Genomic DNA, 72,089 nt, shown 5'->3' with positions numbered 1-72,089 from the left:
GTTGGTCCAATATCTTGAATTCCTCTCCTCCACCTCAGAGGCTCAGGCCTGACACCAGGCCAGAGCACCAAGACCCTGTCAGCCACACAGCTCTAAAGAGAAGGGAGATAAAAAAGGAAAGGAAAACAAAAAATAATAATAAATAAAATTATTAAAATAAAAATATAAATAATAATTTAAAAAAGAAGAGAGCAACCAAACCAATAAACAAATCCACCAGTTATCACAAGTGCTAAAAACTAAACTAAGATAAACATAAAAATCAGAAGCAAATCAGGTTCAGACAGCAAACCCCAAGTCTACTGTTGCTCCGAAAGTCCAGTGCCTCAATTTTGGGAACATTCTTTGTCCATTCAGGTATTCCACAGATGCAGGGTACATCCAGTTGATTGTGGAGATTTAATCCGCTGCTCCTGAGGCTGCTGGGAGAGATTCCCTTTCTCTTCTTTGTTCACACAGCTCCTGGGGCTCAGCTTTGGTCTTGGCCCCGCCTCTGCGTGTAGGTCGCCCTCTGGCATCTGTTCCCTCCCAGACAGGAGGGGGTTAAAGCTGCGGCTGATTAGGGGGCTCTTCCTCATTCAGGCCAGGAGGGAGGGAGGGGTACAGTAGTTATAATTAGAATGTGGGGTGAGCCTGAGGCAGCAGAGGCCAGTTGATGTTGCAACAACATGAGGTGCGTCATGTGTTCTCCCGGGGAAGTTGTCCCTGGATCACGGGACCCTGGCAGGGGCGGGTTGCATAGGCTCCCAGGAGGGGAGGAGTGGATAGTGACCTGTGCTTGTACACAGGCTTCTTGGTGGCTGCAGCAACAGCCTTAACGTTTCATGCCTGTCTGTGATGTCCCTGCTGATAGCCACGGCTCGCGCCCATCTCTGGAGCTTGTTTAGGTGGAGCTCTGAATCTCCTCTCCTTCCGCACCCCAAAACAATGGTCTCTTGCCTCTTAGGCAGTTCCAGACTTTTTCCTGGACTCGCTCCTGGCTAGCTGTGATGCATTATCCCCCTTCAGGTTGTGTTCATGCAGCCAACCCCAGTCCTCTCTCTGGGATACGACAGAAGCCCGAGCCTCAGCTTCCAGGCCCCGCCCATCCTGGTGGGCGAGCAGATAAGCCTCTTGGGCTGGTGAGTGCTGGTCGGCACTGATCCTATGTGTGGGTATCTCTCCACTTTGCCCTCTGCACCCCTGTTGCTACGCTCTCCTCCACAGCTCCGTAGCTTCAGCCCACCACCTCCTGTCTCCGCCAATGAAGGGGCTTCCTAGTATGTGGAAACTTTTCCTCCTTCACAGCTCCTTCACAGTGGTGCAAGTCCCATCCTTATTCTTTTGTCTCTGTTTTTTCTTTCTTCTTTTGCCCTACCCAGGTACATGGGTATTTTCCTGCCTTTTGGGAAGTCTGAGGTCTTCTTCCAGCGTTCAGTAGGTGTTCTGTCGGGGTTGTTCCACATGTAGATGTATTTTTGATGTATTCGTAGGGAGGAAGGTGATCTCCACGTCTTACTCCTCCGCCATCTTGAAGGTCCCCTCGAGATTTTATTTTTGATAGTAACTCTCAACAGAGAAATAGAAACTGTTCACTCACTAGGATGACTTCCTTTTACTTTTTTTTTAACATCTTTATTAGAGTATAATTGCTTTACAATGGTGTGTCAGTTTCTGCTTTATAATAAAGTGAATCAGTTATACACATACATATGTCCTCATTTCTCTTCCCTCTTGCATCTCCCTCCCTCCCACCCTCCCTATCCCACCCCTCTAGGTGGTCTCAAAGCACTGAGCTGATCTCCCTGTGCTATGTGGCTGCTTCCCACTAGCTATCTATTTTACGTTTGGTAGTGTATATATGTCCATGCCACTCTCTAACTTTGTCCCAGCTTACCCTTCCCCCTCCCCGTATCCTCAAGTCCATTCTCTAGTAGGTCTGCATCTTCATTCCCATCTTGCCCCAGGTTATTCTGACAATTTTCTTTCTCTCTTTTTTTCTTTAGATTCCATATATATATGTGTTAGCATACAGTATTTGTTTTTCTCTTTCTGACTTACTTCACTGTATGACAGACTCTAGGTCCATCCACCTCACTACAAATAACTGAATTTCGTTTCTTTTTATGGCTGAGTAATATTCTATTGTGTATATGTTCCACATCTTCTTTATCCATTCGTCTGTTTTTTTGTTTTTAACATATTTTTTGGATTATAATTGATTTACAATGGTGTGTTAGTTTCTGCTTTATAACAACGTGAATCAGTTATACATATACTTAAATAATATGGGTTAAGTTTGGATTTCATTTTGAGTTAGTTCCTATTGAGTTTCCTAACCCTGAGAATAGATTACATTTTTTATTGCTTTGAAAGTATAGTAATTTCTGGAATCCAGATAGTTTAGATATGTTTTAGTGACTCTGAGTTCTGCTTTATTCTTCTGGGGAATTTTGTTGTTATTGGTCTTGTAGGCAGTTAGCTTGGGCCAGATATCAGACTCTGTCCACCCTATAATGGGCAGCAGCAGATATTTCTTCCCAGTTCTTATAGCTTTTACCTGCTGTATTTTTTTTAATGTGACTCCCTGCATTTTCCCCTGAAACTGTATATTTATTTCCTAAACCATAAAGTTGGACTGCCTTTATAGACAGATTTTGGCATTAATCCTCTCTGTGGTTTCCTTGCTTCTGAGGATTCTACTCTAAGTTTCCAACTGATTGACCATTGTTGGGCTCTGTCATCTAGTACCTTAAGCCAGCAAGACTTCATTTTCTGCTTTCCAAGGTGGTCTTCTTTGGGGAATACTTTAAAAAGTAGCAACCTCAAAATGTTCATCCACTACAGCTTTATCTTTGGGTTCAAAATTCTTCTTTAGGCCCTGTCAGTTTTTTCTTTTTCATTTTCTTTGTGCATTTCTTTTTGCTGCGTCACCTGGCTTCTCCCTTGCCCCTGTGTATTTAGTGGATAGGAATAGAGTTTACATTCAGATTTTGGGTCTCATTCTTTCTCATATCTTTTGCTTCCAGAATTTCTACGTTAAATTTCTGGCTGCTTTTCCAGTACTAAGCTCTGCTCTCTGTTCTTTGTCAAACTGGTAAAGCTACAATTTTCTGCTCACCATGGGTGTGGTTTGGAGAACTCCCTCAGAAAAGAAAAGTACAAACTTGCCTTTCTTGCCTCTTGCACATACAGTTTTTCAAGAAGAAGCTCCTCTGCCTTTGCTCTTCTTTTGGATGCTTTCCAGCACCTTTAAAAATAGTTGCTTTTTATTATTAGTCCAGGTTTTATAAATGTTATCTGCACACAACCACGTCCCTCTTCTTCTATCATGGACATTTTCTCCAAGAAATACGTTTCAGAAAAAAAGAGTATGTGTATAAACAACTTCAGTCTAACATTTTGTATCAGTGAAAGTTGAATAGTAAAGTAACTTATGAAAAATCATATCAATGCATTATTATGCAGTTAATGAGATGATTATGAAGGCTGTGCAAAACAGAAAATGTGTACTATATAATATTGATTAGAGAAAAATGTAGAATTATATCTTCAAGACACGTGTTGACAATACGTAGTAGAGCATGTGAAAAACATCATTTATTTTGAGTGTAGGATTATGAGAAGCTTCTCATTCATTCATTCATTCAACAAATATGGTGACTACTACTAATTACCCCGTACATAAATAGCTGAAACAAAAATATTACCATTCTCATGGAACTTGAAATCTTATAGAAATGCATATACAAACAAAAAATTGTTATAATGGACAAAATTGGCAAATGTATAAGCTGGGCATTATGTATTGGGAATAGAAAGAAAAAGATCTTAAGTATTTAACTCATTTTTTTTTTCTATTAGAAACGATTACATTTCTTATTCAAATAGTAATAGAAAAGAAAAAAAGATATATATCTGCAGAGTAGGTTGTAACTTTAGCTGACTTTTCAGGGAAGATTAGACTTTATCAAGTTGGCTCTGAGTTGGTAAACAAACCGTTTTAGGTCCTTTTTTATGTATTGTGTTAAATATAACAGAACCAAAAAAATTTAAGCATTTGCATTATGATATGCAGTTTTATATACTACAACCCTGACATATTACATTCATGGCTTCTGCCTTCTAGATTTTTACAACCTAATAGTACTGACTTAAATGAAAGTGATATGAGTCATAGGTTACAGGAAATGTTGTATTTGGCAACCAGTGCTTGTATACACAGATTTATATACATATGCATAATACATATACATGGTCTGTTAAATGTGTCCTTTGATTAACCATAAGCCTTGATCTATGGCTTCAAAAAGAAGATATCCCTAAGAATAATGTGATTCTGAAAATATTAACTTAGAAGCAAAGTAGAATTCTACTGCTTGTATTTTAGTTGTTAATATAAATTTTCTATCACTCCACCCTTTTTTGTTCATGTTAAGCTCCTTGAGGGAAAGGGCCATATTGGAGTCATATTCTTATTCTCTACAGTTTTTGCACAACGCCTTACACATAAGTACATCATTTCAGAAATATTTTATAACATTTTTTTGCTAAAAATGGAATATATGCATCTACAGGAATATGAAGCAGAAAAGATCTTTTTGATTCACTTGAAAACATAACCAAAAATATTTAAAACAGTTTTAACATCTATCACCATCTCACTTGTTGTTTTCTTCTCCCTTCTTCCCCTCTGTCCCTATTTTAAACTACAGCCAAATGTCTTATCTTGCAAACTGTACATATGCAGTGATATTAGTATGGCTGACACTGAAAGAAGCAATGAGGGCATGTGTGAAATAAAGTTAATAGATTCTTAAGTCAATTCAATACATCTTTCAAGGCTGCTTAAAAGGAAAATCCATCCGTAGCTATTTATGCATTTGTACAGCAACAATTACTTTGATAGAGGAAAGACTTTTTAAAATTATTCTAGGCTAAGAATAGAGGCCAGAACAATTGACTTCAAGACCGAAGAATAAAGCCTAGACTTTTAAAAGTATATCACAAATTATTTAGTTTAAGCTCAACCTTGGATGATTTGTGTAGCATAGTTCATGTTGGGTATAAGTGATATATAAGTTGAAAAATATTTACTAAGCCCTAATATGTACCAAGTTTGATATTGGGTGCTGAGGTTTCAATGGTGAAATAAATAGTCTCTGCCATCATGAAGCTTACATTCCAGCAATCGTAACTAGTCTAATAATTAACTTTGGTCATAATGATCAATAAAATATTGCCCTTAACTTAGCATAATTAGCATAGAATCAGAAATAAGTAACAATTACTTTATTCGTATTATTTACTGCAAACATCTAAAGAAGTAGGCTCAATTGGAAGTTATATTTAGAACAATTGTTCTTTTAATTTAGTAGTAATAATAGCTGATATTTAGTAATTGCCTGCCACTTCCCACACAGCACTCTAAGCCACTGACAGGTATTAATTTATTTAATTCTCACAGTAACCCTGAGAGGCATTACTATGATTATCTCCATTTTACAAATGGGGAAACTGAGGCTTAAGGAGGTCAATAAGTTGACCAAAGTCATTTAGCTGTAAAGCAACAGATCTATTGAAACCCAAGTATTCTGGTTACAGGGTCAGTGCCTTCTATCACTCTTCAGCTCACCAGTTGTCTAGGATTTGGGACAGAGTTACACAGAAGACAACGTGAAGGTTATTTTCCAAAGGTGTCAAGCACCATTTAAAAATGTTTTAATTCTAGGAGAAACAAAATTCAAGTGCACATCTGTGTGTACGTGAAGGATCAAAAGAAAACTATTATAACTTTAATAAATTCACTTTATTATTGAGATTTGTGTAAAGTTGATTACAAACAGCGTTGCCAATTTACATTATTTCTCTGGTTAAAAAATCTCTCAGAATATTGCAGTGATCCCATCATTAGTTGTATATCTAAATACATATTTCTAATTCACTCCATAGACCTATTGTTGAGTATACTATATACAAGAGGCTGGGGATATAAGGAGTTTAGAAGCTAGGGGAGAATAAAAGGAAACTAAAATGCATTTCAGTGAGTGCTAAGGAGAGCCCTGTAGCTGTTCTGTTGGACCATAACTGCTTCATGATTATGATCGCTTTTTAATACACTTATCAATTTTAGAACAGATTTAAATTTACAGAATTATTGCAAAGATTGTACAGAAACTTCCTGTATGTCCACTCCCAGTTTGCTCTATTAATATTGTACGTTAGTACAGTACGTTTGTCGCATTTAATGAACCAATACTGATAACATTATTATTACCTAAACATATAGTTCATTCAGAATTCCTCACTTATTTCCCTAATTTTTTTTCTGTTCCAGAATTCCATCCAGGATACCGCATTACCTTTAAAAATGATGATACCTCAGGCTCCTTTTAGCTGTGAGAGTTTCTCAGACTCGCATTGTTTTTGATGACCTTGACAGTTTTGAGGATTACTGATCAGGTATTTTGTAGAATCTTTCTCAATTAAGATTCGTCTAGTGTTTTTCTTATGATTAGATGGGAGTTATTGGTTTTGGGGAGGAAGTTAACAGAGGTTAAGTGCCACTTTCATCACATCACATACTATCAACATGACTTATCACTGTTGGTGTTAAACTTGATCACCTGGTTGAGGTAGCATTTGTCAAGTTTTTCCACTTTAAAGTTACTCTGTTTCCCCCTTTTCAAACTGTACCCTTTAGAAAGAAGTCACTATGAACAGCTCACATTTAAGGAGTGAGGAATTACGCTCATTTCGTTGAGAGTGGAGTATCTACATAAGTTACTTGGAATTCTTCTGCAAAGGAGATTTGTCCCTCCTCCTCCCACCCCTGGTTTATTTATTTATTCAATCATTTATTTATATATAAGTGTGGTCTTATGGGTATTTATTTTACACTTTAGCTTATACTCCAGTATTTTTTATTTTTTATCCAACATTTATTTTGTTCCTCAAATTCTTTCAGCTATAGCCATTCTAAACTTTTTCAGTTGGCTCCTGTACCCCTTTGACCTACTCCAATTATTTTTAAGCAGTTTATTTCTCTGTGGCACTACAAGGGAGCATAATTTCTTAGGTGGCCTGGACAGTCTTCAGGATGAATTGAAATTTTGCCCTGAACTTTAAAAGATCAGTGGGATTTTATGAGATTCAGAAAGTTCCTCCATGCAAAGGGGGGAAGCATATTCAAAGACATAGAGATGTGAAAGAACACGGTATCCTTAGAAAAGCAATAATTCTGTGTAGCTGCTTGGGAAGGTGATTGGAATCAGAAGAATGATTGGAAAGATAATTTGAAGCTGACTTTTGTGTTAAGATTCTTCCAATTTAAGACTTTCTCTTTGTGTCTCTAAGAATATAAAACAAGAACGTAGAGTCAATTGAGAGAAATTATTAGAAATTAATATACACAGTTTTTTTTTCCACAAGTTTAAAGTTAGCTAACGAACAGCACTAAAAAGAGGAAACCGTATCTTCACAGTGAAATTTATCTTCTTGCAACTGAGGTCCAGTACTATCACATTCTGACAGCATATCAAAAGTGTAAGAAAAATGATTGGGAGGCTGGGACTTTATAACTGCTAAAACAATATAGAAAAAACTCTCCCAAGATGGCAGCTTTGTGATTCCTAGTCTTCAGTGTGGTTATTTATCATGGAACTTATCATTAGAGATAGCGATTGTCTCAAACTCTCTTGACACTGCATATTTATGAGACATACTTGACAAGACCTATTAAGTCATTTGATTGGCTATTCATTTAATGGGTTTTGTATTAGTCTGCTCAGGCTTCTGTAACAGAATACCATAGGCTGGGTGGCTTAATCAACAGACCTTTATTTCTCATGGTTCTGGAGGCCAGATGTCAAGATCAAGGGGCCAGCTTTGCAAGAGGGTCCTCTTCCTTGCTTGCAGACAGCTGTATTTTCATTGTGTCCTCACATGGTAAAGAGAACACAGTCTTTCTCTTATAAAGCCACTGTTCCTATCATAATAGCCCTACCTTCATGACTTTATCTAACAATGATGACTTCCCAAAGGCCCCATCTCCAAGGCTTAAATAGGAATTTTGGGGCTGGAGGACACAATTCAGTCTTTAGTAGTTCTTTATTACATATTTTAGCATATAGCATTTGTGTAAAAATTAAATTTTATTGACTTCTTTAGTTAGGGTTTATTTAAAATATCTTCACTTAAAACATTCTAAGATTGATATATGTGTATTATCTAGTCAACTTGGTTTCAAATAAAATATAATATGGTTTTACAAATAAACAAAAAAAATGACCTAAACTTTCACCACAGGCTGGTAAAGTTATATTCTAACAAGAGGGTAGCAGCTGTCCAAATAGAGCTTGCAAACATTTTAAATGCCACTTGTTTTACCAAGGTCTCTGTAAAAAACTACATTTGTCAAAATTTCAAAACAAAATCTTTTATAGTAGAGCTGAAAACTGACTTATTTAGAAACTCATTTAATACAGGTGCATATTCTTTTTAATTACAACAGATGTTATTAATAAACTTAGTATGGATCTTTTAATATCTCACGAGAGTGCGTGACAGCCCCATCTATCCATGGGGGCCAAAGAAGGAAAATTGGAAGGGTCATAGTTTTTTTTTTTAATATATTTTTTTAGATTTATTTATTATTTATTTTTGGCTGCATTGGGTTTTCATTGCTGCATGCAGGCTTCTCATTGGGGTGGCTTCTCTTGTTGCAGAGCATGGGCTTTAGGCGTGCGGGCTTCAGTAGTTGTGGCACGCAGGCTCAGTAGTTGTGGTTCTCAGGCTTAGTTGCTCCATGGCATGTGGGATCTTCCCGGACCAGGGATCGAGCCCATGTCCCCTGCATTGGCAGGCAGATTCTTAACCACTGCGCCACCAGGGAAGTCCCATGGAAGGGTCACAGTTTTGTTTGAATTCACTGTAGGCACATCATCATCCCCAATTCAAGCAACCTAATGATATCTGCCTATTATTTACATCCTTTTTAAGGGACATCATACCTGAAAATATCCTTTGTGAATTACGCTTTTATAGAAAATTTCTAATGGGAAAAGACAACTCCACACCAGCGCAGTAATTTACCATAACTCATGTGCTTCTTACACTGTGTAATTTACAATTGCTCTCCTTCTTGAACAGGATTAAAGTCATATCTCATGGGTGATTAGAGAGCCCCTTTGTACCCTTAGGTTCAAGGAAATAAGTGGGAACAATTTTCTCTTCAATAGACAATGGTGGATAAACAAGCAAATACACGAACGTGCTTTAAAAGGTCAGCCATAATCAGCTGGCTTGGCTATGGCAGTATCTTAAACATATATACAGTAATAAACCTGATTAAGAATACCTATTATTTCTTATTATAATATTTTCTTCTGGATTATAATAGTATGCCCTTGGAATTTTCAAAGAAAATAGAGACTTTATAGATTCTTTAAAAAGATTATGTTAAAAATAGCAAACTCTCTCACTCTACCCATTCAAGATCCAAATTTATTTTTAAAGGTCTTCCATTTTTCTCCTAATGTATGGCATAGTTTTTGGAGGGAATTGTATTTGTTTGACATATTCCTTTCTCTGATTCAATCCCATACAGTATAAAAATAAATATTTTTCAATTAAAGATTACAGTTAACGTAGTGAGCTTTGAAAAGGTCAAAACCTGAGTCTAGGCTTCACCTAGACCCATAGTGGCTTTTACAGTATTTTATTTCTTTATTATTAATACTGTGTTTGCTCTAAAAACAGAATCAGTCAGAGAGAAAAAAACAATACAAAATAGTTTAGCTTTCTTACTTTCTCAAACCAAAATCTTTGATAACAGAAAGGACTTCTGGCTAGTTTTTGCCATATCCAGAAAGAAGTTTACCTTGTCAATATGTTATTTGACATGGCATTGCTTCCTTGGTACAGTACCCAAGAGAAGGGCTGTATCCCTTTTCTAGTAATAGACAACCCACACAGCAAGAAGAAGGCAGTTCATGTACTTTTGAAGTAGATTTTAAACTTTGAAAAAATATGAATCTATCTGGATTGATGGTACATTGGTGTGTACCTTATCTTTGCCTGTGTACTCAAATGGTGCATCTGTCTTTAATCTGACAGTATATCTCGTGAACATACAAATCAAGCAATATCCGAGGTAATCAAGTTCTCTGTGACAACCTCAGCAATCTTTCTGTTTTAGGGTGGGTGACATATCTGTCCTCCTGGATAAAGCCATGACTAATAGATGAGAATGTTAACATCTTTCATCCTTTATATCTATCCAGAGATAATTCAGAGGACAAAGGAGATAGTGTGTGCTACATTAGGGCTTGTTTTGTTCATTCTTTAGACAATTAAGTGGAGACAGGTGAATATGAAATATGACAAAGCTACTATTTTTTCCAGCAGTAATGTTTTTACTTGAAACTCTTCCTTTGGTGAGGGAGTTTCTTACCAGCGCATTTATATATCATATTTCTATTTAAATGAAAGTTTGTAGTTCACTGTGTGATTATGTGCCATGCTGAGGCTTCTGAGAACATCTTTTCCAAGAAGACAGTCTCTAACTGGTCAGGCACCTATTCCCTTTGAAAAAAGAGCGAAGTAGGAAACTCAGACATTCAAAAAGTAATGTAAGAAGCTACTGTAGACTTAGGATTCCTTTTACTGCTGGAATCGATGTGTTAAAGACAAGAATATTTGGGGATACATGAAGGATTTTTATTTTGCTTGTTAAGAAAAAAAAAGTGAGAGAAGCTACATGAAGATCACACCCATGGTGGTATTTAAAATGCATTAATTTTCTTCCCTTTTCTACTTCATTTTCTGGATTATTTTCTTTCACTTTTATGTCCTAATTCTACAGTGTCATTTAGGACCAGGGATGCAATATCAATATTAGTATTTTTTCATTCTGTATGTGGTGAGTGAATACATTTATCATTTTGCTTCACCTCTTCCATAATTTACAATAATAACGTTGAGCTTTGGAATTCTGTAGAGGGCATGAAAATAGGACTATATCAAGAGTAATAAGTCTGGGCTTCCCTGGTGGCACAGTGGTTTGGAATCCGTCTGCCAATGCAGGGGACACGGGTTAAAGCCTTGGTCTGGGAAGATCCCACATGCCGCAGAGCAACTAAGCCCGTGCGCCACAACTACTGAGCCTGCACTCTAGAGCCCGCGAGCCACAACTACTGAAGCCCATCCGCCTAGAGCCCATGCTCTGCAACAAGAGAAGCCACCGCAATGAGAAGTCCACGCACCGCAAGGAGGAGTAGCCCCTGCTCACTGCAACTAGAGAAAGCCTGCGCACAGCAACGAAGACCCAACACAGCCAAAAATAAATAAATAATTTTTTACAAAAAAATCTCATATTTTTGGCTTTCACGCCACATGTTGATAAAGAACGTCTCGTCCCTTTCAAGGGGTTCTGTTTATTCATTGTTGGAGGGCTTGTTGTGAAGACCTTTGAATATCATTAAAATATAATGTTATAGTAGAGATAAGCAAAGTTCAGTATTTGGAGCCAGTTAGGTTTACATTTAAGCCCCAATATTTGCCAATAGTGTATATATGAAGGTAACATAATGTATGTATATAATGAAGGTAACATTAATGTCTACCTTTAAATTTAGGGCACTCTGGAAAACGTTTGATTTTTTGACAGGACACGTGAACTACTTTTTTAATGATGCAGAAAAAGAGGAACAGATAGGATCTAGCAGAAAGATATATTAGTCAAGCTCTTTGAGGTTGCAAGGAAGAGACAAACATGGTTACTTCCAGTTTTAGAGATTTGTTATAACAATATGCAAGAATGATTTATTATTAAAGACCACTCCATCAACCATCTAGTTTCGGATGTACACCACAATTTATGAAAATTGGAAAATTTACTCAGTGTTCCTTTACCTGGCTGAAATAACCTATTTTCTCTTTGTAACCCTAACACAGTTGCCCAAATGGAGATTTTGACTGGGTTGATAGACTGCTATCTCATATGGAGTAACTTAGGGAGAGTTGGCCTCCTTCATACTCAGCCCATATACTGTTGCTTTCAAACAAAAAATTAACGCCTAATTTTAGGGCAGCAGAGATGGTTTCGGTGAGATGTAGTGTCAAAACTAAGTCATTGCAGCCAATGCCTGAGAGAGAACACTGCAACTAATGATAATCATTAGCAAGTGTATGCAGCTATACAAGAATGGTATTAAGTATTGACTATAGTATTTTGATGCTGATGAAGTCCATTGCTTTTGTTTCTCTCTATGAAACTATTTGACCTTAGAGTACAAACTAATATGCATTTCCCCTTAGGGTACAATTTAGGAAACTGTAGTTTAATGGGTAATATGTTACTTTTATCTGGTTTAAGGTAATATTCAAACTCCCTTTCCTAATCCCTAATTGGCTAAAGTATTGCAAGACCAAATTACATAATCCTGAGGAAACAGTCATGGGAATATAAGTAATATCACAATGGATTGCTTCATTCTTCTAATTCATCCTACATAATTTAGGTTTTCTTCATTTTACCCAAGAACACCTCTGGATTTATTATTCTGCAGATAGGTGAGATATAGTATTCCTAGATGATTTCTAAGCAGGATTTTGGAAACTCTGAAGGAGGAAGGAGCCATGGGAATCTTGTATTAGGGTCTATGTTGTTTGGCCATTGCAGGAATTATACTTTGTAGGCTAAGGCATATATTGTTTAGCAGAGAGCTGATTTTGATAACTTTTTTCAGAATGGTTTTTGATATTTGACAAGCATTTTGAGGTTTTATATGTATTACCTGGAGCTCATACAGTACAAAGAGGTAGCATACTCGAGGAGGGATTAATAATTTTTGGCTTATTTGATTAGTAATTTTTGGAAGAAGGGGCAAAATTAATGGAGCATGATTCCAGATTAGGGAAGAGAGGATGAAATGGTCCAGTGGTCCTGCCACCTTTGAAATCTAAATAAATGTGAGAATTCCTAAGAATAAGCTAGTTACTATAAAAACAGGTCGTCCAGATCCTCACTGGATTTTAACACTAGAAGTCTTGCATCCCAGGCCTCTAGGTTGCATGACCAACTTGTTGCAGTTTTCCAGAGACTGTCTTAGATTTACAACAGTCCCAGGGAAACCAGGACTATTAGTTACCTCCTCATGAGAAATCTTAGGCCAAAATCACCCAGCTAAGCTGCTCCCAAACTCCTAACTCACAAAAATAAATGTTGATTGATTTAAACTACTATGTTTTGAGGTTATTTCTACACAGCAGCAAATAACTAATACAGTGCCCTTTTTACAGTTGAAGATATATAGTCAGACATTTTAATTTCAGAAAAAATTCCCTTTTATAGAGTTGCTTAGCCCAAGTATCTAGTATGAAAATATATTCAATGTGATTGTGGACCACAATTACCAGTAAGTTATGTGTGCCAAAGTGGTATGAAATTGAAAAAATATGAACTATCAATAATTGAAGTTTCAGCAAAGGCCTGAGATTTGAAAGAGAGCAAAAAAAAAAAACATTGATTAGGTAAACATCAAAACCTTCTGATATCTTCAGAATTTACTATTGAGGAAGTTGAGTAATCAACAGAATTTTCAATAAATTAAGATCAATTGCTCTCCCTAGGCCATCGATTTTTTGAATAAATTGCTCCACTCAACACCTTAAGTCTTCCTTTAGACTACTCAATGAACTGGGTTACATATATTCGCGTTTAGTGCAGTGAGGCTTTCACAGTAAGCCTCACTGTTCCTGTAAGTATTTTGAATTAACAATCAGACATGCGCAAAACAGGTGCAAATTTTAGCAGATAGTCTGTCTTAAGTAGCCCAATAATGAAAGTTTTACTTGCAGCAATATCATTTATTGCATTGTTTCAGTTCTTTTCTGTTACATACAGAGTTACTGCCAAAGGCCTCCTAGCGTTCCAAGAAATGAGAAAAAAAAATCTGCCTTTTAAAGTCGGGTTGTTAGAAAATTGATAGTTTAGCATTTCATATCCTACCTCTGTGAAACCCGGACTTGCATGAAAATTGCACTTGCTTTGGATAAGTGAAAAGAAATCTTTGTTCACACTCAAGTCAGAAGATTTTAAAATTAATGACGTTTACTGTTTTTTAAAACATATTTTCAAGTAAATATAGTAACCTTAAGGTCAGATTAAATTGGACTTTGGATGTCAAATAGAAGACTTTGAGCATTGCTTCAACGCCAGCAAATCCTTAGCCTTGCTATACCTCAGAATGACCTGGGAGCTTTAAAAGTACAGATTCCAGGACTCCAACACAGATTGAATAGTCAAGGTAGGCATTAATGTTTTGGGTTTTTTTTGCTTTTATTTGTTTTTATAGTAACTTGATGACAGGGCAAAAGTGTTTTAGGAAGACACAACATTTTATTCCAGGTGAAATGTACAGGATGGACTGATGTGAAGATAGAGTGAGGTGAGACAAGCCTCTTGACAGATGGTGGAAGCAGGTGTTTCAGATACAGTTGTAGGCATAAAGGTGAGCGCCAAGATTAGGATAGTGGCAATGGTAAGGAAAAAGCTTGTTACTGATGTCAGACATTTCCACAGAAGACTGTTTCTCTTCGCTATTTTTGGTTTGGTCTTGTCCTGCTCTCGTGTGCTCTTCCTTTAAAGGCCAGATAATGTTAAATTTACATCTGTATAGAATAAACCACCAGAAATTCAAACAGTTAGAAATGTCATCCTATCGGCCTGGATTCTGCCTTTCAGTAAAAGAAAAGCTTGGACTTCCCCTGAAGTTATATTTGATCCTCAAATCTTTCTGTTCCCACCAAAAGAGAGGTTAAGAAGAGAGAAATATCCTCAAAAAATGCTCTCTGCAAACAACTAACACCTAAACAGAGAGGATGAGCAAGGTCAGGAGAAGAAAGTCTCAGATAAGAGCACCCATTTATGTACAAAATATTACACAGCATCTGTCTAAGCATGTTGATATTGAGTAGCAACTTGCTATTATATGTGTTCAATCAGATATCCTTGAGAGGTGGTCTTTGCACCCAGTCCAATCTTGAACGTTCTTCCCAAAGATTGGGAATCTTTGGGAATAATATTTCTATTTATTATATCTTATGTTAGCAACTAGTGACATAAGACAAAATGGTGTACTATATAAACTTCTCTGTTTTATCCAACCAATCGCCCCAAAATCAATCTAGAAGATATTTAGAAATGCAAAGAAATATATACATATTTTATCTCCCCAAAAGAAATATATATGTCATCTCTCTAAAGGCAAATAGAAAGGTAGTTTACCGAAAACAGTGATGTATTGTAAATCAAATTGATTTTTGTTTTGTGTTGTTTTCCATAGCACTAGCTGTTTAGTATTATTGGTATAGGACTCCCCTGCATTTGAATGACAAGCTACACTTTCATGGTGTGCTCAGAATAAACATCAACATGATAATTGGACTAGGCATGTCTGCTGGGGAAAAAAAGGCTAGAATACTGCTCACCAGGAGGAGAGTCAAAACATCTCTTGTGGTTATGGGAGGAAAGATCATAAAATATTAACTTTAACATTTGCATCATCGTACACAGAATTTTCTCACACATCTGTCCTGTGTTCTGAGAGTCACCACAACAATTATGTCTATGAATCAGCTGAAGTAGATATTAATAACAGTAAAAACAATGACAATAGCAACAGCAGCAGTGACAGGTTATTGAAAACCTATTTGGTGCCAGCTATCTTTGGATAGCTATCTCACAAAGCTCTGTGAGAGCAGGGACTTTTATCTGATTACTGCTGTACTCTCAGTGCCTAGCACCATGCCTGGGACCACCCTATGGGCTTGCTATAAGTAGTGGTTGAATAAATAACCAACTGCTATGTTCCAAGCATTATTTTTTAAAAATCAAAAAGTGAACAAGACAGATAAGATATCTGCCTTCATGGAGTGTATAGTCTAGCAGATTATTTTTGCATTGAATATATACACACGCATACACACACACACATACACATGTAACTGAGAAATATCATGTAAGGGTAAGGACTTTAAAATTTGTGCATTTAATTTTTTTATGTTTTTTTTGAGTTTTTAAAATTTTATTGGAGTATAGTTGATTTAGTGTTGTATAAGTTTCAGGTGTAGAGCAAAGTGATTCAGTTATACATATACATATATTCATTCTTTTTCAGATTCCTATATAGGTTATCACGGAATATTGAGTAGAGTTCTCTGTGCTATACAGTAGGTCCTTCTTGGTTATCTATCTTATATATAGTAGTGTGGGTATGTTCATCCCAAGCTCCTGATTTATCCCTCCCCTGCCCTTTTCCTTTTTGGTAACCATAAATGTCTTTTCAATATTTGTAAGTCAGTTTCTATTTTGTAAATATGTTCATTTGTATCATTATTTTTATCATCTACAAATAAGTGATATCACATGACATTTGTCTTTCTCTGTCTGACTTACTTCACTTAATATGATAATCTCTAGGTCCATTCATGTTGCTGCAAATGGTATTATTTCATTCTATTTTATGGCTGAGTAATATTCCATTGTTTGTATTACCACATCTTCTTTATCCATTCCTCTGTCCATGGACATTTATGTTGCTTCCGTGTCCTGGCTATTGTAAATAGTGCTACAGTGCTCATTAGGGTGTGTGTATTTTTTGTATTATGGTTTTCTCTGGGTATATGCCCAGGAGTGGGATTGCTGGATCATATGGTAGTTCTACTTTTAGTTTTTTAAGGAACCTCCATACTGCTCCCCATAGTGGGTGTACCAATTTACATTCCCACCAACATTGTAGGAGGGTTCCCTTTTCTCCACACCCTTTCCAGCATTTATTGTTTGTAGACTTTTTGATGATGGCCATTCTGACTGATGTGAGATGATACCTCATTACAGTTTTGATTTGCATTTCTCTGATAATTAGTGATGTTGAACATCTTTTCATGTGCTTATTAGCCATCTGTATGTCTTCATTGGAGAAATGTCTATTTAGATCTTCCCCCCATTTTTTGATTGGGTTGTTTGTTTTTTTGACATACAGCTGCATGAGCTGTTTGTATATTTTGGAGATTAATCCCTTGTTGGTTGCTTCGTTTGCAAATATTTTCTCCCATTCTCTGGGTTGTTGTTTGTTTTGTGCATGGTTTCCTTTGCTGTGCAAAAGCCTTTAAGTTTAGTTAGGTCCCATTTGTTTATTTTTGTTTTTATTTTCATTTCTCTAGGAGGTGGATCAAAAAGGATCTTGCTGCGATTTATGTCATAGAGTGTTCTGCCTATGTTTTCCTCTAAGAGTCTTATAGTATCTGGCCTTACATTTAGGTCTTTAATCCATTTTGTGTTTATTTTTGTGTATGGTGTTAGGGAGTGTTCTAATTTCATTCTTTTACATGTAGCTGTACAGTTTTCCCAGCATCACTTATTGAAGAGACTCTTTTCTCCATTGTATATTCTTGCCTCCTTTGTCATAGATTAATTGACCATAAGTGCATGGGTTTATTTCTGGGCTTGCTATCCTGTTCCATTGATCTATATTAAAATTTGTTTATCATGCCTTTTTCCCCATTAGAATGTGAGTTCCATGTGGACTGGGACCTTGTCTGTCTCATTCACTATATCCCCTAATGCCTAGAACAGTATCCTGCATATGATACTCAATAAATAATTAAACTTTTGATCTTTCTACCAAAACTTGGTTTACATTCCCTGGGCATTTATTTACTTTGAAAAAGGGGGAGCTTACACTGAACCTAGAGTGCTTTAGTTGAAAGATGTGAGTAAAAGTCACGGAGAAAGGACTGAAAGATAGGAAGGGGAAACCAATAAAGATTACTTCCTAAAAGCAACTGGAAATGTCAAAATTATAGACATGGAGAACAGATTAGAGGTTTCCAGAGGTTAGGATGGGATGGGAAGAAAGTGAGTATAGCTATAACAATGCAACTCAAGGATCCTTGTGGTAAGGGAACTGTTCTGTATCTTGATTGTGTCAATGTCAGTATGTATCCTAGTTGTGATACTGTACTATAGTTTTCCAAGATGTTACCATTGGGAGAAACCGATTAAATGATACATAGGGTCTCTCTGTATTATTTCTTACAATTTCACGTGAGTGTACAATTGTCTCCAAATAAAATGTTTAGTTTAAAAAGTCGCTGTAAATGTGTCAGAAATAATGCATAAAGAATATTTAGATATTTTAAATACAGACAGCCATTTTGCTCCCTCATAGAATGCTCACATCTAACTTTATTTTCAGTGGATTGATAGAGACATCTCAGAGGCCCAAGCCAGCAATTACTGACACAAGACAAAGTGGTGTGCTACATAAACGTATGTGTTTTACCCATCTCTGTTGCTGTGAAAAATATTTCTAAAATCCAAAATGTCATGTTTTCAAGTTACTCTCAAAGCTGCTGACAGTTGTAGCTGTTTCTAACATTGATTCTCAGTCTGGAATGTATGCCGAATAACGTGAACATGGCTCTGGGATTTGGCGTGTAGGTCTGTTCACTCTTTTCAATGATTTTGGATGACATCCAAACAAACTCATAAATGTAATATTCAGAACATAGTTCTTTTCTTTCCCAGCCTTATCCCAACATATAAATCACTTCCAGGGGTGTGTATTTGGATATTCCCCCTCTCATTTTAAACAAGGAGGCAAGAGTTAAAAAAAAAAAAAAGTATGTCCTTCTGGATCAACTCTTATATGAAAATTCTGTGGAAAAGGAAGATCCTTTTTTTTTAAAAAATAAATTTATTTATTTATTTATTGGCTGCATTGGGTCTCCGTTGCTGTGCGCGGGCTTTCCCTAGTTGCAGTGAGTGGGGGCTACTCTTTGTTGCGGTGCGCAGGCTTCTCATTGCAGTGGCTTCTCTTGTTGTGGAGCACGGCCTCTAGACGTGCAGGCTTCAGTAGTTGTGGCTCGCGGGCACTAGAGCACAGGCTCAGTAGTTGTGGCGCACAGGCTTAGTTGCTCTGCGGCATGTGGGATCTTCCCGGACCAGGGCTCAAACCCGTGTCCCCTGCATTGGCAGGCGGATTCTTAATCACTGCGCCCCCAGGGAAGTCCCAGGAAGATCCATTTTTAAATAACAGCCTAGTATGTGAGTCTTCCGGTATGGTGGTCTCCAACTCCTTGGCAGCAACTTTTTGTGTTTGTTTGGTATCATAGGCAAACAGTATTTAAATGAAATATAAATATACATCCAATCTTGTACCAATGTTGAGTCCAAATTGATCACTTTGAAATATTATGTAAAGGTTATAGACTAATTCCTCAAGCTTCTGGTTTTGCATGAGATCAACTCAGCTAACAACATGACTATACACACAACATGGTCACTATAAATGGTGTGTGAAAAATGTTTGATTTTATGAAACTTTTGTGAAACTATCACTTTTGGTAAATATTTAAATCTAATCCTACTTTATGTGATTTTAAAGCTTCTATTTATAGATTGCTTCTAATGCTTTTAAAAAAGGTGTGTATTGATGATTGTTAAACTCCCTCAACCTCACTGAATCTAGAAATCTTTTCTACTTGATACTTAACATAGCACATTTCATAATTTTATATACTGTTATAGCACCTGAAATACAAATTATCCCCTTGATAATTGTGTTTTCCTTTGTATATAGTTGTCTGATAACTGTTATTTATTTTTTTATATACATCTTTATTGGAGTATAATTGCTTCACAATGCTGTGTTAGCTTCTGTTGTACAACAGAGTGAATCAGCCATATGCATACATATATCCCCATATCCCCTCCCTCTTGAGCCTCCCTCCCACCCTCCCTATCTCACGCCTCTAGGGATAACTGTTATTTCTTTAAAACCTAATTTTCCAAATATAAATCTATGTTCAATGTGAAGATATGTAACACATAAACAAAGAACAAAAGGCAGTCATAGATAATTTCATTAAAAAGGGACAGCTATTTAGCTTTTTGATGATTATATTACATACATTTATTTATATATGGTTTATGTATTTCACCATTTAATTTCATTTTTTACAGTGTGGTGATAGTTTCTGATATATACATATGGGAAAATTATGTATTTTTAATTAAATCAATTGGTTTAAATATTTTTTTTTTGCCTTTCACTTTCTAACTACATGAGTTTTGGATAATTCATGTAACCTCTCTGATCTTTATTTTCATATCTGTTAAATTAAGATGATAATACTATATACTTCTCCAAGTTATTGTGAAGATTAAATGAAATAATCCATGCAACATTTTCATATACCTGGCTTTTAGCAAGTACTCAGTGAGTATTAGCTGCTGTTGTTACTACCAGCACTAATACCAGCACCATCACCATCAATACTACATACTTTTGTGTTCTGTAATTATTGTCTTTAAGTTTATTAGTTAAACTTAAACTTTAAATAAGCTTTTCTATAGGATATTGGGACTGTATATAAACATAATTCAATACATACAGATGTATTTCATTAACTTTATCATTCTTAAATAAATGTTTTATAAACAGCTTTATGAACATCTTTGGGATGTTTTAAACTATTTTTAAACTATTCTAAACTATTTTTAAACTATTTTAAACTATTTTTTCTATACTATATTTTTCTTTGAAAATAACCCACCGCCAATTCCATCAAGTGGTAGTCTCAAGTATTTTAATTCAGTGCTGAGTTATATAAATTTTTATTACCTGGCCTTGGAAATCTAGATTGTTTTTTATACAGGGTAAGTAATTCTACACTCCATCTATTAAAGTAAATAAATCCAGTAGAACCCACTTAATTTGTAAAGTGGTGATTACATACAATTATGAGCTTGATGTTTATTTTCATGCTTACATGCACATGCACATCATCCTATATATCTATATTGATCAATCTATGTATATCTACCTACCTGTCTATCTGTATCTATAACAGAGGCATCTTCACAGTCATATAGGTAGGCCACTCCATAAAGAGTTACTGTTGGTAGGATTATATCTAGAATATTAAAGGAAAATCTTTAGTCTGTTAAAAACCTCACCGTCCCAAGCTGTTTTATGTTGTTCAGTGACATTTTGGAATTAGGCCACAGCTGGTAGCAGTGATGGAAAGAAACAATGAAAAGAGAAAATGATTGGTAATGCTGCTAATGAACTGATTTGACACAGTGCTTAGCACAGAGTTCATTATAAACTTGTAGATGACAGACATTTAGACAATTCTATGTGACAATATTAAGAAACTAAAGCAGAGTCTGTAGCTGATACTGCAGAAGTCATCTACAGTATTGAAAAGGTCATTTATAATTTGCAAAACTACACATTACTTGATGAACTGAGCATACATAGTTAAGCTTGAGTAAGCTAGAAGGTTAATGATATGGCTAAAACTCTTACCAGAAGGAAACATATTTGACAAATGGTTCGTAGCATGTTAAAAAATCTGAACATTAAAATAATCAAGAAATTCCTAGTTTAAATGAGTTGTTTAATATGTATTATAGATACATAAAGAGACAAATAAGAATTATTTTTTAAATGGTGAGGGAAGTTAATGAACTCTCTAAAGTATTGAAGTTACAAAATGTAAATAAGGTGAGCCTTCTAGACATCTAGTTTTAGGAAGGAATAAAGAAAAGAATGGCAAATGCTATCAAAAACCATGCCAAAACATTATTCTTGTTTAAAAATAAAAATCCCTGCAAATTTTAGTGATATTAGAAGACTTATGTAACTCTGTGCCACGATATATGGGGAAGAGCTGCCAAATACAGAAAACTCAGAGGACACCGAGACATACACATAGGAAGAAAGTCTGCAGCTATGAATTTCGAAGTGTTATTGCTAAATTTGTCAATCTTTTGTTTAGAAAGTCAAGCATGGGCTTTTACAGAGTACTTCCCCATATTCCTTGCATTCCATTAGGCATTAAAGGAAGGCAGGCTTGGGAGTTCCCTGGTGGCCTAGTGGTTAGGATTCTGGGCTTTCACTGCCATGGCCCGGGTTCAGTCCCTGGTTGGGGAACTGAGGGAACTGAGATGCCACAAGCCATGCAGCATGGCCAAAACAAACAAAAAATAGGAGGCTTACTGAAGTATTAAACAGGAAGTAGTCTATGGCTGGTTAGGGAGAAGTAAATATTTAAATAACTCACATACAACTCTGTATCATAAGTAAAAAATACTAGCCCTTCCTCCACATAAGCCCCTCTAAACTGCTGGTCCATAGATACTTGGTTTATTCGAACATAAGTAATTACTAATGAGGAACCAGCAAAAGAACTACAAAAATATACCATGAAAAAATACAGGCATACCTTGGAGATACTGTGGGTTCACTTCCAGACCACCACAATAAAGCAAATATTGCAATAAAGCGAGTCACAGCGATTTTTTGGTTTCCCAGTGCATATAAAAGTTACGTTTACACTATACTGTAGTCTATTAAGTGTGCATGGCGTTATATCTTAAAAAAATGTACATACCTTAATTAAAAAAAATACTTTATCGCTAAAAAATGCTAACCATCTTCTGAGCCTTCAGGTAGTCTTAATCTTTTTGCTGGAAGAGTGTCTTCCCTTGATGTTGATGGCTACTGACTGATCAAGGTGGTGGTTGCTGGAGGTTGGGATGGCTGGGTCAATTTCTTGAAATTAGACAACACTGAAGTTTGCCTCACTGATTGTCTCTTCCTTTCACAAACGATTTCTCTGCAGCACATAATGCTGTTTAATAGCATTTTACCCACAGTAGAATGTCTTTCAAAATTGGAGTCAATCCTCTCAAACACTACCACTGCTTTATCAATTAAGTTTATGTAACATTCTAAATCCTTTGTCATCATTTCAAGTCTTCACAACATCTTCACCAGGAGTAGATACCATCTCAAGAAACCACTTTCTTTGCTCTTCCGTAAGAAGCAACTCCTCAGCCATTCAAGTTTTATCATGAGATTGCAGCAATTAATTAATATCTTCAGGCTCCACTTCTAATTCTAGTTCTCTTATTTCCATGCCATCTGCAGTTACTTCCTCTGCTGCAGTTTTGAACCCTTCAAAGTCATCCATGAGGGCTGGAATCAACTCCTTCCAAACTCCTGTTAATGTTGATATTTTGACCTCTTCCTGTGAATCACAGATGTTCCAAATGGCATCTAGAATGGTGAATACTTTCCAGAAGGTTTTCAATTTACTTTGCCCAGATCCATGAGAGGAATCCCTATCTATGGCAGCTATAGCCTTATGAAATGTATTTCTTAAATGATAAGACTTGAAAATCAAAATGACTTCTTCATCCATAGGCTTCAGAATGGATGTTGTATTAGCAGGCATGTAAAGAACATTAATCTCTTCGTCCACCTCCATCAGAGATCTTGGGTGACCATGTGCATTATCAATGAGCAGTAATATTTTGAAAGAACTCTTTTTTCTTAGCAGTAGGTCTCAACAGTGGGCTTAAAATATTTAGTAAACCATGTTGTAAACAGATGTGCTGTCATCCAGGCTTTGTTTATGCTCCATTTATAAATCACAGGCAGAGTAGATTTAGAATAATTCTTAAGGGCCCTAGGATTCAGAATGGTAAATGAGCATTGGCTTCAACTTAAAGTCACCAGCTCCACTGGCCCCTAACAATGGAGTCAGCCTGTCCTTTGAAGCTTTGAAGCCAGGCATTGACTTCTTCTCTCTGGCTATGAAAATCCTAGATGGCATCTTCTTCCAATAGAAGGCTGTTTCATCTCCATTGAAAAGCTGTTGTTTAGTGTAGCCACCTTCATTAACTATCTTAACTAGTTCTTCTGGATAACTTGCTGCGGCTTCTACATCAGCACTATGCTGCTTCATCATGTACTTTTATGTGATGGAGATGGCTTCTTTCCTTAAACTTCATGAACCAATCTCTGCTAACTTCAAACTTTTCTTGTGTAGCTTCCTCACATCTTCCAGCCTTGATAGAATTGAAGTGAGTTAGGGCCTTGCTCTGGATTAGATTTGGGCCTAAGGGAATGTCGTGGCTGGTTTGATCTTCTATCCAGACCAGTAAAACTTTCTCCATATCAGCAATAAGGCTGTTTTGCTTTCTTATCACTGATATGTTCATTGGAGTAACACTTTTAATTTCCTTCATGGACTTTTCCTTTGCATTCAAAACTTGGCTAACTCTTCGGTGCAAGAGGCCTAGCTTTTGGCCTGTATCAGCTTTTAGTATGCTTTCCTCACTAAGAATAATCATTTTTAGCTTTTGATTTAAAGTGAGATACATGCAACTCTTCCTTTCACTTGGAAACTTAGAGGCCATTGTAGGATTATTAATTGGCCTAATTTCAATATTGTTGCATTTCAGGGGACAGGGAGGCTGGAGGAGAGGAAAAGGGATGGGGGAACTGCTAGTAGATGGAACAGTCAGAACACACATTTATTTATTAAGTTTGCTATCTATTTGCATGGGTATGGTTTGTGGTACACCCCCCCCCACACACACACAATTACAATAGTAACGTCAGAGATCACTGATCACAGATCACCACAACAAATATAATAATAATGGAAAAGTTTGAAATACTGTGAGAATTATGAAAATATGACCCAGAGACAGGAAGTGAGCCAATGCTGTTGGGAAAATGGTGACAGTACACTTGCTTGATTGTTCCACAATCCTTCAACCTTTAAAAAAAAAAATCAATATCTGCAAAGGGCAAAACAGTGAAGCAGAGTAAAAGGACGTATGCATGTATGATGAAAGGAACATGGAAAACAAGTGGTTAGTGAAGAATATTAACAAGAAAAATACTGTAAGTTAACAGATGACATAACTAAATATATTATTGTAATTCAGGTAGCTCAATAAAACAATCATAACTTTAATATAGGAGCTCATTTCACAATATATACGTATATCAAATTCTCACTTTGTATACCTTATACAATGTTATATGTCAATTATATCTCAGTAAACCTGGAAAAAATGAAATAGGATTTCAAAGCAGTCTAAGAATTCAGAGAAGATGTTTTAAAACAACAGAAATAGCTAAAACATGAGCCAGCTGAATTAAGAGAAAAAAGTGGAAGAGAGAAATAAAGCCATCTTAATTTTGAGATACCATAAAAGAAAATAACTGTTGAAAACACAGCAAGGAATGTGGAGATGAGGACTGAGAAATGGTAAAAGCTAGTAAGAGAGAGATGGACATGAACAAAAAGTTTAAAAAAATATTGATTAAAATAACAAATATGGAAGACAAGCAGAAGAACCAACTTACACATAATCAGTGTCACTAAAGAAGAGAAATAAATAGAATAGAAAATCAGTGTTTAAAGTATACTTCATAAAACTTTTCTGGAAATAAGATTTTAATTTAAATGCCTTTAAGGGTACACTGAGTCCCAGTCGGGAAAATGAAACAAAACAATGAACATCAAAATGCATCATAGTAAACTTTCTGGATTCAAAGATAAAGGAAGATTCTTTGGACATCCAAGTAAAAATGTGAAGTCACCTGTAAGGGAAAGAAACCCAGAAAGTCTCAAAAATGTCCACATCACCTTCCAATATTAGAAGCCAGCAGAACAGTGTTCACAGAATCTTCAAAAAAAATAAAGTGTGACCTCTATTTTATCGTTAGGCAAATATTAATTCAAATATAATGATAACAGACTATGATTTTTGAATACACAAAATTTCATGGAGTATAGTTTGCATATGTCCTATTGAACTGATCTAATAGAAGAATTTCAGACAACCAAATGATGAAAGAGAATCTATGTTAAACAGAGACGTGGCAAGCATTAAATCCATTAAACCCTAGCCTTAAAACTAAAACTAAGAGAATTATTGTTTCAGAGCAGAATTTAAATATTATAAATGATGACACCATAGTAATATTCTAGCTAAATAAAGTTGGATTGGGGTGTGAAAGAGAAAATAGAAAGTAATACAAATAGATTTCCCAGTCTTCTATAGCTTGAAGGTGAAAGTATATAATTTAAAGCTAAAGCTAATAAAGTAATAGGTTACATATATAATGATATAATGTTAATTATAAGAGAGCAAAAAAATTAAAATTATGGGGAGGTAAAAGAACTCAGAATAAATGCATAATAATTCTACCATTATTATTGATGGAGTCTTATATCATGTTAAATAGAATATTAATATTAAAATTATAGTTATAAAAAGTAATCTCTTCAAAAACTAAAATCAAACCTCATATTATTTGAAGGGATATATACAGAAAAACAATGTGAAGAAAACACTAAGCACAAATAAATAATGTGAATGAAGACATAAAACCAGAAACCGCAAATGTAGAATATTATGGCAGAATTAAGACAAAATCTATCAATAACTGTAAATGTGGTAAATAATCCATTAAAAAGAAAAACATCACATTTCAGTTGGAGCAAAGTGTGACCATATGCTATAGAACTGTGATACAAGGAAAATCAAGTGGCTCAGAAAGGTTGAAAATAAAAGTCAAAAGTATTTCAGTTGTGTATTAAAAAAAAATAACATACCAAAAGTCTTGATGGTAATATGAGTCAAAATCTGAGGCAAAATGAAGAAGAGTAATTCTTACTAACAAAGTGCAATCCTACATAAAAGTGTGTCAGTTATTCATCAAATAAGGTAACTTAAAAAGTCATAAAGCAGAAAATATCAGTAAATGCAAGGAGAAATAGATAATATTAGTAGTAGAATAACTTAGTTAACCTCTCTCATGCATTACAATTCTAGAACAAAAGTAAGAATGTAGAAAACCTCAAATGCTTACACGATCAGTTAGATCTAATAGATACATAGCTGAAAACAGACCACATATAAATTAATTATGGAATTTTTACAAAATTTGAGCAGGTATTAGGCCAAAAGAAAATTAAAAGTAAAACCCCATGAGTAGGAAATTACCAAAAAAGAAAGATTACTGGGAAAATACATAATTGATAACCAAATCAGAAAAAAAGTTCTAACATCTAGATATATAAAAATAAAAATTGTCAACATCTGAGGCAAAGAAGAAATATGAACTAAAATTAGAAAATAATGGGAAAGAAAGCTACATGTCAGACACTTGAGGATGAACATAAACAATAAAGGAAATTTCATACGCTTTTCAATGTATGTTAATGGATAAGAAAGAATGGAATTCAACATAGTACTGGAGTCCTAGCCAGAGTAATCAGGTAAGAAACATAAATAAAAGGCATAGAATTAGAAAAGAAGAAGTAAAATTGCCTCTCTTTGCAGATTACATGATTTATATATAAAAAATCTTAAAGACTCCACCAAGAAACTTATTTCTAATCAACAAATTTAGGAATGTTGTTGGGTAGAATTTAACATGGATAAACCAGTACCATTTCTATACACTGAGAGTGAATTACTTGAAGAAAAAATTAAAAGTTCCCATTTCTAATAAGCATCAAAAACAATACAATACTTAGGAATAAATTCAATCATAAAACATTGATGAAAGAAATAAAAAAGATGCTAATAAAAGGTATCTTGTGGTCGTGCATTGGAAGAATATTGTTAATATATCCATACTACTCAAAGCCATCTATAGATTCAGTGAAATCCCTATCAAGATTCTAGTGACATTTTTTACAGAAGCAGAAAAAAAGTCTTAAAATTGATATGGAGCAACCAACAAGGGATTAATCTCCAAAATATACAAACAGCTTATACAGCTCAATATCAAAAAACAAAAAAACCCACAGCGCAATCAAAAGCTGGGCAGATGATCTAAATAGACATTTTTCCAAAGAAGACATAAAGATGGCCAAAAGGCACATGAAAAGATGCTCAGTATCACTAATTATTAGAGAAGTGCAAATCTAAACTACAATGAGGTATCACCTCACACCAGTCAAAATGGCCATCATCAAAAAGTCTACAAATAATAAATGCTGGAGAGGGTATGAAGAAAAGGGAACCCTCCTACACTGTTGGTGGAAATGTAAATTAGTATAGCCACTATGGAGAACAGTACGGAGGTTCCTTTAAAAACTAGAAATAGAGCTACCATATAATCCTGCAATCCCACTCCTGGGCATATATCCATAGAAAACCATAATTTGAAAAGATACATGCATCCCAGTGTTCGTTGGAGCACTGTTTACAATAGCCAAGACATGGAAGCAACCTAAATGTCCATCGACAGATGAATGGATAAAGAAGATGTGGTGTTTGTGTGTGTGTGTGTGTGTGTATGCAATGGAATATTAGCCATAAAAAAGAATGTAATAATGCCAACTGTAGCAACATGGATGGGCCTAGAGATTATCATACTAAGTGAAGTATGTCAGACAGAGAAAGACAAATATCATGTGATATCACTTATTTGTAGATGATAAAAAAATGATACAAATGAAATTATTTACAAAACAGAAACAGACTCACAGATACAGAAGACAAACATATGGTTACCAAAGGGGAAAGGTCGGGGGAGGGATAATTAGGAATTTGGGGATAACATATACATACTACCATATATAAAATAAACAGCAAGGACATACTGTATAGCACAGGGAACTATATTCAACATTTTGTAATAAACTACATAGGAAAAGAATCTGAAAAAGAATGTATGTGTGTGTGTGTGTATATATATATATTGCACATATGTATATGCATATACATATGTATATATATCTGAATCATTTTGTTCTACACCTGAAACTAATACATTGTAAATCAACTATACTTCCATAAAAATTAAATTTAAAAATTTTTAAAACTTGATATGGATCCATAAAAGATCCTGAATAACCAAACCAAAGCTGAGAAAAAACAGAATGGGAGGCATCATACTTCCTGATTTAAAGCTATTTTATAAGTCTATAATAGAACAGTATTGTACTGGTATAAAAACAGACCCATAGACCAATGGAACATATTGAGAGCCCAGAAATAAACCCATGCATATATAGTCAAACCTTATTTCAAAAGATCCAAGAATACTCAGTGGAAAAAAGATAGTTTCTTCAATAAATGGTCCCAGGAAAATTGTATATTCACATGTAAAAGAATGAAATTTGATCCCTGTATTACACCACTCTTAAAAATGAACTCCAAATTCATGAAAGACTTAAATTTAAGACCTCCCACCATAAAACTACTAGAAAAAAACAGGAAAAAACTTCATGACAGGGGTCTTGGCAATGATAATTTTTGGATATGACACCTAAAGCACAAGTGATAAAATAAGTCAGACCACATAAAACTAAGAAGCTTTTGCATATCAAAAGAATCAGTCAACAAAATGAAAAGGCACCCTACAGAATGGGAGAAAATATTTGCAAATCATATGTTTGATGAGGGATTAATATACAGAATATATAAAGAAGTCATACAACTCAATAGCCAAAAACCAAATAACGCAATTTAAAGAATGGGCAAAGGACCCAAATAGACAGTTTTCCAAAGAAATTATACAAATGGCCAACAGTTACAAGAAATGGTATTTAACATCAGTGATCATTAGGGAAATGCAAATCAAAACCACAACGAGATATCATCTCACACATATTAGAATGGCCATGATGAAAAAGCCAAGAGATAACAAATGTTGGCGAGGATATGGAGAAAAGGAAACCCTTGTGCATGCTTGGTGGGATTGTAAATTGGTTCAGCCACTATGGAAAGCAGTATGGAGTTCCACAAAATTTTTAAAGTAAAGCTACCATATGATCCACTGCTTCCATTTCTGGGTATATAGGTGAAGGGATATCTGCACCTAAATGTTCATTGCAGTATTATTTACAATAGCCAAGATATGGAAACAGCCTAAGGTCCATCAGTGGATGAATGGATAAGAAAATATGGTACATCTGTAGAATGGAATACTTTCCAACCATAGAAAAGAAGGGAATCCTGCTATTTGGGATAAGCTTGATGGCATTATGGTAAGTGAAATAAGTTAGAGAAAGACAAAAACTGTATGATCTCACTGATATCTGGAATCTTTTTATTTCTCATATTTTACTTTATGGTTTTATGTTGTATTTTTTAACTTGACTTTGTACACCTTTCCCCATGTCACTTTTTTTTTTATTGGAGTATAATTGCTTTACAACATTGTGTTAGTTTCTTCTGTACAACAAAGTGAATCAGCTATATGTATACATATATTCCTTCCCTCTTGAGCCTCCCTCCCAACCCCCCACCCCACCCCTCTAAGTTATCACAGAGGACCGAGCTGATCTCCCTGTGCTATGCAGCAGCTTTCCACTAGCTAGCTGTTTTACACATAGTAATGTATATATATCAATGCTACTCTCTCAATTCATCCCATCCTCCCCTTCCCCCCTTGTGTCCACAAGTCTGTTTTCTACATCTGTGTTTCTTAAAAGCAAATCAAACTTAGAAAAGGAGATCAGATTTGTGGTTACCAGTGGTGGCGGTTGAGGGATTTAGGGAGATTTGGGTGAAGTGGTCAAAGACACAAAGTTCCAGTTGTAAGGCAAACGTAAAGTACATGATGACTATAGTTTACACTGCTGTATGGTATATTTGAAAGTTTTTAAGTGAATAGATCCTAAAAGTTCTCATCAAAAGAAAAGAAACTTTTAAAAAATTTATTTTTGTATCTATATGAGATGATGGATGTTAACTCAACTTATAGTGGTAATCATTTTATGATATATGTAAATCAGTTCATTATGCTATATATCTTATGCTGTACTTATTTCATTATACCTCAATAAATCTGAAAGAAAAAATCTCTAATTTAAAAATTATCATACCCTAAAATTTACTTATAATTTTCAAAAAACTCATTTTTCATAAAGCCATCTTTGTTATGTTCCCCAGTATACTAACTGGGGACACATTTTCCAAGGATTTATTTAGGCAAGTGTTTTACCTCATAATTTAACTCAGGAAGAAATTAGTAACCTTAATAGATGTATAATTATTTGTTAAAAATCAGTACTGTAAAAATCAATGCGTTTCCAATTTAAATCCTAACATGTTTTTCATGGAATTTGAAAAGCTGATCATAAAATTCACAGAACCCCAAAATACCAAAAGTGTTGATAAGTAAGAATAAAGAATGGGAGCATGCCCTATGAGATACCAAGTTTTGTTTTATAGCTAAAGCAATGAAAATCATATGTATTGGCTCAGGGGTGGCTATACATACCAAAGGAATATCACAGAGATATCAAACAGAAAGATCAATGGGGAAAACATGGACTGACTGTAACACGATCCTAGGTCCACAGGTTGTCAAATTGGAGAAAAAAAAAAAAAGAATGGAAACAAATCCTGTAAGTAAATATGATAGATTAACCACAGTAGGGATAAAAGTGAAGCTATACACAAACAAAAAAGGAAAGCAAGTTTGAGCAATCTATTAATTGATGATTTGGAAAATAGCAGAACTAATAAATCAATCTAATTTCTGGCACACACAAAATACGTATTAGAAATTACCTCATTTAATGAATGAAAAAAGCAGAAAGCATGAAAATATGCAAAACAGAAATGATGATGTTAAAACAACTGTTGCAGAGAAAAATAATTGTAAGTAGCTACATTTTGTCAACTGATTATGAATATATATGAAAATCTGGATGATTTGGATTAGTTTCTAGGAAAATATAAATGACCAAAACTGAACTCAGACTAGAAAGCAAATTTTGTCTGTTCAATTTCCATAAAATAAACTTTTTCAAAGAATTATCCCCTCCTCCCATCACTTAGCCTGCAGAAAAGTCCTAAGCTCTATGATTTCACAGGGGAATTCTACCGAAATCTTAAAAAGATTCAACTCACATGCTATATTAACCACAACAGCAAATAGAAAAGGAAGGAAAACCTTTAAACACTTTTATAGTGATAGCATTAATACCAAACTGAGAGAGATAAGAAAAAATTAAAACTACAATGTATTTTAGTATTACTGCTAAATCTTTGTTAATAAGCAGGATCATGTTACAAAAGTTTAAAGATGTTATGAAAATTATGCCCCAAAATGATTTATGGCAGGGATGTAGCAATGGATAGATAGTAGCAATTCTATTAATATAAATTTTATAAAGAAAAAACTGACAAAAATCACAAAAACACTAACTATAATTGCTCAAAGATCTGACAAAATTCAACGTTAATTTAGATAAATAGAAGTTGACAGATAACACAACACAATCTTTCTGTCTTTATGATTTTCTATCCTACTTGAAAGAAGGGGTGACTCTACTTATATGAGACAAAATGGACTTTAAATTACACATGGTCAAAAGAGACAAAGAAGGTCATTGTATAAAGGGGTCATTTCATCTAGAAGATATAACAGATGTAAATATGTATGCACCCAATATCAGAATACCTAAAAATAAAAAGCACATTCTAAGAGAATGTAAAGAAGTAAATAGCAATATAATAATAGTTGGGAACTTTAATACTTCACTCTCAATGATAGATAGATCATCCAGACAGAGAAAATATAGGAAACAAGGGATTTGAACAACACTATAGACCAAATGAACCTAACATACATATCCAGAGCATTCCAAGTTTCTATCAACAGGTGAACAGGTAAAGAAAATGTGGTATATGCAATGGAATATTATTCACACTTTAAATAGAAGTAAATCCTGTCACATGCTACAATATAGATGACTCTTGAGGATGTTGTGCTAAATGGAATGAGCCAGTCACAGAAAGATAAATAATGCATAATTCCACTTAAACGAGGTGTTTCAATTAGTCACATTCATAGAAACAGAAAGAAAGTGGTGGCTGTTATGGGCTGGAGGGAGAGAGAAATGGGGAATAGTTCAATGGGTATAGATTTTTAGTTTTGTAAGATAAAAAGTTCTGGAGAGCTATAACACAACAATGTGAATATACTTAACGCTACTGAACTATAGACTTAAACATTGGTAAGATGGTAAATTGTATGTTATGTTTCTTTAAACCACAATTAAAAATTTAAAGATCATTAAAAACAAAAAAAAAGATTTTCTCCTAAGATCAGGAACTAGAGAAAGATGTCCACTCTTGACACTTCTAGTAACCATTATACTGGAAGATCTAACCAGGATAATTAGGCAAGAAAATAAATAATAAAACATCTGGATGAACAATGAATAATCAAAATTATCTCTATTTGTAGATAACATAATTTTTCTTGTAGAAAATTATAAGGACTCCACAACATGCTATTGGGGATTAAAAAAAGAAGTTCAGCAAAGTTTTAGCATACAAGATCAATATACAAAAATCAATTGTGTTCTGTACACCAGCAATGCAATATCTGAAAGTGAAATAAAACAGTTACATTCATATCATCTGAATAATAAAATACTTAGGAATAAATTTAAGCAAAGAAGAATAGTACTTTTATACTGAAAACTACATAACATTGCCAAAAGAAGTTACAGAAGACCTAAGTAAATGTAGAGATCTACCATGTTCATGGTTTGGAAGATTTAATATAATTAAGGTATTCCCCCAAATGGATCTATGCATTCACTGCAATCCCTACCAAAATTCCAACTGCTTTTTTTGTAGTAATGATAAGGTTTATCCTAAAATTCATGTGAAGTTACAAGGCACTCTGAATAGCCAAAACAGTCTCAAAAAAGATGAAAAGAGTAGGAATACTCACAGTTCCTGATTTCAAAATGTACTACAAAGCTATGATATTCAAACCAGTGTGGCACTGGAATAAGGATAAACATACAGATCAATGCAATAGAATTATGTGTGCATAAATAAATCCATAACTCTATGGTCAGTTGATTTTTGACAAGAGTCCCAAGACCATTCAATAGAGCAAGAGTAGTAATTTCAAGAAATTGTGCTGTGACAACTGGATACCTACTTGCAAAAAAAAAAAAGAATTTGGACCTTTCTTTCCCACCATATACAAATATACATAAAAATCTTAGAGGGGAACATATTTTTAATTCTTCATTACCTTGGATTAGATAACAGTTTCTTAAATACTTTAGCCAGATCAAAACAGCAAAAAGAAAAGTAAATTGGATTTCATCAAAATTTAAAACTTTTGTGCATCAAAGGACACTATCAAGTAAGTGAAAAGGCAACTCACAGAGTTAGAGAAAATACTTGCAAACCATATATAATGCAGTTTTATAGAATTTATAAATTGATAAAAGAAAAAGACAATTTTTAAAATGGGCAAAGTACCTTAATAAACATTTCTTCAAAGATGGATGGTCAATAAGCACATTAAATGACGCTCAAGTTCATTAGTCATTAGGGAAATATAAATGAAAAACACACTGAGATACCAGTTCATATCCAATAGGTTGGCTAGACTAAACATAAAACAAACAAAATGACATGGCTTGGCGAGTATGTGAAAAAAATCATTCATAAATTGTTCCTGCATATGTAAAATAGCTCAGCTGCTGTGAAAACAGTTTAGAATGCCTCACAGTATTAGAGTTACCATATGATGTAGCAATTCCACTCCTAGTCATATAACCAAGAGAATTCAAAACCTGTGTTCACACTTGTTCACTAATGTTAAAAGCGTCATTCATAATAGCTGTCTGTAGTGGAATCAACTCAAATATCCATTAAGTGATAAATGGATAAACAGAAAATTGATGTACAGTGGACTATTATCCAGTCATAAAAAATGGAGCATTAGTATATGCTACAACATGGATGAATCTTGAAAACATTGTGCTGAGTGAAAGAAACCAGTCACATAAGACCACATATTCAAAAACATATCTCCATACTTCATACATTTTCTTAGCAAAGACACACCCTGTTTTCCTTGCATAGATATGTTTTCCTTATTATTTCTAGTAGTTTTAATTACATATATTAATTAACCTTTAGAATTGTTAATTCCTAGTAAAAACTAAGAAGTATGAAATTGTGGACTGTTACACTAACATTCTGTGGATTGGCAAATTTATAAATACATTTCATAGACTTAGAAAACAAACTTACGGTTATCAAAGGGAAAAGGTGGTGGGGAGGGATAAATTGGGAGTTTGGGATTGACATATACACACTGCTATATTTATCAATGAAGTAGATAACCAACAAGGACGTACTGTATAGTACAGGGAACTCTGCTCAACTCTGAAACAACCTAAATGGGAAAATAATTTGAAGAAGAATAGATACATGTATGTGTATAACTGAATCACTTTGCTGTACACCTGAAACTAACACATTGTTAATCAACTATAGTCCAATATAAAATAAAAATTTTACAAAAGATTTAAAAAAATACATTTCATAATTTCTAGAAATGTATTCTTCCTCACAGTAGAATTTTCAATGTGATATAAACTATGTTTATTAATAGAACCAAGTATCTTTAGTTCCTCTGTAAAAGGAAGCCAAAAGTGGATAAACCTACATTCAGTAATTAATGTTTCAGTATTTTGTCTTATTTGGAAATAATCTAGATAGTGAATGAATACTCATCATTTAAATTATCTCAGTATAATTTCAAGACTTCAAGTTACCAAAAAGATTTTGGAAACTATTTTCATGTACATATACCATAAAGAATATTTATTGTTGAAAAGTTTAGTTTTGAACTTTATCTTACATCTATTTAATTTACTTGTTCTTAAGAATTAGATTACTCATGAAAGTTTCATGAGAAATTAAACAGTTAACCATCATCTTAAGTTATCATCCTTGCTAACAAGTTCTGTAACAGAGATAATGTGAGTTTGTTTGACTTTTAGTAAACCTGGGTAGAATGAAAGTTGGATGTCTGCATTATATTTAATGATAACTCTAAAGACATGCCTGTTTTAATTAAACTAACAAACTTAAACTAGCTTTTACTAATCAAAGGTTATCCTAGATCATGTGAACTTGAAAAACATTTGAGGTAGTTTCTATATTTCTGAGAGTGTACTTGATTTATATAAATATTTATTTTTCCTCAAGTCAGCTAAATAGAGCTTTATACAAACTAGTTTTAGCAATACCATCCAGAGGCAGAAAAAAATCACACATTTACAATATACATACATAGGCATACATAAACATACAGACAGAAGCAAACAGATCTGTAAGCCACCAACCTGGTGGACTGTTGTTTACAGCCTTGTAGTATCTTCAGAGTGAAAAGGCAATTCAGATAGAGGATTAGTAGACTGTGAGTATTCCCATAAAGGAAGGTAGAGGGGGAGTAGTAGGAGTCATGTCAGTCTTACAGTCTTTTGTTTTAGGTACCTCTTGTGTCTTTAATTTTTCATTATTGGCCCTGTGCAATGAATCTTTCAGTGAAACTATTCTTAAATTATTTTGGATGATTCCTCATGCCAGTTAAAATCGGTATCCAGTTCTGTTTGTTTAAATTAGGAACGTTTACTCTCAAGTGTATTTTTAAAATGATCTTATCTAATTGCAACTGTAGGGGAGGAAAATTTTACCCTTTACCCTTTCTAGGTTCTTTGGCTGGCCTAATAATTAAATTGACATGAGACAGATTAACAGGAGAAAAACAATTTACTTTCGTATGTACAAGAACCCCATAAAAATATGAGACTCCAAGAAGTGACCAAAGCAGGGAGCTTTATACCTCTTAGACAGAGTAACAATAAATTAGTGAAGAATTTACAAGACAAAGGAGTTTGGGCTTGGAGGATAGTAAATTAGTGAAGTAAAACGGTTTGTTTTTATAGCCTTTTCACCCTAAATTTCCTATTTCTGGTGATAAGGATACCTTCTATCCTTAATGTATAGGGAGGGTACCTTTCATGGGAGGTTTATTTCCTGCTTTCAGGGTGACGAAGGCCAGAGTGTCCTTCTCTCACTGGCTGCTTCTCAAGTAACTTTAATTCAAAATAATCAAATGCCAAACTGGCATATTTTGGGGTTGCATATTCTGCACCCATTCAGAACATTTCCCATAATGGCCATTGTAATTCTAGGTTGTCTTAATAAGTCTTGGCAATTTTTATTATTTACATCTTCCAGGAGAACAGTTCTTAGACATAAAATAAGCAGAAGATATACTCAGTTTTCTGAAACTTGAGGATCACAATTCTTTAGCTAAGCATTGGGTCTCAGCCAAATTAATCCCCAAGAGAGATGTGCCACTGGGTTAAGGATTTTGTTTTGTTTTATAGTGTACCTCATTGCATGGAAATTTTCTTGAGGGTGGCTTGTGACTTAGTTCTAACCTGTTCTGTGACCAGTTTATCCTAGCACAGGATCTTAGAGTTAGATGGCAAGCACTCTAACATCTTTTATTATTTATTTTTAAAAATTGAAATGTAGTTGATTTACCATATTATTATTTGTTCTAGGTGTACAGCGTAGTGATCTAGTATTTTTGTAGATTAGATTCCATTATAAGTTATTACAAGGTAATGGCTATAATTCCCTGTACTATATAATATATCCTTTTTGCTTGCTTATTTTATACATAGTAGTTTGTATCTGTTAATCCCATACTGGTAATTTGTCCCTCCCCATTTCCCTCTCCCCTTTGTAACCATGAGTTTGTTTTCTGTATTGGTGAATCTGTTTCTGTTTTACATATTTCATTTGTATTGTATTTTAGATTCCACATATAAGTCATATCATACAGTATTTGTCTTTCGCTGTCTGACTTATTTCACTAAGCATAATATTCTCTAGGTCCATCCACATTGCTGCAAATGGAAGAATTTCATTTTTGTTATGGCTTAGTAAAATTCCATTGTGTGTGCATGTGTGTGTGTGTATGTGTGTATCTCACATCTTTTTGCATTTTTATGTTGATGGGCACTTGGGTTGCTTCTATGTCTTAGCTATTGTAAATAGTGCTGCTATTAACATTTGGGTGCATGCATCTTTTTGAATTACTGTTTTCATTTTTTCCAGATATATACCATGAGTAGAATTGCTGGATAATACGGTAGTTCTATTTTTAGTTTTTTGAGGAGCTTCCATACTGTTTTCCATAGTGGCTGCACCAATGTATATTTCCACTAACAGTGTACAAGGCTTCCCTTTTCTTCACATCCTCTCAAACACTTGTTATTTGTAAACTTTTTGATGATAGCCATTCTGACAGGTGTGAGGTCATATCTCATTGTTTTCATTAATATTTCCTATTAGCAATGTTGAGCATCTTTTCATATGCCTGTTAGTTTTCTGTATGTCTTCTTTGGAAAAATGTCTATTCAGGTCTTCTTCCCATTTTTTTGATTAGGTTGTTTGTTTTTTAGATACTGATTTTTATGAGCTGTTTATATATTTTGGATATTAACATCTTGTTGATCACATCATTTGCAAATATTTTTTCCCACTCTACAGGTTGTCCTTTCATTTTGTGAAGTTTCGTTTGCTGCACACATCTTTTAAATTTGATAGGTCAAATTTGTTTATTTCTGCTTTTATTTTTTTTGCCTTGGTACACTGATATGAGAAAATATTGTAACCGGGCTTCCCTGGTGGCACAGTGGTTGAGAGTCCACCTGCTGATGCAAGGGACACAGGTTCGTGCCCCGGTCTGGGAAGATCCCACATGCCGTGGAGCGGCTGGGCCCGTGAGCCATGGCCACTGAGCCTGCGCATCTGGAGCCTGTGCTCCACAATGGGAGAGGCCACAACAGTGAGAGGCCCACGTACCACAAAAAATAAAAAATAAAATACTGTAACCATTTATATCAGAGAATGTTTTGCCTATGTTGTCTTCTAGGAGTTTTATGGCATCCTGTCATATATTTAGGTCTTTAAACCATTTTGAGTTTATTTTTATATATGGTGTGAGGGAGTGTTCTAATTTCATTGATTTACATGAGGCTGTCCAGCTTTCCCAACACCACTTGCTGAAGAGACTGTCTTTTCTCCATTGTATATTTTTGACTCCTTTGTCATAGATTAATTGACCATAGGTGCATAGGTTTATTTCTGGACTCTCTATTCCATTGATCTATGTGTCTGTTTCTGTGCCAGTACCACACTGTTTTGACTACTGTAACTTTGTAGTATATTCTGAAGTCTGAGAGTATTATACCTCCAACTTTGATCTTTTTCGCAACACTGCTTTGGCAATTTGTTGTCTTTTTTGGTTATATATGAATTTTAGGATTATTTGTTCTAGTTCTGTGAAAAATATCTTGGCTATTTTGATAGGGATTGGATTAAATCTGTAGATTGCTTTGGGTAGTATGGCCATTTTAACAATATTAACAATATTAATTCTTCCAATCCAAGAACATGGGATATCTTTCCATTTCTCTGTATCCTCTTCAGTTTCCTAGTTTCCTTCATCAGTTGTAGGTTTCTGGAAATTGGTGCATTTCTTCCAGGTTGTCCAATTTGTTGGCATATAACTATTCATAGTATTGCCTTATGTTTTTTGTATCTGTGATATTTGTTATTTCTCCTCTTTTATTTATTTTGTTTATTTGAGTCCTCTCTTTTTAACTCTGTATTTTATTCATTGCCTCTATGATCTTTATTATCTCTTTCCTTCTGCTGACTTTGGGCTTTGTTCTTTTTTTTTCTAATTCTTTTAGGTGGTAGGTTAGATTGTTTATTTGAGATTTTTCTTGTTTCTTGAACAAGGCCTGTATCGCTATAAACTTCCCCCCTTGGAACTATTTTGCTGCGTCCTGTAGATTTTGGAAAGTTGTATTTCCATTTTCATTTGGCTCAGGGTATTTTCTGATTTCCTCTTTGATTCCATCATTGACCTTTTTTTTCTTTTTTCTTGGCAACTTGCTGTTTAGTCTCCACGTGTTTGTGCTTTTCCCAATTTTCTTTAGTTGATTTCTAGTTTTATATCATTATGGTGGGAAAATATGCATGATATAATTCCTGTCCTTTTAAATTTTTTGAAGCTTGTTTTGTGACCTAGTATGTGATCTGTCCTGGGGAATGTTTCATGTGTGCTTGAAAACAATGTGTATTCTGCTGTTTTTTGGATGTAGTGTCCTGTAGATATCTATTAAGTCCACATGGTCTATTGTGTCATTTAAGAACACTTGCCTTATTGATTTTCTGTCTGGTTAATTTGTTCATTGGTGTCAGTGGGGTGTTTATGTCCCCTCCTATTATTGTATCATTGTCAATTTCTTCCTTTATGTCTGTTAGTATTTACTTTATATATTTAGGTGCTCCTGTATTGGGTACGTTATGTTATTAGTATAATAGTCTCCTCTTGTGTTAATCCCTTTATCATTATATAATGCCCTTCTTTGTCTTTTATTATAGCATTTGTTTTAAAGTCTATTTCGACTGATATGATTATTCCTACCTCCATTTTCTTGTCCTTTCCATTTGCTGGAAATACCTTTTCCCATCAACTCACTTTCAGTCTATGTGTCTTTAGCCTTGAAGTGAATCTCTTGTAGGCAGCATAGTGAAAGGTCTTGTTTTGTATCCAATCAGCCTCCCTATGTCTTTTTTTTTTTTTTTTTTTTGCGGTACATGGGCCTCTCACTGTTGTGGCCTCTCCTGTTGCGGAGCACAGGCTCTGGACACGCAGGCTCAGTGCATGGCTCACGGGCCTAGCCGCTCCGCGTCATGTGGGATCTTCCCAGTCTGGGGCACGAACCCGCGTCCCCTGCATCGGCAGGCAGACTCTCAACCACTGCGCCACCAGGGAAGCCCCTCCCTCTGTCTTTTGATTGGAACATTTAGTCCATTGACATTTAAAGTAATTACTGAAGCCAGGACATGGAAGCAACCTAAGTGTCTATTGACAGATGAATGGATAAAGAAGATGTGGCACATATATACAATAGAATATTACTCAGCCATAGAAAGAAACGAAATTGAGTTATTTGTAGTGAGGTGGATGGCCCTAGAGCCTGTCATACAGAGTGAAGTAAGTCGGAAAGAGAAAACGAAATACCATATGCTAACACATATATATGGAATCCAAAAATAAAAAATTGTTCTGATGAACCTAGGGGCAGGATAGGAATAAAGACGCAGACATAGAGAATGGACTTGAGGACACGGGGAGGGGGAACTGTAAGCTGGGACGAAGTGAGAGAGTAGCGTGGACATATATACACTACCAAATGTAAACTAGATAGCAGTGGGAAGCAGCTGCATAGCCCTGGGAGATCAGCTCAGTGCTTTGTGACCACCTAGAGGGGTGGGATAGGGAGGGTGGGAGGGAGATGCAAGAAGGAGGGGATATGGGGATATATATACATATATAGCTGATTCACTTTGTTATGTAGTAGAAATTAACACAACACTGTAAAGCAATTATACTCCAATAAAGATGTTTAAAAAAAAACAACAAAAGTGTCTTGATATTCAAAAAAATAAAGTAATTATTGATAGGTATGTATTTATTGCAATTTTATTACTTGTTTTCCAGTTGTTTTTTAGTTCTCCATTTCTTTTTGTTTCTACCATTGTGGTTTGATGATTATTCTTAGGTAGTATGCTTGGGTTCCTTTCTTTTTGGCTTTTGTGTGTCTTTTGTAGGTTTTTGATTTGTGTTTACCATGAGGTTCATATACATTTATCCATAAATACATCCACTTGTTTTAAACTGGTAGTAAATTTAGTTCAAACACATTCTAAAAGATCTACATTTTTTTTACTCCCCTCCCCCACATTTTGTGTTTTGGATATCCTATTGATATTTTACAGCTTCATGCTTGCCCATTAACTATTCATTTTAGCTATAGTTGCTTTTACAGTTTTTTTATTCTACATACTGGCTTATTTAAGTAATCTTCAATTCTTGCTATATATTTGCTTTCCTTGGGCAATTTTCCCTTTCCTGTAGATTCTTGCTTCTTTTGTATTTAGAGAAGATCCTTCAATATTTCTTTTAGGGTAGGTTTAGTGTTGCTGAATTCTTTTCATTTTTGCTTGTCTGAGAAATTATTTATCTCTCCTTTCATCTAAATGATAATCTTTCTGTGTACACTACCCTAGGTTTTAGGATTTTTGCCTTTCAGGACTTTGAATATATCATGCCACTCCCTTCTTCTCTGCCAAAGTTTGGCAGAGAAATCAGCTGATAGCCTTACGGGGATTACCATGTATATCACTCTTTGTTTCTCTCTTGCTGCGTTTAGAACTCTCTCTCTTTACATTTAACTTTTGTCATTTTAATTACAATATATTTTGGTGTGGGTCTGTTTGGGTTTATTTTGTTTGGGACCCTTGTGCTTCCTGTACTTGGATATCTGTCTCCTTCAGTTTGGGGAAGTTTTCAGTCATAATTTCTCCAAATATATTTTCAATCCCCTTCTCTCTCTTTTGCCCTTCTGGAACACCTTTAATGCAAATGGTGGCACTCTTATTGTTATTTCAGAGGTTTCATAAATTCTTTTCATTGTCTTTTCATATGTCTTTCTGTCTGCTGTTCTGATTGAGTGATTTCCATTATTTTATTTTCCAGATCATTTATGTGTTCTTCTGTATCCTTAGGCTACTATTCCTTCCTTCTAGTGTGTTTTTTATTTCAGATAGTGAATTATCTGTTTTTAATTGGGTCTTTTTTATATTGTCTTGTTCCTTGATAAAGTGGTCAGTATTTAGATCAATTCTTTTCCCTAATTCCCAAATAACTTTTCCCAGTCAACATTTTTATTACCAATGTTTTGAATTCCTTATCTGGTAAATTGTTTATTTCTGTTTCAGCTTTTATTTTTTCAGGGTTTTTCTCTTGTTCTTTCAACTGAGAGTAGTTCCTCTGACTTTTCATTTTACTTAACTTTCTCTGATTATGAATTCAGGTGAAACATTTATGTATTTTGGTCTTTTAAAGGGGCATTCTTATGTGAGAGCGTCCCTGTGTAGACAGCATGTGCCCCGTGTGCCTGGTGGGAGAGTTGTTTTTGATGTGGCAGACAGTCACATCTTTCCTCAGGGTGTACTGGCAGCTATCACCTTGGTAAGGGGTGGGGCTGGAGATGGAGGAGCTAGACCCTGTGCAGGGTGTGAGGTGTGACTTCCACTCTGCTCAGTCACCGTCATTTCCCTGTCAGGGGTGGGGACTGATCCCAGGTTGCTGGAGTGGAAGCCCGTAAGTGTCAAGCTCTAGCTGGCTCCATTTTCTTTTAATGTGTGTTTTTCCTTCTCTCTGTACCAGGAGCTTTGTCCTGAAGAAGGGGAGTGCTGAAGCAAGTGGGGCTCCTGTGCTTACATAGGTCTGATCCTCTGCCTGTGTAGGCATCTGTGGCTCTGCTCAGATGTGGCCCATGGTTGCATTTTTTCCCTGATGGTGACCACCCCAGATCTAGTGCTGCACTGTGGCATGGAGTGAGCAGGGCAGGAGCATTTGCTCAGCTTCGGCTGGGGCACACAGTGAGGCTGTCCCAGGAAACCTGGAAGCCATGCTGCCATCAGAATTCTGGCTGTTTCTGGGGTGCCACTTGAGTAAGCACCAACCATGGCCATCACCACCCCACCTGGGCTCTGCCCCAGGATTCATTTGCCTCCTTGTCCCAAGGTCGAGTCTTTTCAAGGTCCTGGCAGCCCTGGGTCCAATGCTGCACGGTGGCTTGGAGTGAGTAGGACCAAGGTGTATGCTTGGCTTGGGCTGCGGAGTGCAGGGTGGCGAAGTAGTTGTGGGGAAACCCAGCAACCACTAGGGCAGACCTCTCTCAGTCCTGCCTGGGGGCAAGCTAGCACCTGCATGCTCCTCATAAGTGGAGTCTAGGCTTTCCAGCCTTTCTCTCTGTCCTAGCATTTCTCCAGCCAGCCAGTGGGCTTTGTCTCCTATTTATAGGACCCCAGGACTGAGTCACTCAATCTGTGGCTTGACCCGCTTACTCTCCAGTGTGGCTGTTTGCCCTGCCCATACTATCTATCTTTTCCTCTGAGACCCCTCTCAGGGGCACAGGTCTGGACCCAGTCACTTTTCTTCTCATCCTACCTGATTTTGTGTATATCTTTCTTCCAGCCTTGGTTGTACAGGTGTGCTTCTGCCAATTTCCAGTTAGTTTTCAGTGAGAATTCATCCACACGTAGATCTATTTTTGATGTGTTTGGGGGCGGCAGTGGGGAGGTGAGCTCCACATCCTCTTACTCCACCATCTTGATCTCTCTCCTCTAACAGCTTTTAAGTACTCGACTCATGCCCACCAATTTTGCACCTTTGGCTGCTGAGATTCCTGTTAGGAACAGATCTATTGTTTCTTTCAGAAAAAGATCTATTTATAGTGGTAGATGCCCTAAAGGCTTCTATTAGTCTGGCTTGTGCCTGCTTAGATTTTGAGGTGTCATTGGTCAAAACAGTTTGAATTTCTTGCCTTAATTTATTTCCTCAAATCCCCTAGCAGTTTATGCTATGGACTTACCTTGAGGCTTTGTGAATCTCCTAATAGCTACCATCTTGCTTTCTTCAATTGAGTTGTACCCATTATTTTCCCTTGTTGAAATAATCCTCCTTAATTCAACCAGATTTATGTTTCTGGCTTCCTGTGCACAGTTCCTGAGACCTGTCAGGACCTCCAAAAGGCACTTACCTTGTAGATGAAGTTTGCCATGAAACTCAAATGCTGTGACCCATTAAGTCTCACTGTGAAAAATATGGAGTCTCTCATACACCAGTATTCCACCTGGAAGGATTAGGAAAAATTGAAGAGTTCAGAATGCAAAATATGTTGCTTGACCTGAGAGAAGCTTATTAGTGATCCTGGAGAGTAGCCCAAGAGGCAGTGAACCAAAAGGGCTCTGTGGGTATCTTTACTTGCATCTAGGAGCCGTACCTGGAATCAGCAGCAGCTGGTTTTGGGTCTCATCTTATCGCCAAACCTGTCAAATGACAGGCTAAAACAATTTAGTAATGAATTTGATATCCTTTATTCAAGGAAAAATAATCCATGGATTGAGGGTGTATAGTGCCTCACAAGCAGTGGAGAGTAGTCTTCCCAAAATCTTTTGGGAAGAGTGAGTTTTATACAGTTAGAAGCAGCAATGCTGAAACAGGGTATGATTGACTGGGAGGTTGGGAACTTCTCTTCTTGTTGTTGTTGAGGTATAGTTGATATACAGTATTATATAATTTTCATTTGTACAACATAGTGACTCACAATTTTTAAAGATTATACTTCATTCGTAGTTATAACATGTTGACTGTATTCCCTGTGGTGTACAATATATCCTTGTAGATTATTTTATATACAGTAGTTTGTACTTCTTAATCCCCTACTCCTATGTTACCCCTTCCCCCTGCCCTTCGTCCCTGGGGATTTCTTTATAAGTCTAGCTGATCCTATTTTTATGGTAAGGTGACCTCACTAAAGCTAAGTTGGAGGATTGTGATTGGTATATATTAGGTTTCCTTGACAAGTATTTCCCCTAAATGCAGGCTGACTTAGGTTTAGATTTGTGATGTGGGCTGGGCCCTTGGGGTGGCCATCATTTTTGGGGTCCTGATATACAAATTAACTTTATCAGCTCCAGTCCCAGAGTGCTTCAGGGTATATATATTATGTCTTATATTATTATAAAATATATTTAAAACATAATACAAAAATATATTTTACATATAGTATTTTAGGGATTTATTTTTATTTATATTAACAGACTTGATGTCAACCTATATTAGATATATTTAAAACAAATGTATCATACTGAAGAAACAATATAATACTAAGCAGTAATATATTATTCCTAAGGAAGATACATACAAATGATACACATAATTATAGAGAGCTGAAAAATAAGGATTTATTTTCAACATGTACCATGAGGCCAGCATAACCATGTGATATTCTCACTTTTGTGCAATCCCCTCCAGTTGAATATGGGCTGGACCTAGTGACTTTCTTTGAACTAAATGTGGCAAAGGTGATGGGATGGTACTTCCAAGACTACATTACAAAAGTCTGTGATTTCTGTCTTTGTGACGTTCTCTTGCTCTAGTTTGATCACTGTGAAACAGCCAGCTGCCATGCTGTAAACTCCCCTAAGATTTATGTACCCAGGAATGTCTGTAAGAATGTATCTAGGTGAGATTAGCATTTGAGTGGTGGACTCAATAAAGTAGATTGCCATCCCCAGTGTGGGTGGGCAGGCATCACCCAATTCATTGGGGACCTGAATAGAACAAAAGACAGAAGAATGAGGACTTTGCCCCTTATTTTCATCCTGTCTGATTACTTGAACCATTGGTCTGCCCCTGCCCTCCAAACTCCTGGTTCTTAAGCCTTTAAATCTGACCTGAAATCTATACCACTGGCATCCCTGGTTCTCAGGCCTTCAGAATAGGACTGATTTACATCACTGGCTTTCCAGTGTCTCCAGCTTACAGATGGTAGATCATTGGAATTTTGAGCCTCCTCTGTAATTACATGAGCCAATTCCTTACAATAAATCTCTTCCAAGAATATCCTATTGTTTCTGTTTCTCTGGAGAATACTGGCTAATACAGTTACTAAGCATTGGTGTAAATTTTTATACAGCGATAGGTAACATCTAAGAAGAACATTATGAGTAGGTGAAATTATATGCCAATTTTATCCATAGACTTGATGCAAAAACGTAAGCAAAATATTAGTAAACCAAATTCCATGATGTAAAGCGGTAATATACTACAGTAGACTAGGTTTGTTTTGAATGCAAGGTTTGTTCAGTTTTTGAAAATAGCTTTCTCACAGTATCAGAATAAAAGGGGAAAATCATATAATCATTTTTATAGAGTGTGTATTCTTGCAATGATAGAATAATAGATCAGTCAAATATAATGGAGAATGCAAACACAAAGTCATAAATATGTGGACAAAATTTATAACAGTTCATACCACAGTGCAGTGGGGAGGGGATGCTGTTTTTCATAAAATGATTCTGGTCAACTACGTGGAGAATTTTTTGGAAGGAAAAGATACTTGATCTTTGTCTTACACCCTCCCTCTCCACACACATCATATAGATATAGGGGATTGTAGAACTGAGTGCCAAAGGCAAATAATAAAGATTTGGAAGATAACGTGGGGATAGCTTCATGAGTAGGGAAAGCAATAGCCATAATGGAAAAGATTAATATATTATAACTTTATTAAAATTTAGAACTTTTGTTACTTATCATTAAAAGAATGAACATATAAACCATGGAGTGAAAGAATATATTAATAATACCAATACTGAATTCATATCTAAAACCTACAATTTGTTAAAAAAGGGTAGAAAACAAAGTAGGGAAAAAAAGACTTTTCATAATAATATAAGCAAATCACCAGTAGGCATAAGGAAAGGTACTTAAACTCATTAATAACCAGCAAAATAAAATTATAATTAGATACTACTTATATCCATCAGAATGGAAAAAATTTTAAAGATTGACAATTTCAAGTGTTTTGAAGACGTGAAAGAACTCTCACATGCTGTTGGTGGGAATATAAATTGTTACATCTCTTCAGGAAATAATGTGTCATTATATATTAAAGTTAAAAATACATATGTCCTGTGCTCCCACAGATACATTTCTAGGAATGTATCTTCCACATGTGCTTGTACATATGTAAAATGTACAATGATATTCAGTACAGCATTTTTATAGCGGCATAAGACTGAAAAAAGTGTTCATCAATGGGGATTGATCAGATAAATTCTGGTTTTTCTGTGCAATGTAAACTATGCGGTTGTTGAAAAGAATGATGTAGTCCTATATCTACCAATATAAAACTATATGAATGATATATAAGATAAAATAGTAATATACAATGGAGTATATGTTTCTTAAAAGTGAGCTATCTATAGATATATTTGTTTTGTAAAACTATTTTATTTTAAAAATGGATAAAAGTTGCTTCTAGAGAAGAAAACTGGTGGTAAAAGAGTTTGTATCTTTTGTATCATATGCATATATAACCTATTTAAAAATAACTTTTAAAAGAACTACAGAAAAGACAGGAAGTAGTAGCTAATGATGCATTACTTTGATTATAAAAGGACCCTCAGAAATATGACAACTGTAGGTATCATGTTTTTGTGTGATATTGAAAATAAGCACAGTCTCTGAAATTGACAGCTGTATATGAGATGCTGGTAAGAGTTGTTTGGTGTTTAATATTACTGCCTTATGTACTTATTCTTTGCTTAATGCATTTGTTAACATAGCTGCTCATACAGGATGGTGGGGAGAAGTGAAGGCAGGTGAAGGGGATTGATCATAAACATTGCACTACCTTAACCAGAGGGATAGAACGTTTGCTAAGTTGCATTGGGGAGATTTCCTGAAGTTTTACTCCAATCTATATATGCATCTTCTGCAGTCTGGGTTCAAACTGTGTAATAGTTGCACCTGCTATTCTTAAAATGTAGCTAAAGATTGAATGGTGAACTAAATAGACACTTGATTTTGCTATTGAGACCAGTGACTGCAGGTGTAAGTAATTTTGCATTCTATTCTGTCTCCTCCAGCTTACGGCCAAAAACATAGCTTTTAAAATCTAGATTCCTGTTGTAAGTTGGGAGGAGCATATGACTTTTGAGCAGCACCCAGAAATTTGATTTTCAAAAAGGATATGACAATCTATGTTTAAAGGCTTTGGTGGAAGACCAGGGTCTTTGTACCTAATGGCATATCTAAGAACTGCATTCCACTCTTTTTATACATTTTTGCATTTTTAAATCTCAAAAATTTACCACAGCTCCTCTTTCTAAGGTTATAAGAGTTTACTGCAAACAATTTCTTTGTAGAGGAACTTAATTAAAAAGTATAGGTGGGGCTCACATTTGCAATGAGTATTTCCCTGAAGAATTGTGTATATCCTGAATTCTGGAAAATTAAATTACATTTTACATGCAGTAGGGGAGTTTTCTATTTAAGGACAATCTTTGATTTGTCATTTCATTTTATTAGGCTTGCTTAATTAAATTTAGCTTAGTGGAGGTAAAATTACCCAGTACCTGGCATTGTTATCCACTACCAAAAGCAGCATTTAATTTAGTTTAAAGCAAAAGAAAAATCTTACAGATGTTTGAACTTATCAATTTAGTCCACAAAATTGATTAGGTAGCTATTTGATGACAAAATTTGAAAGTGAAACAAAGTAGCAGGGACTATAGAGAATATACAGTCTATGCTCTTGGGAAGCTTACACTGCAGAGTTGGAAAAAGTACAAACCCCTTTCCTCAAAATGTAACAAAATATTTATTAAGCAGTGTTCAGGGCAAGTGATCAATGCAAAGTTACATATTCAACATAGAACAGGAGAAAATACATAGACCAAGGAAATGAAAATTGTGGATAAGTTAAATAGAAGCTACTTAGCAAGAAAAGGTTATCTGTTCACCAAGCAATGAGTACATTCATACTATCAACATGTCTGCTTTGCTTTTATCAACATGTGTACTTTCCTCTTCCCTCCTCCTTCCTCCTCTGAGTTTCTTCTCTGTTCCTGCCTCCCTCCCTCCCTCCCCACTCCACGCACACACAGAGAGTGTCTGTTACTCCCCAGAACCAATAAACAAAATTGAAAAGATTTTTTTCCTGATGAAACTTCCAAGTTTAGACTGAGTCTGTGCTCAAGCCCTTTAAGAGCTTGAAAGCATTTTCATAAATTGTTCCCTGGTGCCTTTGACCTAATTTCTGAAAACTATTTGAAAATGTCAGGTGTCTGAATGCAAATTTTATCCTTATAGTTCATTAATAGCTCTATAAAAGTTAAATATATGAGCTGCTGCAAATTGAAGCAGCTAAACTATTTGCTTAATGGATACATAGCCTGGGTACCATAATACTAAGAGGAATATAAGGTCATAGTATCAATTTCACTTGCTCATTTATTTTTTTTCCTTTCCCCATTCCTGCTTCTATGTGTTAAGGATGCAAATTTCTACTAGAATATATCAAACTAAAAATAATTTTTAAAATAATGTAAGAAAATAAAAAGTACTCTTGGTCAAGGCCTAATTTGAGAAAATATATACTATTTATTGAATATCAGATCTACTCTTCTGTTAAATGCTATATATATATATATATATATATATATATACACACACACACACACATATGTATACACACACATATATATATTATCTCATTTAAAATAAAGCACAGTAAGTTAGGTTATTATTACCATGTAATAACAACTTGCAGAAGGTCATGAAGCTAGTAAGCAATAAATCTGACACCAAAACCTGATTTTTTTCCATTTCTTTTACACTAAATTGGAGTCATATTATCTAAGTCCATATTTCATCTCTGTCAGTTATTAAATGTGTGACCATGGGCAAGGCAGTTAACATCTTTCTGTCTCATTTTTTTTGTCTTTGTCTTTAAAACGGGTATACTAATGTATAGGATCTATATCTAGGAGGTTCTGGAGAAAAAATTAGTTGATATATATGAGGCACTTAGAAGAGTGCCTGATGTGTTCGTTATTTTATTATTGTTGTTGTTACAATACTATTGGGGGAAAAGGATATGAATTGCCATATTTTTATTTACTGAAAGAGCTTGATATAACCACTTGCACTTGGTAATCCATCACAGTTGGAGAATGGAATGTTCTGATTAATTCAATATTGTGTTTGATAGAATGTTATAAAATACATCTTATTCACATAATAGATTATCAAAGAATGTAAAAACATTATATATACTATACCAAACTTACAGTGAAGAAATTTTATCTTTTAAATGAATCAGAAAATTCTTCCATATATGTTGCCGCTTTAGACTCACCAATTAAAAAATCCACTTATAGACTTTTGGTTACCAGTCCAGCATGTAAGAAGTTTAGAAGTCACCACTTCATCCTCGAAGTAAATACTGAATAAACTGAAAAATCAACAGCTATTCTTAGATCTGTATGAGAAGCGAGTTCACAGGCCAAGAGCAGAAACCTCCATAGGAACCAGTGCCAGGGTAGGAAATCCTAAACCGTTATTGATTAATTGCTGGAGTCTCAGTGTGGACAAGTTTGAGAGATAAAAACTCCAAGGGGACCCAGTCATCAGGACCCCCATACTTTTGTGAGTTTTACATCCTAGAGTTCTACCAGATTCTTACAATGAATATTGGAGAAAAATCCCTTCCTGCTTCTGGCAAGGGAGGGGACAAAGCACCATTTTGAAATACACCAGAGCATTCTGTTATTTTTAACAATGTCTGCCCTTCAGAGGAACTAACCAGACCTTAACCTGCTTGGGCTTTTACTAGAGCCTAACTGACCTGGGGGGAAGGGAAATACTCAAGTCAGCTCTAGCCTTCCACGTGAGAGAAGGGAAATACCCAACTCAAGCTTACTCTACCCATCCTGTCCCACCAAACTGGAGGGGGAACTGAGCATCATATGAAATGTTCAGAGACAACCACATTAGGCAGCCAAATAATGGAAGACAAGAATAGGAACTAAGGGGACTTCCCTGGTGGTCCAGCGGTTAAGACTCCATGCTCCCAATGCAGGGGGCCCAGGTTTGATCCCTGGTCAGGGAACTAGATCCTGCATGCCTCAACTAAGAGCCTGCATGCCTCAACTAAAGATCCCGCACACCACAGTGAATATCCCGCATGCTGCAACTAAGACCTGGTGCAGCCAAATAAATAAATAAATATTTTTTAAAAAGAATAGGAACTAAGAAGAACAAAAAATAGAAAAAAATTAACAAATGTGATAGTAATCCAACTATATCAATAATGACTCTGAGCATCAATGATCTAAATGCATCAATTAAAAGATGGATAAAGGCAGGGTAGGTCCTCCCAAATGACCAAACTTTATGTTGTCTACAGGAAACCAACTTTAAATATAAAGACACAAATACTAAAAGTAAATGGATGGAGAAAGATATATCATGCTAACACTGATCAAAAGAAGGCAGGAGTAGCTGTACTAACTTCAGACACAGCAGCCTTCAGATCAAGGAAAGTTATCAGAGATAAAGAGGGACATTACATAGTGATAAAGGGATCAATCCTCCAAAATGACACAAGAATCCTTAAGTGTTTGCACCTAACAACAGAGTGCCGAAATATGTGAGACAAAAACTGATAAAACTGCAAGAAGAAATAGATGGATCCAGTATCATAGATGGAGATTTCAGCACCTCCCTATCAGAAATGGACATATTCAGTAGGCAGATTATCAGTCAGAATAAAGTTGAACTCAACAATATCATCAATCACCTAGATATAATGGACATCTATAGTCTACTTGATCCAACAAAAGTAGAATATACATTCTTTTCAAGCTCACATGGGACATTTACTATAAAACACATAGAGGATAATATAGGAGAGAATCTAGATGACCTTGGGTTAGGTGATGACTTTTTAGATACAACACCAAAGGCACGATCCATGAAAGAAATGCTTGATAAGCTGGAATTCATTCGAATTAAAAAATTCTGCTCTGCAAAAGTAATGTCAATAGAATGAGAATAGTATCTATGGGCTGATAGAAAATCTTTGTGAAAGACACATCTAATAAAGGACTGTTATCCAAAATATACAATGCATTCTTAAAACTCAACAATAAAAAAACTAACAACCAATTAAAAATTGGTCCAAATACTTTGAAACCCCACTAAAGAAGATGTACAGATGGGAAATAAGCATATGAAAAGATCCTCCATATCATATGTCATCAGGGAAATGCAAATTAAAACAATGTGGTCACTACACATACCTATTAGAATGGCAAAAATCCAGAACATCAACAATACCAAATGTTGGTGAAGATGTAAAACTATAGGAAGTCTCATTTATTGCTGGTGGAAATACAAAATGTATAACCACTTGGAAAGACAATTTGGCAGTTTCTTACAAAACTAAACATACTTTTACTATATCATCCAGCAATCGGGCTACCTGGTATTTACCCAGAGGAGTTGAAAACCTATGTCCACAAAACCTGTACACAGAAGTTTATAGTTGCTTAATAATTGCCAAAACCTGGAATCAACCAAGTTGTCCTTCAGTTGGTGAACGTATAAACAAACTATGGTACAACCAAAAAGTGGGATATTATTCAGCACTGAAAAGAAATGAGCTATCAAGCCACGAAAATATAGGGAGGAAATATAACTGCATATTATGAAGTGAAAAAAGCCAGTATAGAAAGATACATACTATGTGATTTAAACTATATGACATTTTGGAAAAGGCAAAATTATGGAGACAATGAAAATATCAGTGATTTCTAAGGTCTAGGAGGGAGGGAGAAATGAATATGCAGAGCACAGAGGATTTTAGGTATGTGAAATTAGTCTGTATGATACTATAATGGTGGATACATGCTATTATCCATTTGTCCAAACCCATAGAATGTACAACAGCAAGGGTGAACCCTAAATTAACCATGTACTTTGGGTAATCATCATGAGTTAATGTAGGTTCATAAATTCTAACAAGTGTATCCTCTGTTGGTGGATGTTGATAATGGCAGAGTTTCTGCATATGTGGTGGTAGGGGAAATATGGGAGATCTCTGCACATTCTGCAGAGTACTGCTGTGAACCTAAAATTGTTTGGAAAAGTAAAGGCTATTAAAAAATCACTTGCCTTAATTTTTTTCAGCAATGAAATATAAGGCAAGAGTCTAATGAGATACAGGATAGAAAATAAGAGTTTACTCTTAAAAGAATAAACTAACTTTGATGCTTTGGGTTTATTCAAGGGACTAATTTGAAAGTAGGAAGTATTCTACTGGCTGATAGATAAAAATTTTAAAATTGTCTTTTTTTGTGAAAAAAATACATAATGCTATAATTGTAGGGAATTTTCCAGAGAATACAGACCTTCCACACAAGGGAAAGGGTGTTCTTCATTTATACCTGCTTTGGATTGCCATTAGGTCTAATTCTGAGCATTCATTCAAAGATGAATTTCTTTCTAACTAGTATCCAATTGAGCAAACAAAGGAGACAGTTCATTGGATATATTAAATTCACATTTATTAATCATTGCTTAAATTAAAGGCTCTTGGTGCTCCAGCTAGGAGTCAGTGCTGTGCCTCTGAGGTGGGAGAGCCAACTTCAGGACACTGGTCCACAAGAGACCTCCCAGCTCCACGTAATATCAAATGGCGAAAATCTCCCAGAGATCTCCATCTCAACACCAAAACCCAGCTTCACTCAACGACCAGCAAGCTACAGTGCTGGACACCCTATGCCAAACAACTAGCAAGACAGGAACACAACCCCACCCATTAGCAGAGAGGCTGCCTAAAATCATAAGGCCACAGACACCCCCCAAAAACACACCACCAGACGTGGACCTGCCCACCAGAAATACAAGACCCAGCCTCAGCCACCACAGCACAGGCACTAGTCCCCTCCACCAGGAACCCTACACTACCCACTGAACCAACTTTAGCCACTGGGGACAGACACCAAAAACAACGGGAACTACGAACGTGCAGCCTGCAAAAAGGAGACTCCAAACACAGTAAGATAAGCAAAATGAGAAGACAGAAAACACACAACAGATGAAGGAGCTATGTAAAAACCCACCAGACCTAACAAATGAAGAGAAAATAGGCAGTCTACCTGAAAAAGAATTCAGAATAATGATAGTAAAGATGATCCAAAATCTTGGAAATAGAATAGAGAAAATGCAAGAAACATTTAACAAGGACCTTGAAGAACTAAAGAGGAAACAAGCAATGATGAACAACACAATAAGTGAAATTAAAAATACTCTAGAAGGGATCAATAGCAGAATAACTGAGGCAGAAGAATGGATAAGTGACCTGGAAGATAAAATAGTGGAAATAACTACTGCAGAGCAGAATAAAGCAAAAAGAATGAAAAGAACTGAGGACAGTCTCAGAGACCTCTGGGACAACATTAAACGCACCAACATTGGAATTATAGGGGTTCCAGAAGAAGAAGAGAAAAAGAAAGGGACTGAGAAAATATTTGAAGAGATTATAGTTGAAAACTTCCATAATATGGGAAAGGAAATAGTTAATCAAGTCCAGGAAGCACAGAGAGTCCCATACAGGATAAATCCAATGAGAAACACGCCAAGACACTTATTGATCAAACTATCAAAAATTAAATACAAAGAAAAAATATTAAAAGTAGCAAAGGAAAAATAACACACAACGGAATCCCCATAAGGTTAACAGCTGATCTTTCAGCAGAAACTCTGCAAGCCAGAAGGGAGTGGCAGGACATATTTAAAGTGATGAAGGAGAAAAACCTGCAACCAAGACTACTCTACCCAGCAAGGATCTCATTCAGATTGGATGGAGAAATTAAAACCGTTACAGACAAGCAAAAGCTGAGAGAGTTCAGTACCACCAAAGCAGCTTTACAACAAATGCTAAAGGAACTTCTCTAGGCAAGAAACACAAGAGAAGGAAAAGACGTACAATAACAAACCCAAAACAATTAAGAAAATGGTAATAAGAACATACATATCGATAATTACCTTAAATGTAAGTGGATTCAATGCTCCCACCAAAAGGTACAGACTGGCTGAATGGATACAAAAAGAAGACCCATATATCTGCTGTCTACCAGAGACCCACTTCCGACCTAGGGACACATACACACTGAAAGTGAGGGAATGGAAAAAGATATTCCATGCAAATGGAAATCAAAAGAAAGCTGGAGTAGCAATTCTCATATCAGACAAAATAGACTTTAAAATAAAGACTATTACAAGAGGCAGAGAAGGACACTACATAATGACCAAGGGATCAATCCAAGAAGAAGATATAACAATTGTAAATATTTATGCACCCAACATAGGAACACCTCAATACATAAGGCAAATGCTAACAGCCATAAAAGGGGAAATTGACAGTAACACAATCATAGTAGGGGACTTTAACACCCCACTTTCACCAATGGAGAGATCATCCAAAATGAAAATAAATAAGGAAAAACAAGCTTTAAATGATACATTAAAGATGATGGACTTAACTGATATTTATAGGACATTCCATCCAAAAACAACAGAATACACATTTTTTCAAGTGTTCATGGTACATTTTCCAGGATAGATCATATCTTGGGTCACAAATGAAGCATTGGTAAATTTAAGAAAATTGAAATTGTATCAAGTATAATTTCAGACCACAATACTATGAGACTAGATATCAATTACAGGAAAAGATCTGTAAAATATACAAACACATGGAGGCTAAAGAATACACTACTTAATAACCAAGTGATCACTGAAGAAATCAAAGAGGAAATCAAAAAATACCTAGAAACAAATGACAATGGAGACACGACGACCCAAAACCTGTGGGATGCAGCAAAAGCAGTTCTAATAGGGAAGTTTATAGCAATACAATCCTACCTTAAGAAACAAGAAACATCTCAAACAAACAACCTAACCTTGCACCTAAAGCAATTAGAGAAAGAAGAACAAAAAACCCCCAAAATTAGCAGAAGGAAGGAAATCATAAAGAACAGATCAGAAATAAATTAAAAAGAAATGAAGGAAATGATAGCAAAGATCAATAAAACTAAAAGCTGGTTCTTTGAGGAGATAAACAAAATTGATAAACTGTTAGCCAGACTCATCAAGAAAAGAAGGGGGAAGACTCGACTCAATAGAATTAGAAATGAAAAAGGAGAAGTAACAACTGTCATTGCAGAAATACAAAGGGTCATAAGAGATTACTACAAGCAACTCTAGGCCAGTAAAATGGACAACCTGGAAGAAACGGACAAATTCCTAGAAATGCACAACCTGCCAAGACTGAACCAGGAGGAAATAGAAAATATGAACAGACCAATCACACACACTGAAATTGAAACTGAGATTAAAAATCTTCCAACAGACAAAAGCCCAGGACCAGATGGCTTCACAGTCGAATTCTATCAAACATTTAGAGAAGAGCTAACACCTATCCTTCTCAAGCTCTTCCAAAATATAGCAGAGGGAGGAACACTCCCAAACTCATTCTACGAAGCCACCATCACCCTGATACCAAATCAGACAAAGATGTCACAAAAAAAGAAAACTACAAGGCCAATACCACTGATGAACATAGATGCAAAAATCCTCAATAAAATACTAGCAAGCAGAATCCAACAGCACATTAAAAGGATCATACACCATGATCAAATGGGGTTTATTCCAGGAATGCAAGGATTCTTCAATATACGCAAATCAATCAACGTGATACACCATATGAACAAATTGAAGGAGAAAAACCATATGATCATCTCAATAGATGCAGAGAAAGCTTTCCAGAAAATTCAACACCCATTTATGATAAAACCCCTGCAGAAAGTAGGCATAGAGGGAACTTTCCTCAACATAATAAAGGCCATATATGACAAACCCACAGCCAACATCATCCTCAATGGTGAAAAACTGAAACTATTTCCACTAAGATCAGGAACAAGACAAGGTTGCCCACTCTCACCACTCTTATTCAACAGTTTTGGAAGTTTTACCCACAGCAATCAGAGATGAAAAAGAAATAAAAGGAATCAAAATCAGAAAAGAAGACGTAAAGCTGTCACTGTTTGCGGATGGTATGATACTTTACACAGAGAACCCTAAAGATGCTACCAGAAAACTACTAGAGCTAATCAATGAATTTGGTAAAGTAGCAGGATACAAAATTAATGCACAGAAATCTCTGACATTCCTATACACTAATGATGAAAAATCTGAAAGTGAAATTAAGAAAACACTCCCATTTACCATAGCAACAAAAAGAATAAAATATCTAGGAATAAACTTACCTAAGGAGACAAAAGACCTGTATGCAGAAAATTATGACACTGATGAAAGAAATTAAAGATGATACAAATAGATGGAGAGATATACCATGTTCTTGGATTGGAAGAATCAACATTGTGAAAATGACTCTACTCCCCAAAGCAATCTACAGATTCAATGCAATCCCTATCAAACTACCACTGCATTTTTCACAGAACTAAAACAAAAAATTTCACAATTTGTATGGAAACACAAAAGACCCCTATAGCCAAAGCAATCTTGAGAACGAAAAATGGAGCTGGAGGAGTCTGGCTCCCTGACTTCAGACTATACTCCAAAGCTACAGTAATCAAGACAGTATGGTACTGGCACAGAAACAGAAATATAGATCAATGGAAGAGGATAGAAAGCTCAGAGATAAACCCATGCATATATGGTCACTTTATCTTTGATAAGAGAGGCAAGAGGGGCTTCCCTGGTGGCGCAGTGGTTGAGAGTCTGCCTGCCAGTGCAGGGGACACAGGTTCGTGCCCCGGTCTGGGAAGATCCCACATGCCACAGAGCGGCTGGGACGTGAGCCATGGCCACTGAGCCTCCGCGTCCGGAGCCTGTGCTCTGTAACGGGAGAGGCCACAACAGTGAGAGGCCCGCGTACTGCAAAAAAAAAAAAAAAAAAGAGGCAAGAATATACAGTGGAGAAAAGACAGCCTCTTCAATAAGTGGTGCTGGGAAAACGGGACAGGTACATGTAAAAGTATGAGATTAGGACACTCCCTAACACCATACACAAAAATAAACTCAAAATGGATTGAAGACCTAAATGTAAGGCCAGAAACTATCATACTCTTAGAGGAAAACATAGGCAGAACACTCTATGACATAAATCACAGCAAGATCCTTTTTGACCCACCTCCTAGAGAAATGGAAATAAAAACAAAAATAAACAAATGGGACCTAATGAAATTTAAAAGCTTTTGCACATTAAAGTAAACCATAAACAAGATGAAAAGACAACCCTCAGAATGGGAGAAAATATTTGCAAATGAAGCAACTGACAAAGGATTAATCTGCAAGATTTACAAGCAGCTCATGCAGCTCAATAACAAAAAAGCAAACAACCCAATCCAAAAATGGGCAGAAGATCTAAATAGACATTTCTACAAAGAAGATATACAGATTGCCAACAAACTCGAGAGAATGCTCAACATCTTTAATCATTAGAGAAATGCAAATCAAAACTAAAATGAGATATCATCTCACACCAGCCAGAATGGCCAGCATTAAAAAATCTAGAAACAATAAATGCTGGAGAGGGTGTGGAGAAAAGGGAACACTCTTGTACTGTTGGGGGGAACGTCAGTTGATACAGCCACTTTGGAGAACAGTCTGGAGGTTCCTTAAAAAGCTAAAAATAGAACTACCATTCGACCCAGTAATCCCACTACTGGGCATGTACCCTGAGAAAACCATAATTCAAAAAGAGTTATGTACCACAATGTTTATTGAAGCTCTATTTACAATAGCCAGGACATGGAAGCAACCTAGGTGTCCATCATCGGTTGAATGGATAAAGAAGATGTGGCACATATATACAATGGAATATTATTCAGCCATAAAAAGAAACGAAGTTGAGATATTTGTAGTGAGGTGGATGGACCTAGAGTCTGCCATACAGAGTGAAGTAACTCAGAAAGAGAAAACAAATACCGTATGCTAACACATGTATATGGAATCTAAGGAAAAAAAAAAGATCATGAAGAACCTAGGTGTAAGGCGGGAATGAAGACACAGACCTACTAGGGAATGGACTTGAGGATATGGGGAGGGGGAAGGGTAAGCTCTGACTAAGTGAGAGAGTGGCATGGACATATATACACTACCAAACGTAAAATAGATAGCTAGTGGGAAGCATCCACATAGCACAGGGAGATCAGCTTGGTGGTTTGTGACCACCTAGATAGAGGGGTGAGATAGGGAGGGTGGGAGGGAGGGAGGGAGAAGCAAGAGGGAAGAGGTATGGGAGCATATGTATATGTATAACTGATTCACTTTGTTATAAAGCAGAAACTAACACACCATTGTACAGCAATTATACTCCAATAAAGATGTTAAAATAAATAAATATTTTTAAAAAAAATAAAAGGCATCCAGAATGGAAGAAATAAATGTGTTTACTTGCAGAATATATGATGGAATCTACAAAAAAGCTATTAGATGTAATAGTTTTCAGGATACAAGATAAAAATGCAGTTAACTGCATTGCTCTATACTAGCAGCAAACAATCAGCATTTGAAAAAAATCACCGTTTATAATAGCACTGCGAAATATGAAGTATATAGCGATAAACCTGACACAAAATCTGCAAAAACTGTACACTGAAAATTTCAAAACTTTGCTGAGAGAAATTGAAGAAGTTCTAAATAGAGATACTCTATATTCTTTGACCAAATGACTGATTATTGATAATACATTTCTCGAAATTGAATTATGAAGTCAATGTAGGGACTTCCCTGGTGGTCCAGTGATTAAGACTCTGTGCTTGTAATGCGGGGAGCGTGGTTTCGATCTCTGCTTGGGGAACTAAGGTCCTGCATGCCACACGGCGTGGCCAAAAAAAAAGGAAAAAAAAAAGTCAGTGTAATCCCTATCAAAATCCCAGAGGCCTTTTAATGCAGTTGAGAAATTAATTGTAAAAGTAGTATAGAAATACAAAGGATCTAGAATAGCCAAAACAATTTTGAAAAAATATAACAAGTTGTATGGCTAATATTACCTGATTACAAGAATTATTATGAGGTACAATAAGCAAGGCAGGATATCCAGATAGATGAGTAGAGCAGAAAAGAGAACCCAGAAACCGACGCACACATGTATGGAAACTGATTGTTAAATTTATAGTAAAATGCATGTAAAATTTACCATCTTAACAATTTAAAATTGTACAGTTCAGTGATATTAAGTGTATTCATAATGTTGTTCAAGCATCGCCACCATCCATCTCCAAAACTCTTTCCATCTTACAAAACTGAAATTATGCACCCATTAAACAATCACTTCTATTGCCCCCTCTCCCCAGCTCCTGACAATCACCATTATACATTCTATCTTTATGAATTTGACTATTCTATGTACCTAATATAAGTGGAATTTATGGCATTTGTCTTTTGGTGACTGGCTTATTTCACTTAGCAAAATGTCTTCAAGGTTCGTACATATTCTGAGTCAAAATCTCCTTTTTAAATATTCCATAGTATGTATATCCCACACTTTGTCTATCTGTTTCTCCGTAGATGGCTATTTAGGTTGTTTTCACTTCTTGGCTCTTGTGAAAAATGCTGCTATGAACATGAATGTACAAATATCTCTTAGAGGCCATGTTTTAAATTCTTTTGGGTACACTTCCAGAAGTAGAATTTCTGAATCATATGACAATTTTATTTTTAATTTTTTTAGAAACCGTCATTCTGTTTTCCGTAGCAGTTGCACCATTTTATATTCTCACCAACAGTCACACACAAGAATTCCACTTTCTCCACATCCAAATCAATTGTCACCTTATGATTCTTTTTTTAATAGTTACCATCCTAACAAGTACGAAATGGTATCACATGGTAGTTTTGAATTGCATTTCCCTAATTATTCGTGCTGTTGATCATCTTTTCATATACTTATTGGCCATTTGTATATCTTTGGAGAAATATCTATTTGAGTCTTCTGCTCATTTTTGAATCAAGTTGTTTGTTTTATTGTTGTTGAGTTTTAGGAGTTTTCTGTATATTCTGGATATTAATTTCTTATCAGATATGTGATTTTCAAATATTTCTCACACTCCACGGGTTGCCTTTTCACTCTGTTGATTGTGTTTTTTGATGCACAGAAGTTTTTAATTTTGATGTAGTTCAATTTATTTTTCATTTTGTTGTCTATGCTTTTGATGTCACATTTATGAAATCACTGTCAATTCCAGTATTATGAAGATGTACCCATATATTTTCTTTTAAGAGTTTGTTTTACCTCTTATGTTTATCTCTATTATCTATTTTGAGTTAATTTTTGTATACAGTGTCAGGCTAAGTTACAACTTCATTCTTTTGTGTGTGAGTATCCAGTTTTCTCAGCATTTGTTGAAAAGACTGTCCTTTTCCCATTGAATATTCTCGGCATCCTTGATAAAAATCATTTGTCCATAATTGTGAAAATTTATTTCTGGTCTATCTATTCTATTCTATTTGTCTATATGTTTGTCTTTATGCCAGTACAATACTGTTTTGATTATTATAGCTTTGCATGTAGTAAGTTTTGAAATCAGGAAATGTGAGCCCTCCTACTTTACTCTTTTTCAAGAGTGTTTTGGATATTTGATGTCTTTGTTTTTCTGTGAGAAACATCATTGACATTTTCATAGGGGTTGCATTGAATCTGTAGATTGCTTTGGTAAGTATTGATATTTTATGGTATTAGTCTTTCATTCCATTTCTTTATATCTTAATTTCTTTTTGCACTGCATTGTAGTTTTTGTTGTACAGGTCTTTCACTTCCTTGGTTAAATTTATCCCTAGATATTTTATTATTTTTGATGCTATTGTAAATGACATTGTTTTCATAATTTCCTTTTAAGATTGCTCATTGTTACAGTACGTACCTGAAATGACCCCCCAAAAAGATAATCCATGTATAGAAACCAACAGTGTTTGGAATACACTAACTAAATTGTGCATATTTTTATTTATTATAATTCATACTGGTGCCATGAGCTCATTCCCTCTAATACAACAAAACTAGCAATCAGCCATGACCTAAAATCCATTGATTTGCCCTTCATCCCCATGATATTCTTTATTTCTTTATAAAATTAAATTTCATTTTTAATTATTATAATCATCCCTTTTTGTTTACACTTTTTTTTCCTGTCCCTTTTCTCCCTTCCCTAAACTCAATTGACCAAACCAATCCCAGCTATCTATTTATTGCACATTAGCACTCATGCAGCTGAATGTGACTGGAGAAAAACACACAACTCTATAGGGTGATGTTCGTGTAAATTCAAGACCACAAACCTCAAATGGATTCTTAATGCTGCCATATAATGGCAGCTCCCCTATCTCCTAGATAACTGCTTTACCTCTTCTCTCTCCTCATATTCCAATATCTTCTCCCCAGTCTTTACTCTTCATTGATGATCTTTCATTCTGTTTCACTAAGGAAATTGAATTGATCACAAGGGAACTATATTTTAATGTAAACACAACTAAAAATATCATCAGCTAGATAAGTTATTATGAATTTCATTTGGAAAAGAAACCCCACATAAAACTGTGATAAAAAGAACGATGAGAAGTGGGATAATCTTAACAGACCTTAAAACATGTTATAAAAGCCTGTTTCAAAATAATATGGTATTGGTGTTTGAATAGATTAATGAAACAGAATTATTAAAGTTCTCCCAAAGGCCCAAATTCACATGAAAATTCAATATTGATTAAGGCATAATACCCAATCTGTGAATTAAAGAGGGACGTTTTAATAAGGGATGATTTGAAAAATGGATAGTCAAATGAAATAATATAAAAGTGGATAAATTCTTCATATCATGCACCAATAGAAATTCTAAATGTATCAGAGGTCTAAAAGTAAAACATGAAGCTATATAAGCATTAGAAGAAAACATGGATAAATTCCACTATAACCAGATGTGGTAATCTTTCCAAACTATGATCCCAAATCACGAAACCTAGGAATGGCAAGGAAATCTTAAACTACATTCACTATTCTTGTTTTTAATATAGATATCAATGTTGTTACTTTGATTCAATTATCAATATATTGTACATCATATAATTAATTATGTTAATATCATTAAGAACCAATATTTCCAGTATTAGATAAAAAGAGATATAAAATAAAAGAAGTTAAAACTCATAACATTATATCTAAAAAGGAAATAGAATAATTCGTGATTTATATTTTATTTTTTAAACTATGGAATATTGTAGCTGTGTTTACTAAGAAATCCTAGAAACAACAGCAACCCAATAATAATGGACACCCTTAGTACCCGGAAAGTGATTTCTAAATACCATTTCTCACTAAAAGAAACAAGAGCGGACTTCCTTGGTGGCACAGTGGTTAAGAATCCACCTGCCAATGCAGGGGACACGGGTTTGATCTCTGGTCCTGGAAGATCCCACGTGCCGTGGAACAACTAAGCCTGTGCGCCACAACTGTTGAGCCTACGCTCTAGAGCCCGTGAGCCACAACTACTGAGCCTGTGCGTCACAACTACTGAAGCCCTTGCACCTAGAGCCCGTGCTCCGCAGCAAGAGAAGCCACCTCAGTGAGAAGCCCGCACGCCACAACAAAGGGTAGCCCCCATTTGCTGCAACTAGAGAAAGCCCATGCGTAGCAACGAAGACGCAACGCAGCCAAAAATAAATAAATAAATATTTTAAAAAGTTGCTGTCTCTCAAACCACTAAAAACAAAAAAAAGTTTTGTTTTTTTTTTAAGAGAAACAAGAGCTCCTTGAAGAAATTTCTAATTCCATATCTGAGACCAAAAAAATAACATGATGAGTCTGGATAATATCATTTGTGCTGGGAAACAGGGAAACTATTAAATAGTACTAGGATCAATCCAAAAGGACACAGGAGCCAATTTGAAAGGACCTCCAGTGCCAAAGACAGGACAATTTGAGCATGAAGAAAATGACTAAAATAATTGAAATGTATTAATTTTATATTAAAATTCTAAGAGTTTATAATGATTCTTAAAACAGAAATATCTGAGGTACTCTTTGGAGACTGCTAAGGCACCAACTAATTACTATGAAAGTTGGTGAATAAGGAGAAAGAAGTGTTTATTCTACCTTTTCTGTATGTACAGTAATCAGATTGCTAATGAAAGTTATTTCATATAGAATAATTCCAGAAAAAAGTTTAGAATTAGAAAAATAGCCAGTTTGCAATACCTAAAGATATAATGGACCTAAACAGTGAAAATCATTGTATGCTAAATACATTAGGTGAAAGGTTGATATTTATAATTAAAGGATTAAATCAACACCACTTAATTTCAATAACCAATTTTAGTTGACTAAAAATAGAACAGTAATACATATGGCCACATGTTTTAATTCAATAGAAAGCACATAGTAAAATCTATTAATTATTCTTGCTAAAGAAAGAGAATAGAACCTGAATCATCAAGCATCCAGATCTAACTACTAGTTTACAGAAAGTATGTAAGCAAGAGGAACATATTGAAGGGTACCACAAGAATAGAAATGGACAAACACAGAGTATGGAAAATTTTATAGTGGCCAAGTTTCTTCAACATATAAGTGGTATGGGAAAAAAGTCTTAAATACAGATTTAAGGAATACAGTAACCAAATGCAGTGTGTGAACCTTGTTTAGATCATGATTTGTACAAATCAAATATGAAAACACAGTTTTGAGATAATCAGTGAAATTTGAGGATGGAATGAGAATTAGATAATATTACAAGATTATTCTTAAATTTATTATTGCGGCAATGGTATGGTAGTTATGTTAAAAGCAAAAGCCTTTTAGAAATAAATGCTGAAGATTTTATGAGTGAAATGATATAATATCTGGTATTTGAATTACAATAGCTCAGCAAAAAATCAGGTTTTTTGATGAAACAAAATTGGCAAAATGATGCTAAATTTGAAACAATAATGATACATAGAGGGTTACTATACTATTTTCTCTTATAAATTTGAGTTTCCAAAATAAAAATGTTTTAAAAAAAACTTCCACAGTCTCCTGGTACCACATATACCCACCAAATTGATCTCTATGCCAGTACACTTTTTTTTTTTTTTTGGCTTAAAGCAAAATCACGTAAATTTTATTTGCTAAATAATATGAGTAACAGTTTTCATAGCTCTAAAACAAGCACATATTAACAGCCAATATACTTCTTGTTTCATAGATGAACTCTCTGTGTGTCTATCTAAATCAAGTCCCTCCACCTATGCATGAAATCTCCTTATTTCCTACTCAAGAATAATACTCCAGTAATTCTTCCCTTTTTCCTTCATCATTAATTGTTTGTTTTCTATTGAATTATTTTCATCAGAGCACCAACATACTCTTAGTCTTCCCATCTTAACAACAAACAAAAATCTACTCTTGATCTTTCCTAGCTACTGACTAATTTCTTTGTACTCCACCTGCAGCTAAATTCCATGAAACGGTTGATCATACATAGTACCTCAAATTACTCTTATCTTATTTTCTCTTAAATCCATTGCCAATTAAGCTTTTATTCCCTTAACTCCACCAGACCTCTCTCTGTTGCTATTAGGCGATTTCTCAGTCATTTCTCACTCATCTTACTTGATTACTTCTGACTCCTAATAAACTTTTTCACATTCCTAAACTCTGGGCCACTGTATTCAATTACTTACTAAGCATTTCCACTTGGAAATCCAACAGACATGTCAAAGGCAACATGTTCAAAATGGGAACTTCTCAAACTTGGTCTTCCTGGGGCCTTCTTCATCAGTTTATGGTAACTCCAAAGTTTCACTTGCTCAGGTCCCAAATCTTGCCTCTGTCGCAGACTCCTTTCTTTTTTTCACACTCTGTATCCAGTCCATCAGCAAAGCCTGTCTATGTAACCTATGAAGCATATCCAGAATCTGACCATTTCTCACCACCTCCACTGCTACCACCCTCGTCCAATCTATTAATTTCCCTTGGTCTAAATTGGTTTTTCTGACTCTGTTCTTGCCTCGCTGTAATATATTCTTAACACTGCAGTCAAAATATTATTTTAAAATATAAGTCAGAATACTGTCATGACTCCCCAAATTAGAGTAAAATTCAAGTCATTGACTTAAAAGCTTTCCATGATCTGCCTCCCACTCCCATGTTACTTCCTTGACTTCATTTTCTACTGTTCTTCCTTCAGTTTCTCTGTTCTAGCCCCACTGGAATCCTTTCATTGTCTCCATCATAATGGGTACATTAAAAAATGTAGAGCCTTTTGTACTAGCTATTTTTTCTCCTAGAATGCTCTTCTCCAAATATGATTAACTTTCTTACCTCTCTCAAGTCTTTGCCTAAATGTTATTGTGTAAATGAAGCCTATCTAGTATGACCTCTATATTTAGAATTATGACTCTATTCTCACCTCAGAACTTCTCATTTTTTAAATTCTGCTTTACTATTTTTGCCATAGCTCTTATCTCCTTTCAGCATACCATGTCATTTATTTATTATGGTTACTGTTTATTGTCCTTCTTCCTCTGTCTTACTAGAATATCATCTCCATGAGTGCAGGAAGTTTTGTTTTACTTTCTTTTTTCTTTTAACTGATACATTCCCAAGCACCTATGAGTTCCTAACACATAATCAATGTTCAACAAATATATGAAAAATAAGTACATTGTTTCCTTTTTTTGTGCCTGAAAGCTAGATATTTGTATGCATGGTATGCCTTCCTTTCTGTGATAAGCAAGTTCCTGGGATTTTTCTTCCCAGAATTCTTATTCTAAAGTCATCTTCAGCTTCATTCAGATGGACTGGTAATGGCAATAATTTCTGAAGTAGTTGGTACAATAGTACTTTTTCATCGACCACAACTGTGAAACCCTCTGGATCAGGATTCTTTAAAATATATTTATTTATCTTGTCCTTGGTGAAAGAAAATTAAAACAGTATTAAAATGTTACAATGATAGCCTTACTATTACATTGATATTAAAAATAAGATAGAAATAAATATCACCAAAAGCTACCATTACCGTATCACTACTTGTATTTCTCTAAAATACAAATCTCATTGTGCTAACTGCTTAAAACATTTCAGTGACTCCCATCTGACCTTTAAATAATATCTAACTATGATAAGAATTATGATGATGATAGTTAAGTGATAAGATTTATTGAGTACTGACTATGTTCTAGTCATTGTGCCTAGAATTTTATATTATATTAATTCTGTCATTTAATCATCACAATAACCCTATGACATAGGAATTATTATTACTCCCATTTTGCCAATGAGAAAAGGGATTTGTCAAAGTTAAAATGTTTGCACAAAGAATTTTTGAATTTAGAAAACATTCTACTTGTATTTGAATTTAAATAATTTTCATATTCTCAAAATTCAACACAGTTAAAACAACAGAAAATATAGTTATGTTGGGAATAAATAGCAAATATTTAGATCATTTTTCATAATTTTCATTCTGCATCCTGTACATCAATTTTTATCACCTCTTTCTTTTCAACCCCCAACTCCAAGCTCATTATTTGTCTAATTGGGACATTTCATGATGGTCCTGTGAGGTCACTGAGTTCTTCCATTAAAATATACCTTGACTAGAAGCTGAGATTGAATGTGGGATGGAATCTTAAGTTTTCCCTTTCTAGTCTTATCTTGGAATAGGATTAGAGAGAAACAGAAAAAAATAAACAGGGTAATCAAAAACTACTGACTCCACGCTTAAACTCACTAGGAGAAGCGAAAAAGTCATGTGAATAATTGCAAAGTGAAAAATTCATCTGTAGAAAATTGAAAGGAGACTGTGTGTGTAACAGTTCTGTCCATTGGTAACCATCTTGATCAGGGCTTCTTAAGCTTGCATCGACAGGTCCCCAAGAGACCCATGGATAAATTTCAGGTATTCCATGTATTATACTTTCCTTCCTTATGAATGCAGGAAGCAAACCACAGAATCATTGGTAGTGATTCTGTCACCAATAAAAATCACCTATATTTTCCTATCATATTTTAGTTCTGAAATATCATCTATGCTCATTACTACTCTAAAATTATGATAGTTATTAGACCAGCCATGAGATTGCTCACTATTTGGAGTTGCACACTATTACAGAGGCTTTAGTAAAGTCACATGGACTGGAAGATATAAAGATGGTTTGTGGATGGAACAGAGGAAAAATTTAGAAGTGGGCCCCTATACAAATGTTGTGATTTATTCTTGAAGCAGATCATAAAGGAATTAGTAGATTCAACATTCCCATTGACTATGTAACTAGATGAAGCTATAGTATCGACATCTCTTAAGGTAGCCAACAGATTGTTCTGTTCATGATGTGCATCCTGACACTTTCAAAAAAAGAAATCTTATTTTGTGAGTCCCTTTTGGATGCTGAAAAAGCTGCTGTTGTTTGGAAATAGTAAAAAGTTGTTTGGCAAACAAATATTTGATTGGGATAAAAAGCTTCATGTTCTTTGTGCAGATGGATCTTCTACAATGATTGATAATGCATCTGGTTTTGCTACTTTAGTAAAAAAAAAAAAGGAATCTCCTTATGTCATTGTCACTCACTACTTTATACAGAAATATGCACTGGCAACAAAGACTTTTGCAATAAGGCTGAAAGAAGTTTTGTCAAGAGCCATAAATGTTATTAATAAAATCAGGTGCAGATCTCTGAATCTCTTCATTTTAAAAGATTTATTTCCGAAAAATGGAAGGAGGATATTACACTCTACTCTACCACACAGAAGTTCTGTGGCTTCCAAGACAAGTCTTGCACTGATGGTTTAACCAGGGGCAGAAATTTCACTTTTTCTAAAAATAAAACAAAACAAAAACAAAACCAAAAAAACCTCTCTTGAATCACTTTGAAAGAAATATTTTTAGCCATTGGATGATTTACTTGACAGATATTTTAACCATATGAATGATATAAAATTTTCAACATCATAAAGTCCCCATTGCAGGTGCTTTTTAAAAATTCCAAGCTTTCTTGGCTAAGCTGCCAATAAAGAAGAGTAGAGGTCAACATTCTTACAAACTTTACCTGGAGGAAATGCTTTACCCAAACGGAGTGGAGATGTAAAGTTCTCTGTTAATTTATTTGAAAAGAGACATCTGCAAACATCAGGACACACATCAGAACATTTTCAACAGGTATTTTACATTAATAGCATTAAAATTAAAACATGGATTCACATTCCTTTCTTCTGATATAAACTGTATTAAAGATGTTAAACTAGTTAAAGATGAACTCATTGATTGTTAGAACAAAAGAATTTACTACAATTGGAGTTTAACTCAAAAATCCTTGGACAATCCTTGGGTTCAGTTTGAGAAACCTATCCTTGCATTTTAAAGAGAGCTATAAAAGTTTTAGTTCCATTTTCAATAATATATCTTTGCAAATAGATATTTTCTGCTCTTGTGATGGATTTCGGGTGGCCTTGGCCTGCAGCTGCTTGAAGCAGGATTTCAGTTTCCAGCCAGAGGCTGAGGTCAGGCAGCGGCAGTGAGAGCGCTGAATCCTAGCCACCAGACCACCAGGGACCAGTGGCCAGTGACAAGGCCCTGACCCTTCAGCTGTATAGAAATGAATTTCCACATAGAGATGGAAAGTAGCGAGGAAAAAGTACAGTACCTGTGGATAGACATATGGACAGGCTCAGAGAGAGAGTCGCGCCCTCGTGGTAGTTTGAATCACTTTTATGGGCCATTTCTTCTGGGTTTCCTTTGACCAATTATCTTGCTTTGCCTGGTTCTGAGTCCTTATTTGGTATACCTCAGGATCCTCCCCTGTGTGCATACGCATTTCTTAGCCAAGATGGATTCTAGCAAAGAGGCCTATGGTTAGTTGACGTCACTTAACTATGGGGTGGCGCCCCCTCCCTTTTTGACCTCCAGGGAGCCTCTCTGCGTATGTGTAGTCCGGGAGGTCTCCTTGATTTCGAGAATGGGGATTATGTGGTCTTTTATCTCTTATCTGGGCAGGGCCCAGCCTCCTCTCTCAATTGTCCTGCTATTGATATTTTGGAGTTTCTGTCCAAAATCCAAAAAGGAGCGAACTCCAGCTGTTTACCCTGGGGCCCATCTATCTCCTGCCATGAAAATAACAATAAAAAATAAAAATTGATTGGATATCCAACATGACATGTGTATTGCCCCACAGGTTAATGGCCTTATTCAAACCAAGCAGCCACTCTCTTCACACTGAAGTGTTAAATGAATTTTAACTTGCTTTTCTAAAATATATAATTTTGTTACCGATGCACTGATAAAGAAACATGTCTATTACTCTATAGTACATTCAGTTGCTAATATTTGGTAAGTCATTCATTATAATATTTCTTTGAAATCCTATCCATTTTGTTTTATGCATTAAAAATATTAGTCTGAGAAAGGGTGTTCATATACTACTAGATTGCCATAGCACAAAAAAGTTCAGAAATCCTGACTTAGATCCTGGTTGTTTTTTTCCACCTATTTAATATATTCATTAGAAAAAAATTTTTCTAGTCTCCAACAGAGAGATTATAATATACCAATTTAATAAAAAACTAAAACCACTTACTAGTATTCTGGACACTGAATGAAGAAGTGCATTTCTCCCTGTGCTGAGACTAAAATATTTTCCAACTATAGTTAAATGCATTTAGAGGAAACAATGAGATACAGATATATGCTTATTTATAAAATATTTTCATGTCACAATTTATCCCCAGGATAGGTATTGACTAGAGTTCACAGGCATTCTTGTATTGTTTATGTGTCCAGTAGAGGGCTTTAGTATTGATTCTTTGTCTGCATCCTGTTAGTTCTTTTCCAAATGAGTTCTGTGGCTTGACCTTGGAAAAAAATCTTAATCTTATGTCCGCAGGTTTATTCTAATTGCAGTTGTTTCTCATGGACCACACCACACTAACCTGCCACTCATCAAGTCCATTTGTCTGTGAACTGACTTAATTAAACTTCTCAAATCCAATTTACTTGATCCTTCTACCATTAAGGGGGGAAAATCCCTGTCTATCACTTAAAATGAAATAGGTTAAAAAAAAAAACCCAAAAACCCACAGCAACAAACAAACAAAAAAGAAATGAAAAGAAAGAAGGAAAAATGGTTTCCTTAAGGATTTTAGTGGCTTAACTCTCTGTTGCTCAAAATAATATGCTGAATGCAAAACAAAAAAACCAAAAAGAGTAATTAAAAAGCCATATAACATTAGCTTCACTCTGAATGCTTTATTCTGTTTCTGTAAAGTAAAGGACAAGTTAAAGGAAATAGGTAGCCTTACTTCTTTCTCTCAACTACAGTCATCCCTATGACAACATCTTAAAATCCCATCAGTGGCTCTCTTTTGCCTTTCATATGGAACTTGTAACTGAGCATTATTTTTCTGACAATATACCTTTTAGACTTTCAATCCATTTGTTCAACTAAAACTGTACTTGACTTCTTTGTTCTCCTTAACTACTATTCCCAGAGCAGTTATCAAAGCGTAGTCCCCAGACTAGCAGCAGCAACATCACTTGGAAGCTTTTTAGAAATGCAGACTCTTGGGCCCCACCCCAGTCTTCCTGATTCAAACTCTGGGGATGGAGCCCAGCAGTCTCTGTTTTAATAACCTCTGTTTTATAAAGATGATTCTGACGCATGCTAAAGTTGGAAAACCACTGGTAGATAAAGGTAATAATCTAGCTTTAATATTGGAGTTATAGTCAAACCATTCACCACCTTTGTGAATTTTTGCAATTTATGTAACCTACCTGGGTCTCGGGTTCACTACTTGTAAGCCGCGAATTAAAATTAAAATACCTATTATATGGAGTGTCTGAGAGTATTGAAGGTTGG

The sequence above is a fragment of the Delphinapterus leucas genome, chromosome X, assembly GCF_059928025.1.
Source record: "Delphinapterus leucas isolate spDelLeu-1000000601 "Yukka" chromosome X, BTC_Dleu_Yukka2, whole genome shotgun sequence".
Taxonomy (NCBI): domain Eukaryota; kingdom Metazoa; phylum Chordata; class Mammalia; order Artiodactyla; family Monodontidae; genus Delphinapterus; species Delphinapterus leucas.
This window is presented reverse-complemented; position numbering follows the sequence as displayed.